This window comes from Ochotona curzoniae, unplaced genomic scaffold (assembly GCF_017591425.1).
Source record: "Ochotona curzoniae isolate NIBS_2020 unplaced genomic scaffold, NIBS_Ocur_1.0 scaffold_4505, whole genome shotgun sequence".
Classification (NCBI taxonomy): Eukaryota; Metazoa; Chordata; class Mammalia; order Lagomorpha; family Ochotonidae; genus Ochotona; species Ochotona curzoniae.
The window spans coordinates 48,718,370-48,790,458 of record NW_024467118.1 but is presented as its reverse complement, the minus strand read 5'-3'; the positions used below and the strand labels follow the sequence as shown (position 1 = coordinate 48,790,458).

At 41.6% G+C, this 72,089-nt stretch overlaps 2 protein-coding genes across 3 annotated transcripts in view; both read right to left on the bottom strand.

The window, feature by feature from the left end:
• The window catches only part of LOC121146498 (cytochrome P450 4V2), an 18,453-nt gene extending 10,412 nt beyond the window's left edge, over positions 1-8,041 (bottom strand). Inside the window, exons 1-5 of the mRNA XM_040965945.1 lie at positions 7,576-8,041; positions 3,793-3,905; positions 2,339-2,424; positions 1,405-1,595; positions 948-1,017 (exon numbers count right to left, since the gene is read on the bottom strand). Of these exons, the coding sequence (XP_040821879.1) occupies positions 948-1,017; positions 1,405-1,595; positions 2,339-2,424; positions 3,793-3,905; positions 7,576-7,786 (671 nt within the window). The 5' untranslated portion in view covers positions 7,787-8,041. The remainder of the gene's footprint in view (positions 1-947; positions 1,018-1,404; positions 1,596-2,338; positions 2,425-3,792; positions 3,906-7,575) is intronic.
• A 30,403-nt stretch (positions 8,042-38,444) lies between these two features.
• FAM149A (family with sequence similarity 149 member A) lies at positions 38,445-50,174 on the bottom strand. Of its 2 annotated transcripts, none has more exons than XM_040965977.1 (11): positions 49,938-50,174; positions 48,612-48,737; positions 47,496-47,666; positions 46,479-46,669; positions 45,527-45,681; positions 44,293-44,396; positions 43,675-43,872; positions 41,435-41,555; positions 40,116-40,244; positions 39,620-39,698; positions 38,445-38,678 (listed from the first exon to the last, which is right to left on the bottom strand). In XM_040965977.1, exons 1-11 carry the CDS (start codon positions 50,021-50,023, stop codon positions 38,605-38,607), a joined length of 1,434 nt encoding a protein of 477 aa, XP_040821911.1. In that variant the 5' UTR covers positions 50,024-50,174; the 3' UTR covers positions 38,445-38,604. The 2 variants fall into 2 exon arrangements, with proteins under 2 accessions (XP_040821911.1, XP_040821910.1); XM_040965976.1 differs by having other exon boundaries at positions 39,620-39,701; positions 49,938-50,173.
• Positions 50,175-72,089: the final 21,915 nt, after the last annotated feature.

Here is a 72,089-nt window from a genome sequence, read left to right as displayed (position 1 = left end):
TATCCTACCATAAAACCATAAGTACAATGGCTGGCAAATTATGCTAGCAATTTTAGAGTAAAAATGATTATTTGAGTCACAAAAAGTGATACCTGTTCAAGGCAGAATATTAAAAAAAGACAAAACAAAACACAATAAAAATATACAGACAAATAATGAAAAACATAGGTAACATTTGATGTGGTATCTTAGGTTTTCTTTTCTATGAAATTTTTATACTGTAGTGGTATCATAATTACACAATTAAAAATATTTTTGTTATTACTATGCTATTTCAGAATAGCACAATTGTATTAAAATAATCATTTTGAATAACTGCATAAAAAAGACATGGTATAATTTATATAACCACTTCTTTACTATAAATATGAAGAGATTTCAAACAGCTCATGAAAAATTCACATTATTTTTAAATTACAGTTTTCCATGAAATGTTGAAGCCCCCTTTTGCATGCTTAAACAATTAGATAAATTTTTATTGTTTTTCATTTATTATTTTTAAAAATTTACTTATTTACTGATTGAGTTGAAAACCAGAGTGATAGAGAGAAAAAGAGACACATGGAAAAAAATCTTTCACCCACTGGTTCATTCTCCAAATGTCCACAACATCTGGAGCTGGGCTCAGCAAAGCCAGGAGTCAGGAACTCTAGTGTGGTCTCCCACGTGGACAACAGGGGCTTAAGTCCTTGATCAATCTTCTACTGCCTTTCCAAGCATATTAGCAAGGCTGTGGGTCAGTGGCAGAGCAGCCAGTTCTCCAAGTGGCACTCTACTATGAGATGCTGGCACTACTTAACTTACCAAGCTACAACACCAGACCAAGTTAAAGATTTAGCTTAGCATTTCATTTTTAAATAAAAAATGATGCAACATGGTGAGATTATCAGCCGTATTTTAAGCCTCAATCACTAACACTTTCAAAACAATTCAAGGACTCTGTTTACCTATAAACAGCACGAACATACTCAGAATCTTCATTGCTTTGAGCACCAATATTTTTCCCCATAGCTGTTTCTATAAAAGATGAATGAGAAGCAACCATTGAATTCACAATTGCATCTTGCCTTTATTTTTACAATAGTAGAAACTGAAAAAGTAAAAGAAACAAATCCTGTTCTGTCCTTACGTATTCTAGAATTGTTCTTTCCCCCTTTGTCTTTTCTTGTATTTTCTGCTTCTCCTCCTCCCTGTTCTATCTTTTCCACCCTGGCACATGGACTCGGACTGCTCTGCCCTGTGTTGTGGCGTGGCTGCTGTTCCTCCGGAGGTTCAGGCAGCAGTAATCCCTCCTGAGGACTCCAGGGGCCTTCCCAGACCCTTCGTTAGTCTTCCCAGTGGAATGTGATTTTCCATGTAGGCCCTTTTCACCATAATTTTATAGAAAAACCCGGTGAAACTTACCACAGATTATATCTAAGGCACAAAGAGTGATGTAAAAAAAGCAGTTGAAAGCTTCTTGGTCAACGTGCTTTTCAAGTTTATGAACCAATAGAGTTGCTTGCTCATTCATAACATCTAAGAAATCTTCCAGAATTGTGAAATGGAAAGTAGGTGTTAACATTTTTCTCCTCGAGCGCCATTTATATCCAGTACTGGAAATGAAATATATGGTGACAAAGAAAGGAGAGTGACATCCACAACAGATAAGAGTCAACAAAATTCTGAAACAGTTTAATCTACATATCTTCAAATGCTTTGGTCATCATGACAAAGATTTTCATAGACAATAAATATCATGAACTTTGTCCTATGATAGTAATATCTAAAATGGTATTCATAAAATTGATAATTTAATCATTTTTCTTCATTCCCAACTTTCAAGTTTCTAAGCATACTAATCTTTTGCCCTTCTCTCATTACCTTAGCTATTCCATCCATGATTCTACCATGATCTCTACTGTAATCAAACTCTTCAAAATCCGTACAAATGTGCTACTTTTACTTTGTTGGACCACTCTCAGAAGATGGTGTCATATTTCAGGATACAAGTTTAAAGATTGAGGTCCCTGAGATTAATGTACTTCTCACGCTTTGCCTTTTTGATTGGATTTTCAAAATCCTTTCGCTCCAGGCAGTCCTATGCTTTGCTCCACCCATTCTTCATGATCTACTAATTCTTCTTGGTACTCTGTGATGGGTACTGTTGACTTCCATGGGGTCTAGATTACCACCCACACTGGTCTCCTGTCCATTAACAGAACCTCTCCCACCAGCCTCTCTACTCCTACCCAGCAGCACAATGTTGTTACAGAAAAGCAATTCTGTGCCTATGTCAGAGATAAAAGGTTATGCACACGAGCAACTGTCTCTATCAAGTGGCTTTACACTGGCATACCTTGTAAGAAGTCCCAGGCCAAGCCATGGCTCTAGAAACTTGTACATGGAGGATTTGTCAATTTGTTTTGAACTAGTTAAAATTACCTTTGTAAGAGAAAACAAAAAATAATTGAGACATATATAGACATCAGAACAAGTTTAAATACAGAAATACCTGGCTACAACACAACTGTTTCTAAGGCAAGATTTCATAACCTTCATTTCCCCTATGATTCTTTTCTGTTCCTGTGTCTCAATGAAATTCGGTGTGAGCTTTGAACATATACTTGTCATTCAATTCTGGTATTTTCATTCAATCCCATGCTTTGAACACACTTCTATCTGTATATTCCAAACCCACTTCTACCAGGTTAGCAATGGCAGGAGTCCATTGCTCTATCATCTCATTATTATGTCTGAACTGGATTGTGGAATAGGCAGCAAAGAAAACTCTAGCATTTTCACTACCACAGCTGAGAAAAATAAGTCTTTGTACTATCCCCTAGGATATTTTGTTTTTAGTTCTGTTCCAATAGAAATTCTACCTTTCCAATTGTTACTCCTTGATCTAAATCCAATTCTAACAAGCTCATAGGATGATTTACTCCATGTTATAGCAATATGTAAAAGACATGCAATCCTTCCGAAGACTAATTCCAATAGCATGGATTATTAACAATATGTACCCTATCAATATCAGAGTAGCATTATTTTAAAAATTTGCAGTAATAAATTTGCCATTAATATTAAATGAGACCCTAAACATTTTGAGGGAAACCCCTATCTACTAGTCAAACATTTTTGGGAGTCTAAAAACAGTGGCAGGTAATAAATGTGCACTTTATTGAATTATGTACTTGTGATTCTGAAAATATATGAATCTCATTCTGCAGACTTTAAGAAAGAACAAATACATGGAGATAGATAACTGAATGATGCCAGACTCCCCAGCATGCAGACTACACCTGAGATAGTAAATGGTACACATAAAGTTTGAAATATGGGGTCAGAGTTACAGCACAGCCAGTTAAGCCACCACCTGCACTGCTAGCATCCCGTGTTAGAGTACCATTACTGGCTGCTCAGCTTCTGCTGTAGCTCCTTGCTTCTGTGCCTGGTGGCTGAAGATGGCCCAAGTGCTTCGGTTTTTGCCATCCAGTGTGGGAGACGTGAATGGAGTTCCTGACTTCTGGATTCAGCTTGGCTCACACCCAGCTATTGCCAGCATTTGGGGAGTGAACCAGTGTAATGAAATAATCCATCTCTCTTGCTCTCTTTCTCTCTGTGTTTTTACCTCTTTCTCTGTTATTCTTTCAAATGAATAAATCTTCTTTTAAAGTCCAAAGTGTCTAATAAAATTCTCTTGTACTGAATTAAAGGAGATGACGAACACATTGCTAATATTTATTCTGATGAAAATCTCATATAGCCAAATACACAGTGCAGTATTGATCTTCTTTACCACATACCCACCTCCACATTTTCTGCATTATAAAGGGCCACCATTGGTATTGGCCCAACCCAGAGTTTCAGCAGCGGCAAGTGTCGACATTCTTCTGTGTACTGAATTAACTGCTGGAAAAATTCTGGGAGAAAAATATTTAATTTTCAATTCAAGAAGAAAACAATTTTGCTGATGGTGTTGGGCAAATGTATGTTTCCTCAATTTGAAAAACAGACACATTATGTAACATGCACCACTACAGCAAGCTGGGTAAAGGTCAGATGTTTTGCAACTTTTCTGCAGACTTAAAATAATTTCAAAATTATATTTTCATAACAAGCAAATATAATAATTTGATACTAGACGGTAGTTACATTTAAGTTTTGATGTACCGAAATATGCACTTTTTTTTTTTTTTATCATTGCACAGTGTCATGGAACTAGCAACAAGTGGAGTTGGACTTTGTATCAGGACACCAGGCATGCTACCTTAACCTGTACCTCACAACAGTGTCATTTGGATAAAAGAATTCCCAAAATTGTGAGGAGAACTGGGCCAAACCACCACTGTCAAACCTCTTGCTCCATGTTGACATGCCTGCCTTGGTCCAGTCTGACAGAAGGGACAGGGAAGTCCGGAGCTGCGGTTAACTTATCAGCTCAGCTGACAGCAGCTGGGGAAAGCAGATGTTGGCATGACACATAGAAAAAGCATGAGGCTGGAGTTCACAGGCCAACTGGAAGCCAAATGCAATCTTCAAGTTGAGATTACTGAGGTCAGAACTGGGACATAGTCACAGGATACAAGGACAGCCTCTTATAAAATAGCTTGTCAAAGAATTTATTCTAATGAAGTTCTAGACAGTGATCTGGAAGCTGCATGCATTAAAACTTAATCCTTAAAAATAGGATGAAGATAGCTGTTTTAACAAGTAATGCTCTCTAACTTGGAAAACATTAAACAACTTTCAAAAAACTTTTTTTACAAAGCTAGAAAATTAGCAGCTAGAGGATAGGTACCTTGGTGTAGCAGGTAAAGCCACCGACTTAGGCACCAGCATCAAATGTGGATGCCAATTTGAGTCTTGGCTGTTCCACTTTCCATCCAGCTTCCTGTTAATGTGCCTGGAAAGCATTGTTAGATGGTCCAAGTGCTTGGGCCCCTGCACTCACATGGGAGACCCAAAAGAAGTTCCTGGCTTCTGATCAGCCCAACTTTGGCCTTTGCAGCCATTGTCTCTCTGTTTCTCCCTCACTCCTTCTCTCTGTGTACTCTACCTTTTGAGTAAATAAACAAATCTTTAAAAAAAAATGAAAATGAGCAACTGTTTTCCTAATGTCAAAATCCAATACTTCTTGATGGAATGAAAACTCCCTTTGTAACTGATAATATACAGTCATTCTCTCACTGAGAAAGTAACTTCAAAGAGAATTATTTTAAACAATCCAATCAGGTCACAGGTTTTGTTTTGTTTTGTTTTGTTTTGTTTTGTTTTGTTTTGTTTTGTTTTGTTTTGTTTTGTTTTGAAACACCGTACTCTCTAGATGTTAAATCCTAATTTAATTTTCTTGGAGTCCCTATAAAAATATAAGATTCCTTTTTAAAAAGATTTATTGATTTATTTATTTTAAGTCAGGACTTAGAGAGAAGGCAAGAGACAGAGACAGAGAGAGCTCTTCTATCCATTGGTTTACTCTCCAAGTGGCTGCAATAGCCAGGGCTGGGACAGGCAGAGCCCAGGATCCAGGAGCTTGCTCCAGATCTCTCATGTGGGTGTAATGGGCCAAAGACTTGCTGCACCCACCACTGTCTTCCCAGGCACATAATCAGGGAGCTTGATCAGAAGTGGGGCAGCCAGGACTCAAAAGTGGTGCCCATCTGGGATGCCAAGGTCACCCAATCCACTGTGCTGTGCCACAATGCCAGACGATGAGAATTCCTAAGGATGTCAATTTTTACAGAGCTAAAGGAGGCCTGTATTTCTTCATTATTTTCAGTGCCATAAATCCCAAAAGAAGAGGTTATCTCTTTTACTGAGACCCAAGTTGATTTTTTTTTTTAAAGAGTTATATTTTTGGGCAAGATTCAATGGCTCAATTAGGTGATCCTCCACCTCCAAGCACCGACATCCTACATGGGCACCAGTTTGTGTCCTGAATGTTCCACTTCCCATCTAGCTCCTTGTCTGTGCCCTGGGAAAGCCGTGGAGGATGGCCCAAAGCCTTGCACCCATGTAGGAGACCCTGAGGAAACTCCTGGCTCTTGGCTTGGGATCGGCTCAGCTATGGCCATTGCAGCCATTTGGGGAATGGATCAGCGGATGCAAGATCTTTTCTCTGTCTCTCCTTCTTTCTGTGAATCTACCTTTCCAATGAGAATAAATAAGTCTTTTTAAAAGATTTATTTTGAAAGAGTTGGAGAGAGAGAGAGAAGGCGGGGAGAAAGAGAGAATGAATTTTCCCTCTGCTGGTTCACATTCCACATGGCCTCAACATCCAGGGCTGGGAGATTCCAAAGCCAGGAGCTAGGAGCTTCTCTGGGTCTCTCACTTAGTTGCAGAGGCCCGAACACTTAGGCCATTCTCCACTGCTTTCCCAGGTAGCTTAGGAGAGAAGTGGAGCCTAGAACAGCCAGGACACAACCAGGAGCCTGTAAAGGATGCTGGTACGGTGCCACTGCATCCAATGCAGTGCCAGCATTGCAAGATGGTGGCTTAACTGACAATGCTGCAGCAGCAGTGGCAAACCAAGTTGATTTTCACCAATGTGATTTTCATGTTTGTAAACGTGTTGTTGAACTACTTTTAAAAATTAATCATGTTGCTTACTTGGTTGGCAAAATAATTTTGCTTGAATTTCCTCTGCCAGAGAAGAATTTCAAAACATTCTAGAAAACATCCCCCACGAGAGTTCCCACGAAGCTTGGACGACAGTGATGTTTATTTGGGGAAACAGAAGTGAAAATGAAACAATCTCAGGAGCCTCAGAGTTAGTGCTCAGTCTGTAAAAACATAACAACTAACGCGAGGAGGAATGTGATAGATTTTAACATAGAGGACATTTGCGGAGACGTCTTGGTCCTAACTTCAGCTCTGGGTATTCTTAACATATGTACTCATGAAGATCAAGTGCTGACATGTCGCCCCTGTTCCTGATGGGGAATTGCCAATACCAGGTACTTCTGAGAACTTTCTAACTTTAAAATAAGCCTCCCATCTCTGCCACCAATTTCTTTTTAAAAGATAACTTCAATGAAAGAAAAATGCACTCTTCCAAAAAAACCCCAAAACTTTAGAAAATTCACACATAAGTATGCTTTGATGCCCTGCTAAGGCAGCTTATCAGCTCTTAGTTACCATGCAAACTACTTAGACAAGCAGAAACGGGAAGCTCAAGGAAAAAAGAAAGTAGTGGTCCAGCCTTGGGAGGTAAAAGCACCCTGAGGTGTCGGGGAGCGAGGGACAGATGAATCCCCAGTCTCCTGTTTTCCAAAGTGAGAGAGGACTGAGCAGCTAGGAGGGGAAAGAAGAGAGGACAGGAGTTTGGAAACACATCATTCTTTGGTAACATAGGGAAAATTGCGGGAGGTGGAAGGTGGCCCTGGAGATGCTGACAGGTGGCGGAGGGAAAACTAAGTAGAGCCAGAATTCCCATGAATACCTGCTACATTCTGGCGAGGGCCTCGGGTCCTGCAGTCCAGGCCAATGAGAAGGCGCGCGGGAAGGAGCCGTGCGGACCCCCGGGCGTGGCCCCAAGAGGTGCTGCCGCCGGATGGGCGGTGCGTGCCGGCCGAGAACCCCTCAAACCCTTACCTTTCCCGCCCGGCTTCATGTGCAGCGCGTGTCCCACCAACGGCAAGGCGATGCCGATGGACGGGATGGGCTTCAGTTGCTGCCATTTGCGCGCGTAGCTTGCCACCATCTGCAGCAGTTGCAAGATGAGCGAGGCGCCCGCCAGCGACGCGGCACTCGCCGCGCCCCAGAACAGCAGCTTCTGCCCGACGAGCCCCAGCCAGAGCCACATCCTCTCTGTGCTTGAGGTCGCCGCTACAGGGTCCGTGGGGCGGGTGGCCGGAGACGGAGATTGCCAGGCCCTGTTGGCTGCCCCCTGAGGTCCTGATCCAAGTTCAAGTGCTTAGTGCTCGGGTCCCGGGAGGAGTTTGTGGACTCCGGGAGGCGGGAGTGGCCGCCGGGATGAGGTTGGGAGGGGGGTGGAGGCGGCTGCGAGGTCTGGAGGAGAAAGCAGATCTGACAGGCCCGAGGCTGTCGTGCTTCCCTGTCTGGGCCGCAGGGCAGAGGTCTCCAGGCGCCGCCCTGGGGGTGGCTTTTGTGAACCGGGAAGCCTGCTGGATGGCGAGCTCGCCTCGGTGGGGCGCCAGCCGAAAGCGAAAGCTCGGATGCTGAGTTCTGAGCTTGCAGGAGTGCTTTGGGGAGAGAAAGGAGGTTTACATTTAGGGCAGCATCGGGATGGAGAAGTTAGAACTCGTCGCCAGCTTCCTGCATTCTGCTCTCTCAGCCAACCGGGGTGGGCTGAGTTTTGGCTTAAGGGACCCCATTGCTCACTGCATTGGCCGCCGACCGGACCCGCCGCCAGCTGGCTTCCTGAGAGCGACACTGCAGCCACTTTGTTGAGCCAGAGTAGTCCTAAAAGCTTAAGCTTGGGAACTGCCGCCAGTTTACCCCAGGCCCCTGCTGGGTGAAGAGAGTTTTAACATACTGGACGTTTAGCATATAGGACACTTGGAGGAATGTCTGATCCAGCTATTGCTCCCATTCCCATACACTTCACACCCAGGAAAGCCCGAGCCTAAGAGAAGTGAATGGGAGCGAAAGAGGACAAAGAATGAGGATATTCAATGTGGTGTGCTGGTGCTAGCAGAGGAGGGCTTAATCCGGAGATGATAGTGCTGGAACTCTGTGGAATGAACCTGTGGGAGGAACAGCGACCCGGAGAATTCTGATTCTTTGGGGGAAGGGGGAGGAATATTCAAAAAACTATCTTTTTTCTTTTCCTGCTCTCAGTTGTGTGCCACATATCCTACTCTCATTCTCTTCCTTCACTTGAACCTTCCCGCTAAAGGGCAAGGAGTGTCCCTGTCCCAGTAGCAGATCACAAAGTGCTCAGTACCAAGGGAGGTGAAAAATAAAGAGCGCCTTGGATTCCGGCTCTGCTTAATTGGGTTCGTTTCCATTGAACTACTGCGCACGTAGCCAACAGCAACCTGCAAGGCCTCTCTGACGTGCAGAAACACCGAGGCTTTTCTAAATCATATTTGTGTGCTTGCGATGGAGATTCCTAAAACATGAACTGGAAAAAGAAAGTTGTTGAACAGAGTACATGGTGTAACCCCATCTTTAGAAGAAAAGGTATCTCCATATCTTCACTAATATCCGGGGAAACACACTAGTCAGCACTTACAGATTGGGATCGGAAAGGGCAATTTAGGTTTTTTTGTGGAACTCTCCTGCATATTGCTTAACCACTTTAAGCCTTTTAGAAAATGTTTTTATATAATATCTTTAAATGTATCCGCTTGGGCTTTGATTTCTTCCCTTTGCGTAGGGTTGAGGCTGAACTGTAAGGTCAATTGCAGCTATAAAAATGAATGATTCATCTGTATCTGATTCCAATAATCTCCAAGAACAAAACAAGGGTTCTTAACAGGGATTGCAGTTTGTAATCTCTGTGACTCCCTGGTCTGTGAACAAGGCAAGGACTGTGCAATGCAACAAGGACTCCTATTTGTATCTGACTTTGCTGATTCTATGGGCAAAGCAGGGACTATGCCCTCCACCGTGAAGAGGTGGGGCGGCAAGCCTGATGTGGCCAAAGAAATGCAGCGGAGCAGGGAAGAGATTGAGGCCAGGGCCTGTGCCTGTAGCACGGGGTCTCTTGCAGGGCCCCAAGCAAGATGCAGGTGCATAGGCTGAGTGGAGCAATACGAAAGAGACCTGGAATGCTAGGCTAATATTGTGTTTATTTTGAAGGCCGTTTGAGAGTGAGAAAGAAGGGTCCTGATAAGTTTTGGGGGCAAAGGGCAGCTAAGTAAAAACCTTATCCTTGTGTTGCCCTCCTCACCTTTCCCCGAAGACACTGACAACACACCTAGGAAATCTTTGGAAAGTTCCCCAGGAAATGTTAAAGCACTTTTGTAGCCAGCAAATACATTGCTGAGGTGAGGACAATGGACATGACACTTAGCTCAGTAGTTTGTCAGCTTGGCCGTCCTGATCTGACCAGTACAGAAAGTGTCTCCTTACTTTGCCTGATTCAGAGGGGCCCCTTCCACAGCTCTATGATTTTCACACCTGCTGAAAGTCAGTGCTTCCGAAAGTAACGAACAGGGCCCAGAAAATGTTATAAGCTACAAGGAAATCTTTGTAAATTGAAACTTCTGTTTTCCACATTTTCTGTCACTAGCAATGATTTGTTATTTAAAAAGGGATGTTTAATTTAAATTGTGAAAATAATCTCCTGATTGGAACTATGTTATCTGCTTACTTCATGTACATTAGACCGTAACAGCAGCGGGAAACTTTGTCATCAAATTTCGGATATCAGATATTGAAACCAAATGAAGTATGCAAGTTCTTTTTATAGAGAAACATCACTTCAGTGTAACCATCACCCAGATCACGTACAGCCTTATGGCACACACTGTGCCTGACTTTTCAAATCTGAGGTTGTATCTATTACTGCATGTAGAGTTTCTCCTAATTTGTCATAAATGTATGCTAGTTCTTTAGTTTGAATAGATCACAATTTGTAACCCATTTTACTGCCAGTGGCCATTTCCAATTTTTCTATCTTAGGATTTGTATGTATAGATATAAATATACACCTATTTCTGTCGAATATATGCGTAAGAGTGAAATTGCTAAGTCATATGGTATATGTATATTTACACATTATACCATAATGCCAACCCTGGTGTACATGTCTTTAGCCTGAATAATTACTGCCAGTTTGCCTCAATGGTACCAGCTTACACACTCATCAGCAATTTATAATAGCTTGAGCTGATGAGTGTATTTCTTAACTTGTGTATTGCTTTAAGATATTCAGTTAGGTGTGTAGTGGTAATTCACTGCAGTTTAATAGGCATCTTTCTAATGATTTATAATAGTAAGCACCTTCTCATAAGAGTATACAACTATAAAATATCTACTAATTATTGGTCCATGTTTAAATGGGATGAAGAACAGACTGAGCCAGTCTGTTGCACATGCTGGCAAGCATAGGAGCCAGGGCTGGGGGCAGGCCTACTAGTGGTCATGGTGGGTTGCTCCAACTAGGCTACAACTCTTGCTGGGGGTACCTGAGAGCTGAGTATGTGGTCGGCAGGGTTGGACTGGGCCACAGCATATACTGATTTATGTAAGAAATGGGCTAGAGACAAACTGACCCAACAATTGCAGCTCCCAGTGTGTGTGTTTGCTAATGTGAGTGATGGACAGAGCCAGACCCAGTCCTGCAAGCATACACAAGAGTCAGGTCTAGGATCACTTTAGACAAGGTTTCTTTGATGATATCCAGACTGAATTGCTAGACTCAGAACTGCAACAATGGGGAAAATTGTAGGCTCTGTTGTCTGACTGTGGAGTTTATGTGTAAGAACTCGGCCTCCTCAGTGTCTTAGATGGAGCAGTAGATGGCATGCCCAGGTGCACATGGAGGATACGGCAGGCTCTTGGAGCCTACAAAGGACATCTAGTACAATAGCAGAGGAAGCAAGGCAGAACAATCTGGTCAACTACCCCAGCCAAGCTTGACAGCAAATTTCTCGGTGAATGGATTCTCCAAGGTAGACTATATCAGCCAATAGAACTTGGGAGGATTTCCTCATCCTTGAATAAAGAGACGGACAGCATTTCAGAACTATCAAAATCACCTGAACAGAACCCACAGAGCATGCTCCACATCAGGGATCCTCGGATGACATTGGGTGGCCATTCCCCATTCCTGGGTACTATGGCAGTTGAGAGGCTGGATGTGGTTTTTCCCCTTATCTGCCCCTTCCCAAATATACAGGAAAAGGAAAATGAATATTTGGAAACAATGATCTACCTAACTTTTCCCTAACCCTTCCAACCCTAATCACCTATGTAAATGTCATCAAAGCTAGAATTTAAAATAATAATAATAATAATAATAATAATAATAAATAAGGTTCTGTCACTGAATTCTACATGTCAACATTAAGAGGAGCCACTTGACTGGATGCCCTAATGGCCAATAATGTCCTCCAGGCCAGAGAAAGATCTGAACAACATCTTTGGGCCTGACATGATGGCTCAATTGGCCAATCCACCTCCAAGTGCCAGGGTCCTGTATGGACGCCAGTTCATGTCTTGACTGCTCTATTTTCCGTCCTGCTTGTGGTCTGGTTATGCAGTGGAGGATGGCCCAAAGCATCAGGATCCTGCACCTACTTGAGAAACCCAGAAGAAGCTCCTGGCTCCTGGCTTCAGATTGTCTTAGATCCAGCCTTCGTGACCACTTGGGGAGATAGCAAAAACAGATGGAAGATCTTTTTCTTTGTCCTTCTCCCTGTAAATCTGCCTTTCCAATAAAAAGAAAGAATCTTTTAAAGACTTATTTATTTTTATTGGAAATGTAGATGTACAGAGAAGAGGAGAGACAAAGAGGAAGATCTTCTATGTGATAATTCACTCCCCAAGTTGCTTCAATGGCCAGAGCATGGCCAAACAGAAGCCAGGAGCCAAGAGCTTCTTCCAGGTCTTCCATGTCTGTGCAGGGTCCCAAGGCTTTGGGTCATCCTAGACTGCTTTCCCAGGCCACAAGCAGGGAAATGCATGGGAAAAGTGGCTACTGGGACATGAACTGGCACCCATGTGAGATCCTGGTATGTGCAAGGCAAGGACTTTAGCTGCTAGGCTACTACACCGGCCTAATTTATTTTTTTTTTAAGAAACCTATTTTAGCTCTTGAGGTCTTCAATTGATTATGTAAGCCTTATTCACATTATGAAGGGAGGTCTGACTTATTCATTGTCTACTGATTGTCTACTGATTAGATGTAAATCACAGCCAAGTAACTTTCACAGCAATAACTGGATTGATGTCTTGCCAAACTCATGGGGACCATATTGCAGTTGACACTTAAAAGTAGCCATTACAGGGCCCGGCGCGGTGGCGCAAGTGGTTAAAGGTCCTCATCTTGCACGCCCGGGATCCCATATGGGTGCCGGTTCTAATCCCGGCAGCCCCGCTTCCCTTCCAGCTCCCTGCCTGTGGCCTGGGAAAGCAGTCGAGGACGGCCCAAAGCTTTGGGAACCTGCACCCGCGTGGGAGACCCGGAAGAGGCTCCTGGCTTCGGATCGGCATAGTATCGGCCCGTTGCGCTCACTTGGGGAGTGAATCATCGGACGGAAGATCTTCCTCTCTGTCTCTCCTCTCTGTATATCCGCCTTTCCAATGAAAAAATAATAAAAATAAATCTTTAACAAAAAAAAAAGTAGCCATTACATTAGGAAAGATCTCTTCCAAGTCATCAAATGTTCCTTGTGCAATTAAAGAAGATCCACTTCTCATTATAAAATGACCATTTTCTTCAATTTGTTTTAACTTTAGATTAATCACAATCAAAATCTTTTTGGCGGAGTGTGTGTGTGCGTGTGCACGTGCATACGCATACACATACTAATCCTATTCTAAAATTTATTTGGAAATAACAAGAGCTCAAAATATCAACAAAGGAGCTGGCACTGTGGCACAGCTATAGCCTGTCATGCCAGTTCAAGTCCCCACTGCTCTCCTTCTGAATCATCTGGAGAGAGAGCCAGTGGATAGATGATTTCTTCCTATCTCTCTGTCTCTCCTTTTCTATTCTATAATTCTTCTTTCAAATAAATACATGAATCTTAAAAAAATATGCCAGGTAAGCCATTTAAATTTGAAAATAAGTTACGTAACTTACACTAAGAAACATGAAGTATGACTTATAGCAACTAAAAGCATATTGTTGATTTTAAAAATGAGAATAAATTAGTTTATAAATTATAAATTACCAAGCTAACACAAACAGACTAACACAAAAAGAAACAACTCAAATATCAATTGAGAGGAGAATGAAGAAATCAATTGTAATCTAGTCACACCATGGAGTTCCACAGAACAATGAAGGAAGTATAGCTTCCCTTATCAGCTTGGATAAGTCTTACAAGATTAGTAAGGTGAAACAAAATACTACAATAATATCACTAATTAAAATTCCATAATATGCAAAATAGAGTCATGTCTTTTAACGGCATTCCCATGGGTACTCAAACTAGAAAGCAGAGCAAGTGCGTGTTAAGGGCAATTACAAGAACAGGGTAGATTAGTCAGGGAAGAACCTACAATATTGTCAATGTTTCTGACAATATTTTACTTCTTAGGGTGTGATGGGCATGTGAGCTTTTATTTCAATAACATTCTATACCCACATGTGTGTTATAAACAAGTTAACACTTAGAGATATATTTTATAGTAAATTGTTTTTCTGGTGGAATTTCGAAGTCTAGCACCTGGCTCATAGGAGATGGTATGGAATATGCTAAGAATGCTGGACCATGGAAATTTGGGAAGTCTAAATTTTAGACCTAGCTTTACTTAACCCCAGTTTCCTTGTCTAGAAAATGAAAAAATCAGCACTGCCCAACCATGGTCTTGAGAGAATTGGTTCTAAGAAACAGTAAATATTTGTGGAAACAAAAAAAAATTGTTTTGTTGTCATGTCAAAGGAACTGTAAATTAAGTTAAGATTGAGAGAAACTCCCTAAAGCTGACCTTGTTGGGCCTTAAGCAAACAGCTATAAGTTGTGAATCTGCAGGAGGGAATGCAGAATTTTCACAAATAGTTTATAGAATCATATATGTGATGTGTGTTGCAGCTTTAAAAAGAAACACAGTTTTGAGAGATCTTGGAGATACATTCTAAGGTCTTCCTTTAACTGAGCCTCAGTTAATCTATAATTTTCAGATGACCATGACCATAGAATACATGATGAGTTGTTGAGAGAAGGAGATAGGGAACTGTGATACCCGTCGCAAAGGTCTCGGGGTGGGAACATGGTCTCAATGGTATTAATGGGGACTGGAAAGCAAAGGCATAATCAGACTTGTCATCCAGGAACGATGAGCAGGGCTGAGCTCAAGGCTGCCTCTCACATGGTTTACTTCTGAATACCAACGTGAGACAAGCAAAACCACAGCACTTGATTGCTGCTGGAGTCATCAGCTAACCACACTGAACCTAGCTGGGGCTTCGCAACATGTGGACTCAGTTTAGGGTAAGAAGCACTCTTGGACTCTTCCAATGTCTGTGTTTGCACAGGAGCTACTGCATGCCAAAGCTTAAGTGACTTCCCCAAGGGCATTTAGCTCATTAGTGGCAAAAGCAGAACAGCTCAGGCCCTCTGTCCCCAGAGCAGCTACCACACCATGACACCCTGACCCCTGGCTATGCAAGTGGAGTGTGAGCATCTCAGATAAAACTTGACCAAGTTTTCCTCACTTCAGTTTCAGTAGCCATTTTGTAGGATGCAACACCTGTAAAGTGTTGCGAGTATTATAAATTCAAGTATTTCAGATCCTAAACAGGATAGAGAAACTGCTGTAACCCTGGACAGTAACCTCATAGCAGTCATTAGTAGCAACAATTTGAGATGTGCACACATTAAGGAAGATCCAAAATGGACTGCTGCTATTACTGAAGAGCAGCACTCAAAGTCCTAAAGTGTTGATATTGATAAACTATTCACGCACTATTGCAACACCTGGGGAAACCAATACAAACACAATGCAAAGAGATACAATTCAAGAACAATAAATAAATAAATCAAGAGGGAGGGATCAGTGTTGTGGCACAGAACATAAAACTGCTTTCTGCAATACCCAGAATCTCATGGGAGTGCCTGTTTGAATCCCTCTTGTTCCACTTCTGATCAACTCCCTGCTGATAAACCTGGGAAAGTAATTTGAGACAGCCTGAATGCCTGGCTTCTGGCTTTGACCTTGCCTAGCCCCAGTCCTTATGGTCAGCAGGCAAGAGAACAGGCAGATTGAAGAGCTTTCTATCTCTCCTACTTAATCTCTCTCTTCCTGTTTCTCCCTAACTCTACCATTCAAATAAATAGATAAATAAAGCAAATAGAAATCCTAATACATTTTCCAGTAACTTGTAGGAAGTCAGGAAGATAAACAGAAGAATGAGAAATCAAAGGAAGCAATGGAATAACAAGCTGGAGTTCTACTACAAGGAGAATGCTGTCAAATGTAATACCAATCAAGAAAGAAGTATCAGCAGAGCAGATAAAAAAAAAAAAAACACACACATGAATATCACTGCACATTGCTTAAACTCATGGCTAAGGGTGGGAATTTCGCCTACTAGTTAAGACAACTGTGTTAAGAGTACCTGGTTCATTCCCAGCCCTGACTTCAGGTTCCTGCTAATGCAGATCCTAGGAAATAGCAGCAATGGGTCAAGTATCTGAGTTCCTGCCATTAGTTAAGAGACCTGGATTAAATTCCTGGCTTCCAGCTTTGGCCTAGCCCAAATCCCAGCTGTTATATGCATTTAGGGAGTGTGAACTGATGAATGGAAATTCTTTTTCTGTCTGTCTGTCTGTCTCTCTCTCTCTCTCTCTTTCTCTCTCTCTCTCTCTCTCTCTCTCTCTCTCTCTCTCTCTCCATCTCTGTCCCTCTCTGCCTCACAAATAAATAAATTTCTAAAATGTGAGCAAGAAATTCCAAATTCAACAATATAAGTTGAAAGTAAAAGGATGGGGGCTTAGCATGATAGAGCGTAATGGCTAAATCCTAGCCTTGCATCTGCCAGGATCCCATATGGGATCTGGTTTGTATCTCCGCTGCTCCACTTCCATCCAGCTCCTTTCTTGTGGCCTGAGAAAACAGTGGATGATGGCCCAAAGCCTTGAGAAACTGTGCCCACTTGGGAGACATGAATGAAGTTTCTAGATCCTGGCTTTAGATCGGCTCAGCTCTAGCTATTGCAGCGATTTAGGGAGTGAACCAGCAAACAGAAGATCTTTGTCTCTCCTTCTTTCTGTAAATCTGCCTTTCTAATAAAAAAAAAATAATAAATCTTTTTTTTGAAAAAAGTAAGAAGATGGGAAAATATGTATCATGTAAACAATCAAGCTGTCTGGCAGCATAAAAATGAGCAGAACCAGTCAGAGACATCACAACCACCTTCTAGGCCATCCTCAGCTTGCCTCTGGATCTAAATCAGCAGGAAACTGGGATTGGATGTGCAGCCAGGAATTAACTCCAGGCTCTAATAATGATTCTGGGTATCTTAGTGGGAGTGTTATTCACTGGACTTCATACTTGACTTGTATGAAAGTTTTTTTAATGACAAAACTTTAGAAATGGAGGATGCATGGAAGGTGAAGCAGTTAAGGCTGCAGATGAGGTAGGGCTAGAGGGAGGTGGGTGTGGCATAAAGGATTAACACCAGGGAAATGTTTGTGGAACCTGTGCTACTCAGTATCTTAACTCTGTTGGTGAATACAGGAATCTGCACAGATGATAAATCTACACAGAAGTTAGATGGTCATACACACAGGTACACAAATGAGTGCCAGTCAAACTGGGGAAATCTGTGTATGATCAGCTGATTATAGCAAGAATGGTAGCTTGGTTGTGATATTACACTATTGTGTCATCAAATGTTATCATTCAGGGAAAATGGGCAAAGCTAAGGGATATCTCTATTATTCCTTAAAGCAGATCTACAATTACTGGAATACATTTTTAATTGGAAATATGGGTAGGCATTTAACCTGGTGATGAAGATGCTGGCTAAGACATTCACACTCCATATTGTAGTGTGTGGATTTCCTACTTGACTCCTGTTCCTAACTTCACTCCTAGGAGGCCATGGTGACGCCTCAAGTGGTGAGACAACCGGATTGAGTTCTCAGCTCCTGGCTTTGGTCTGGTCTGGCTTTGCAGTTGTTGGTTTCGAGAGTGAACAACAGAAAGAAAGTAAATGAACAAGCATTTCTTTTAGAAGGTGGAAATACCTAGAGACCATGGTTGCCGTAACAGGGATGATGTTGCAGTTTGTTAGAAGTATATAAAAGGACAAGAACGGAATCTGGATAAAGCAGTTCAGAAGAGAAAGGATATGAGAAAGGATGACATGATCTCTGCAAGGTGGAACTACAGACAACACCCCGAGCAGCTGGAAGCACTGAAATTTCCTCCCCATGTGTTGTCTTCATCCATTCCTGGCTCTTACCACAGTCTTTGTAGTACATATGTGTGGCAATCTAAATGCTCCTTGAATGGAATTTGATGGAATTCTCTTCATTCTGTGATGGGTAAATCTGATTCTCATTACTTTTTGTGCACAACTGCAACAGTCTGAAACATTTCTGGCAAGGTTCAATTCACTTTTGATTTATCATCTGAATATCTTAACTTTAGATTCTCTTTCCACTTCTGGACATAAACAGTTTGTCTTGAAAGCTGTCTCATGATTTGTGTATGTATCCATATTAGGAATGATCAAAAAGTAATGCCTCCTAACGTTCATCTTGCTTGTCAGTGACAGGGCGCTTGCCTGTCTGTCTCTCTCTCTCTTTCTCTTCTCTCTCTCTGTCTCTCTCTATATATATCTATATCTACATCTAGTATGTATATACTTTGATGGCCTTGTCTCCTGGTACTATGCTCAAATTACATTAAAGGCCCAAAGTTGGATGGTAATTAGGGATAGTTTTGTAGCAAAGAGATACTCCAGCTGGCTCATGCCTCATAATCCGCAGCCTCTTTGAAAGTACCAGATGCTAGGTCTCACCCATACTTACAAGAAGTCACTGACTTCTTGCTGTTAACAGCTCTGCAAGGGAGATTATTTCTATTATCCCTGCTTGAAGGATGGGAATGTAAGTGGTATCCTTACATCTATCCTATAGTAATCCAATGAGCGGGGTGCAGACCCAGCAATCTCTCAGCTTTAAATACTTTCCATGATTGGGACCAGATCTATGAAGCTGGTGACTGAATCTCTCATTTTACAAAGAAGTCACACTTTTCTAGATCAGGGAGTGGCAAGCTTTGCACCTGCAGAACTCTCTTGAGTTTTGACATCTTTCCGAGTTAGAGACTGAAATCTCTTCTACATGTGCCAATTAAAGTCCCCAAATCCTCTGTCACAGCTATCTCCAGGGGAATTAAGTCTTCCTTGGTAGTTTCCCAGTCATGTACCTGTTCTGCTCGGTCTGGCCTGCTGTGCATCCCACTTTCCTTGACAACTTCAGATACCATCTGCTCAGAGGGCATTGGCCAAGATGCCTCAGTGACTTCTAGGAGGAACCAATGGTTGTTGAAATTAGAAAGGGGACAGGCCAGCCTCATCCTTGGCAGGATTCTCTAGCTGGCAAAGTTTCTCCTGGGTGCCTCCAACTTGTCATTGGGCAGGAAGATTTTTTTTTTTTCACCTGTTAAGTCCTGAGATGATGTAATATTAGAGGCCAAGCAGAAGTTATGGGCACCAGTTGTTCTATTCGACAGGATTCCCCAAGTGGATGTTTGCCCTAAAATCTATACTTGTGTCCGATGTTGAAGTATACAACCTGTACATGGAAGCTTCTCCAGGACTGACCATATTATAGGCCATAAAACAAGCCTCAGCAAATTCAAAAAATCAAAATTATGTTATGCATCTTCTCAAACCATCATGGAGTAAAACTAGAGACCAATACATCAAAACAAATGGAGATTGTATAATATGATACTACATGAGCAATAGGTTAGAGAGGAAATCAAAATTGCTTGAAACAAATGAAAGCATCATACATCAATCTTTTGGGACACAATCAAGGTAGTGTTAAGAGTAAGTTTCACTCAATCAATGACTATGTTAAGAAATTAGAAAAGCATCAAAAAATGAGCTAACTTTACAGTAGAAGGAACTGGAAAAACAACAGCCCAAAATCCCAATATTGGTAGGAAAAACAATTTACCAAAATAAGGCAGGAAATAAAACTAATAGAAACCAAAGGTACAATATTGAAGATCAATGAATCAAAGAGCTGGTTCTCTGAGAAAATCAACAAAATAGATTCCTCACTAGCCAACTAATCAAAAAAGGAGGGAGAATATATGCATCAATGGCATCAGAGATGAAAAATAAATCTAATAGCAGATACCTCAGACATATATAGAATTATTAGGAACTATTACAAGCAAAAATATGCCAGCAAATCAGAAGTTTTGGAAGAAATTGATGGAATTTTGGACACATACAGTACACCAAAATTGGGTAACAAGGCAATTAGAAATCTAAATAGACCTACAATATGGACTAAAATCAAATTGATAATTAAACCCTTCCGAACAAACAAAAGCCCTAACTCAGATGGCTTCATTGTAGAATTCTACCAAAAGTTTCAAGAACTTACTGCAATTCTCTGCAAGTTTTTCCAAACAATACAAATGGAGATGATTCTTCCATGAAGTCAGTATTACCTTAATACCAAAAGCAGATAGTGACACAACAGATAAAGGGAACTACAGACCAAAATCTCTTAATGGATGTAGACACCAAGATCTTCAACAAATACTGCCCACTGATCCAACAGTACAACACACAGCTCATTCACCTGGACCAGCTAGAATGCATCCCTTGTAATCAGTGATGGTTTAACATTTGCAAATCAATACATGTGATACACCACATCAGCAAACTGAAAAAGAAAAAACATAATCATCTCAAGAAAGGCAGAGAAGGTATTTGAGAAAATCCAACACCATTTCATGCTGAAAACCTTAAGCAAGACAGGCATAGAAGGAACATTTCATAACACAATCAAAGCAGTATATGAAAAGCCCAATGCCACATTATACTAAGTGGGGAAAGAGTACAAGCTTTTCCACTAAGATCTGAAACTAGACAAGAATGTACAGTCGTACCACTGCTATTCAATATAGTATTGGAAGTCCTTGCCAGGGCTATCAGACAAGAAAAACAAATGAAAGCAATTCAAATTGGAAAGGAGGAATTGAAATTATCCTTGTGTGCAGATGACATGATTCTTTACATTGAAGAACCAAAGGACTCAACAAAGAGACTATTGGAACTCAGAAGAGACTTTGGCAGGGTAGCAGGATACAAAATTACTGAATATAAATCTATGGTGCTAGAATGCACAAATAACTCAATGACTGAGAAAAAAATGTAAATACAGTCCTCTTTGAAATACTGGAGAGGAATCTTAAATATCTAGGAATTAATTTAACCAAACATGTGGAAGACCTCCATGATGAAAACCATAAAACATTTAAAAATAAATAGAAGACATTAAAAAGTTGAAGAAACTTACCACTTTCCTGGATCAGCAAGATCAACTTCATAAAAATGTCCATATTACCCAATTCAACTCAATCCCAATCAAAATCCTAACATTCTTTTCAGAAATAGAAAAGATACAAAAGTTCATCTGGAAACACAAGAGCCAAAGCTATCCTGAAGAATAAAAATTAAGCTGGGGGAATAACAATTCCAGACCTCAAGACATACTACAGAGCAGTGGTCATCAAAACAGTCTGATACTGGTACAGAAACAGAGAAGATCAATGGAACAGAATAGCAACACCAGAATGGAGTCCATATGTATTGCCAAGTAATCTTTGACAAGAAAACTGGAAACCATACAGGGAAAAAGCCTGGTCTCTTCAACAAATGCTTTTGGAGAAATTGGATAGCAGCCTGCAGAGGTAAGAACAACACCCCCACATGTCACCTTAAACAAAAATCAGCTCTAAATGGATCAGGGACCTAAATTTGTACCCATAAACCATCAAACTTTTAGAGGAAAAATAGGAAGCACTCCCCAAGATATAGGAATAGAGAAAGACGTCTTGAAAACTATACCAAGAGTCTAGGCAGTCAAAGCCAAAATAAACAAATAAATCAAACCAAAAAGCTTCTGTACAGCAAAGAAAATGATCAACAAAGTAAAGAAGCAACCAACAGAATGGGGAAAAAATCATTGCACACTACACAATTGATAGGGAACTAATATCTAGGATTTACAAAGAGCTTCAGAAAGTCAGTGACAGCAAAACAAACAACATTGTAAAGAAATGGGGGAAGGAAATAGACAGGCATTTTTCAAAAGAACATATTTAAATGACTAATAGATATATGTAGAAATGCTCAGGAGCCCTAGCCATCAGAGATACAAATGAAAATCACATTGAGGTTCCACCTAAATCCAGTGAGATTGGCCTACGTTCAGAACTGTATTAACACCTGCCGGCATGGATGTTGGAAGAAAGACATAGACTAGTACAGCCACTATGGAAGTCAGTGGAGAGAGTGCTAAGAGAAGTCAATATATCTAAAGAAAATGAAAACTGCATATAAGAAAGGGCTCTGTAGTCCTATATTTATAGCAGCACAATCTGCAATAGCAAAGATGTGGAAACAATTCAAATGCCTGTCAAAAGAGGAGTGCATAAAGAAGCTGTGGTATAACTACTCCATGGAGTACTACTCAGTCATTAAAAAGAATGAAATTCTACCATTTGCAGTCAAATGGTCCTAACTAGAGATTATTATGCTCAGTGAAATAAAACAATCCCAAAAGGACAAATATCATATGTTCTGATATAAGGCAGCCTTCACACAAATTATAAGATCAATAGCCCTTCCACTGCTGTTTTTGCTGCAATGCATGGGTTTTGATATTTATGTTTTCATTTTCATTTCTTTGAAATAGTTTATTTTCTCTTATTAAATTCTTTACTGACTCATAGGTCATACAGTACCATCATTTCATCCAAGAAGGTTTTTTGTTTTCTTTTCCATTTCTTTGTTGACTCTTTGATTATTCAGTAACCTCTTAACTAACTCCATGGTGTTGTAAATTTTTTTAAACTTTATTTATGTTGTTGATTTTGTTTTATGGTTTTTCATTTAAGGGAATGTACAGTAAATGTGCAATAGAGATTATCATATCCAGATGTGAAAAATACAATGCAGTATGCACCTCTACTTCCAAATCAAAGATGGGTTCACAATAAAACTTTTGGATATATCTCCACAATAGGATGCTACACTGTTTGTCATTGTCAGTATCCACAGTGTCAGGATACACTTAAATAGCAGAATGGCAGACTTAGTTCTGCTTATGAAGGACTGTATTATTGTAATAATATGGGGGAAATTAGGGGAGGGAATTTGAGGCAGGGGTAAGAGAAATATCAGAGAAATAGTATAGAATTGTATCATAAAATTAAAAATAAAATAGAAGGGGAAAAGTTAAAAGAGGAGGTCAGTGTAACTTCCAAAGTTTCACTGAAAAAATAAAATTAAATGTTTATTTTGATAAAATTGAACTCCATGCTTAATTTGCTACATTATTCATGTTTCATGAATTTCAGAGGTTCCCTGTATTTTTCTTCTTTTTCTATTTCAAAACTTCTTTGTCTCTTCTAGTCTATAATGGGGTACTTACCTTCTTGATAAAGGGTATTTGCTATAGTTATAAACATATCTAGTATGTCTGTGACAGTAACACCTAAAGCACTCTAAACCTACTAACAGATTTTTCTTTTCCTCTTTGAGACTAAAAACTACCTTCCAGATCGCTGTACAAGAATAACACCTACAGTTGCACCCAACCACAAATACTTTCTTTCCTGGTGAGCAATTGCTGGGCATAGTTATATGTAAATGGTCCTACATTGTGTTGGGAAAAACTTTCTGAAAAATTCTTAGCTACTGCAGAAGATGTTGATTATGTGTTACCAAGGTGTTAGAAACCTTGGCCTTCTCATGCATGTTCTTGTTATTTATCCAGTGCTATCTATGTTAAGAAGGGATTAACAGTAAAAGGGCACTTCCATTGGGATGTTTTCAAAAGACATTCTAGAAGAAGCTTTGAAGCTTTGTAACCTAAAGGATTAAGTCTATACATAAACAGTTCTGTGGATTAAAACCTCTACCTACATGAACCAACTATGAGAACAGTTTTTCAAATCCTATGGATAAGACATACTGCATGTTAAATACCCTGTGTTCTTTATTAAAGGGAAATTACATAAGTGCATTCAGAAAATAGTATGGAGATACCAAAGAAAATTGACAAATCCAATGTTTATTAATGGATAAACCCTCGTTTCCTTTTTCTAGCAGCCAAGTTTAGTATCAGTTGCTAAGCCTGCTAAATGAAATAGGAGGTGTCTGTCAATCTCACAAAACAGCTTACTAGTCAATCATATCTTTTTTTTAAATTTATTTTTAATTTTGACAATCCTTACAAATTTAATTGGGGTAAAAAAGGTTCAAGGCCTAAAGGGGGATATAGAGGAAGAAGCCCCACCCAGTTTCCCACCCACCCTAAGTCCCGTATGTAGGGCATGCTCTGAGATACTCGATCAAGTGGTTCCAATAGTTCACCATTCATGGGTCGCTGCCAGTCTCGCCACTCTAAGCACGATGTGGTCGTTGAAGAGTCCATTGATTGACACAGTCCCTTCTAGAGTCCCCATTTGCCCAGTGTTTTGCTGCCAACAGATAGCTGAGGTTGTTGCTTGACTTGTTCTGTCTTTCAGTCAATCATATCTTTTTTTTTTTTAAAGATTTATTTTTATTATTTTTTCATTGGAAAGGTGGATATACAGAGAGGAGAGACAGAGAGGAAGATCTTCCGTCCGATGATTCACTCCCCAAGTGAGCGCAACGGGCCGATACTATGCCGATTCGAAGCCAGGAGCCTCTTCCGGGTCTCCCACGCGGGTGCAGGTTCCCAAAGCTTTGGGCTGTCCTCGACTGCTTTCCCAGGCCACAGGCAGGGAGCTGGAAGGGAAGCGGGGCTGCCGGGATTAGAACCGGCGCCCATATGGGATCCCGGGCGTGCAAGGCGAGGACCTTTAACCACTTGCGCCACCGCGCCGGGCCCGCAGTCAATCATATCTTAAGGCTCACTGATGTTTACATCATCTACGAAACTTATCTGAATTCCTCAGCAATTAACCACCAACTCATGGCCCTTCCTTCCCAAATTTACATGTAAAATATTTACAAGTTTATATGTAAAATGTTCCTTGTGAATTCAGTCAACTGGTAAGATATAAGGACTTGGTGTTCAATTTATGCTTTGCTTTCCCAGGTTCATTCTTGGGACAGTGTGGGGATATAAAATATGCTAACCTAGATGGCTATGGTTTAGATTAATTTGAAAGTTTAAAATTTTTAAAAAATTTTCATTTTCTTTTTTCTCATGTACACACATACATACACACATACACTCAACCCTACTTTCTATTGTATATGAAGTTAAAAGGAATAATGCAAATAAGACTGTGTATTCTTCCTAATATGGAAAATCTATGATTTTATTAAATGCACTATTGATCACTGATCATGATCATATATACAATTATACTTTGACTGGAAATATAAAACACTCAAAAATTAATTAAGAAAAAACTATGTAAATAAACAAAGCATTTTTGTTTGTTGATAAGGTGAGTCAAAAAATTAAACACACTATTTTCAATATGCAAGAATTCTTCAGAAAGTTCATGGAGGAGCTGATGTAGCACAGTGTGTTAACCTGCAGCTTTTGATGCTGGCCTCCTATGAGTCCTTGTTGTTCTGCTTCTTGTCCAGCTTCCAGCTAATGCACCCAGGAAATCAGCAATGATGACCTAAGTACTTGGCTTATCACCTCCCACATGGGAGAGTTTGATGGTGTTTCTGGCTTGTGGCTTCACCCTGGCTCAGCTGTGACTGCCACAGACACTTCAGGAATGAACAGATGGCTGATCTCTCTCCCTCCATCTCCCTCTCTCTCCCTCATTCTGTCTCTGTCCCTAATTCTCTCTCTGCCTTTCAATATGTAAATGTTGTTCAAAAAGTAGATGGAAATACATTTATTATGAGAAATACATTTATGCTGAGAAAACAATACACAGACTTTTCAAATTATTTTTGTATCAAAGTAAGTATAAATGAATACAGATTTCATATTTCCATGAGGGCCTTGAAATATTATGTACGGTTTAGTCCGCATGTCACACAGTCTTCCTCTCAACTCTTTTATCTAAAATATTATGAAACAGACTGCTAGAATGTGATGCATGTGAAATCACTTAGTTTTCTTAGTCTTTGGAGGTAGGATAGTAAAGTTAGAAGGAAATAACTTAGCAAAGATCGCCTTTATGTGGTAGAATCCCATGAGAACCGAAATGCCGATTTATAAAATAGGGCTCTTTGTTTCAAGTCATGTTTCCTGACCATGGTTCATTTTCAAAGTGATGCTAATGAAATACTATCTTGTAATGACAACACAAATTATTCTTACTCAACTTGGGAAGGCATTAAGAAGTCCATTGAAAATCTATTTTTAATGAGGGAGCAATTAAAAAGTGTTACAAGGCAACCTTGTGTTACATTGAAAAAATTATTCTTTCAACATATTGTTTGTAGTCTGATTCATCACAGGAAAGACAAAAGAGATTAACTTTATATCCAGTTCACGTAGGTGTCAGACAAGCAAATGGTTGTAAACGGACTTTTTTTTCCATTTCTAGAAAAAAAAGTATATATTTAAAAAGATGTATTTATTGAAAGGCAGGATGGGAGAGAGAGAAACAGAAGAAGATCTTCCATTTGCTGGAACACTCCTCAAAATGCCTGCAACAGTTGCTACTAAGTCAAGCCAAAGCCAGGAGCATAGAATTCTATCTGAGTCCTCCCCTGGGGTGGCAGGGACACACGTACTTGGACCACCATCTGTTGCCTTCCCATTTGTATTAGCAGGATGCTAGGGGAGAAGTAAGGGCAAAGTTATTCTCAGGCACCTTGATAGGAAATGCAACTATCCCAAGTGATAGTAACAAGGTGTGCCACAGCACCCAGCCCAAGCGGATTGCTTTGTTGCTGTGTGTTTGTGTTTCCTTTATCTGTGAGTGTAGTATTGCCACACCACCAACGGGCATTACATCGGGCATTACATCCCTCCTTAGATTTACTCCAATGAACTGGAGCTGATGATCACACAACAATCAACACAGCAATTATATGACTCAGTGTCTGGGTCCAACTCCTCTCAGTCCTTTTGGGATGCATACTTCCTTTCCAATCATTAATTGGGGAGAACTCAGCTAATATTACTTTCATATTTTTTCTTAGAGATATTCACCTTCAAGAACATTCACGCAATGCCAACTGCATGCTGGAGACTTCTCTGTGAATACAATAGGCTGATGTCCTTGCCTCGATGTGTTTGATTTCCAGAAGGAGGGGATAGAGGAACATAAAACTAAAAATGTGAAACATGATACACCGTATGAGAAAGCGGTAAGTTACTACATAGAGTGTGGGCATCTGGGGTGAGTAGTTGCAGTTATAAGTGGATTGAACTCAGAAGGGTCTTGGTGAGAATGTAATATCTTGTTTTTTTTTTCCTTTTATTCCCTACTCTTACAAAGTTCTCCTAGCTTTTGAGACTGCTCTTCTGTTCCTTGTATCCCATTCTTTCATTTCCTTATAAAGTCTTAGTATCACCTCACTATCTGTAGTAAGAAGATGATGGAGGAGCAGAATAATACCAATGTTTCCTACTTGAAGGCTGAGTTCAGTATTCAGGGAAGAGTTTGACAGGAGGCTACTAATTTCTACATTTGTGCATACTAGGGAAGACAAAGAGAAATTTGAAATCATAAGAAACAACTTACAGAGAATAATACAAGTGAAAAACAAGGAAACCGGTAATTCTCAGAAAATGCACTTTCTATTATTTTTAAATGTATCTTATTTGGGGGGCTTGGTGCGATAGCCTAGCAGCTAAATCCTCACCTTGCAACCTCTGTGATCCCATATAGGCTGCAGTTTGTGTCCTGGCTCCTCCATTTCCCTTTTAGCTCCCTGTTTGTGGCCTGGAAAAGCAATAGAGGATGGCCCAAAGCCCTGGGACCCTGCACCTGCCTGACAGACCCAGAAGAAGCTCCTGGCTTCGGATTGGCTCAACTCTAGCAGTTGTTGTGGCCACTATGGGAGTGAAGTGTAACTTCTATCTGTCCTCTCTGTAACTCTACCACTCAAGTAAAAATGAAACAAATATTTTTTAAAATGTTTAAAAGCACAAACAAAGTGAGAAGAAACAATTACAATTTTTAAAATGCATTGATGAATTGGACTTATGACTTATGGTGAGATTAAACACTTTACTACCTCAGAGATCATCAGAATCAAACCCAGGCTTCAGAATCCACAGTCTATATGTTCCATGTTTGTGTTAGCGCTTTAGCAGATAAAACAAAATGGCATCATTGTTATAGATATTGCTATCATAAGTTACAGATATTGCTATTATAATCCAATTCAATTTGAGATTAATTTCTTTGAATCTCATTTTCATTACCTACAAATTGATCATTTCTCCGTAAATGCTGTTTGGGTATTTAGGAAAGATCTCTGAATATCACCAAGTGTGAGGGCTCCAGAGAGGAAGATTTGAAGATGTCTGTAGGTTGGTTTCCTTAAACCTATCTCCCAGGCTTATAAAATTCTTCTCTCACACAGAAGCCCTAGATGGTAGAGGAGGGCAGAAAAAATGTCGAATTTGGGACCTTCTTCGGAATCCCTTATCATTTTTCACCTGTCATTGCTCTCTACTTTCCATCTTTTCCAATTAGAGAATGTTTACAACTCATTTTTTTTTTTAAAGTCAGAGTTACACAGAAAGAGACACTGAGAGACCATTTAGCTCCTAGTTCACACCCCCAAATGGCTATTACCTCCAGAGCTGGGCCAAACCCAGGAGCCAGGAGCTTCTTTTTGATTTTCCCACAGAGGTGCAGAGGTCCAAGGACTTGGATTATCCTCTGCTTCTTTCACAAGCCATTAGCACAGAGCTGGATCAAAAGCAGAATAGCCAGGACTCAAACTGACACCCATACAGAATGGCAGTGAAAAACCTGTAGGATTAACCCATTATGCCTCACCAGCCCCAAACATGGCCATTTTAGATCTATTTTGTTGTTAGTGGAGACATTGTTTATTTATATGCCAGGACCACAGGTATAGAACCCTTAAAAACCAAGATCTCTCACTAGTGTCGCCATACTGTGAGTTAAGTTGCCTTCTACAACTTGTAGAATCCCAAGCCAGAAGCAGTTTGAGCCCTGGCTGCTCCATTTCAATCCAGTTCCACACTAATGCACCTGGGAAAGCTCTGGTATCTGGGGTGAGTGTTTGAGCCCCGCCACTTACACAGGAAAGCCAGATGCAGTTCCAAAATGCTGGCTTCAGCCTGGACCAGCCTTGGCTGTTGTGACCATTCAGGGAATGAATCCGGGGATGGAGCTCGCGCTCTCTCTTCGTTCAAATAAATGCATGTTTGTTGAAAGAAAAGATCTAACTCTTTTTGGCTCCTACCATTTTAAAACATAGATTGCATTATTAAGCATGGCATGACCAACAGGGAACCGGCTGCTTCAGAAGATGTTACTATTCACAGATCCCTAGAGAAGGGGCCAGGCCACACCTCAGGGGAACACTGCAGAATGAGTGAGTAAATAGCCAGAAGCAATGAAGTAAAACTGTTAGGAACCTCCACTGTGGTTATCCTGGGGTTGAGCAAACAAGGCTAGGTTAGTGGATTTGAGAATATCAACTTTGAATAGTTTTAGCAGACCCTGGGGCAGATCACTGTTCCTGTTGGGGTGGTCCCTGGTCCTGCTGTGATTAGGATACAAGGATAGTGGCCCAGAGTGTGAAAGCCCAGAGGACTGATTCATTAGCATTTGAAAGACTCTCCTTAGGGGTTTGTGATGTTTTAAGTATGCCAGATAGAATGCAAAGCATCTTGGATGCAGGTTGGAGAACACAAGGTTCAGCTTTATAGGAGCCCATTGTGCCTAGTAAATGCTCAATAAATAGTTGCTGACAAAGTGACCCCTTTTCTGAGACCAGTTTGGGGGGAACCAAAGCTCAGAATAAAAGCTGGTGCAAACAAGGGGTGTCTGCATCCTGACCATATCACCAAACTGCCCAGCTCTGCTCCTGCTGCTCCTTCCACTGCTCTTGGTCTCTGACTGATTCAAAGCAGGAGAGGTCAGTTGCTTGTAGTAAGAAGTCTTCCTCTGCATTTACCACAGAGCTTTCACCTTGCTTCAGGGCTATGCTTATGGGAGAATTCAACTGCCCATCAGAGAGCGTTCTCTTCCCATCAGTTATGGAAAAACAAGGACCATATTCTGATGAAAGCAAAAGATGATTCAGGAGAGTTTTGACCCACAGAAGATGCCACAGCCTTTCTCAGAAGGCAAACAAAGGGCAGTATTTGACTTTTGGAGCCAGTGAGTTGGTTGACATTGTTTGATGAAGGGACTGTCATGCTAAGAGCCTGGACGCCCGGATGGCCAGGGTAGGCGTGAACAGTGAGATCTTGTAGAAATAGAGAATATTGTGAAATGCAGCTAATTCAGTATCATTAAGGGTGATGCTATCATATCTACTCCTCACCTGAACTTCCAGTTAGTAATAAGCAATTCTTTTTTTAGAGCCCTCTACAGCTTTTCCATTCTAAGTAGAAGCAAAGCCAGTGAAGGTCAAGGTTAATAAAGATGGAAATACTTGGCTCATAAGTATACAAACAACAAATAGGGGCTGTAGCAACTCCTAGAGTCAGTTACTAAGCAGACAGGAAAGGTGTTCAAATGTTAGATATTTGCTATAGCTAATTCTTAAACTGTGGTTCAACAGCTCAGACAATTGTATACAATTGCAGAAAGTACACAGGAATAAAACTCTTGAGCTTCAAAAGAGAGACCTGCAGTCCTATCTGGCAAACCTGTGGGACACAGCCTGCATGGGTGAATTTGAACCTGGTGTCAAAGTGAGCTCTGAACCTTGATGTGTACTTTGCCTGTGTCCTTTGTGCCACTCTCCAGTAACACTAAAACTTCCTTCCACTCTGGATTTCTAGTCTTCAGTCTGTATACTAATAGGAATTCAGAAATAAGGAACTTTGCTGGTGAAAATATGCTGATACCAGTCTGCCCTCTCATCCAATCTTAAGTTAACCTTCCACATATTCTCTCGTTGTGTTTCTTTTTATTAGAAAGGCAGATTTTCAGAGAGAAGGAGTTACAAAGAGAAAGATCCTCTGTCCACTGTTTCAACCCCCAAGTGGCCACAACGGCCAGACCTTAGCTAATCCCATGTAGGAGCCAGAAGCTTCTTCTGGTGCTCCAGTGTGGATTCAGGGTCTCAAGGCTTTGGGCCATTCTCTACTACCTTCCCAGGGAACTGCCAGAGAGCTGGACGGAAAGAGGGGTAGCCAGAACATGAACTAGTAATCAGATGGGATCCTGGCTCATGCAAGGCGAGGATCCAGCCATTGCACCGGCCCCTCCTGCTGTTTCTTACTGATGCAGCTGCCAGGTATTAAAAATCCCTCTCGACTTGTTTATAGTCACTTGATGTCCTCGGCCTTATTTTACTCCCCAAATCACACAAACGGCACCTTTCCGCTATGGTATCTCACATCATCAAACACTGGTCTGAATCATGCTAAGAAATGTGGATGAGCAGAAAGAAAAAAGGGTGAGTGCACATGGCAAAAAAAGATTGTTTTACTGAGGAATGAAGCAAAATGTAAAAATGTGCAACACAATCCAAAGTTAGACTTGAGAAGTTAGAAGAAATAATAATCTTTAATGTACATACACCAAAAAAAAAAATGGAGTACTAAAATACAGGGAGAAAGACTGATCGAACCTGGGAGAAATAGAAGAACCCATGATTATAGTTGAATACTTTAATCACCCTTTAATCAGGAATGGGCAGATTTTGCACGCAGAAAACTGGTAAGTTGTATTCAATATCAGCATTTACTACTACAGGCCACTTTACTCAAAACTGGTCGCACATGCGTTCTCTTCAAGTATATGAGGAACTTAGGCCAAAATAGATCACTTTCTCAGTCACAAAACCTTGAATAAAACGTTTAAAACCCTAGCATTGTGGCATAGTGGTAAAACTGCCATTTAAAATGCTATCATTGTCACCATATCATGTTCTAGCTATTCTGCTTCTGATCCAGCTCCTTGCTAATGCCCTGAAGAAGAAAATGGCCCTAATATTTGGGTCCCTGCCACCGAGGTTGGGAACCTGGAAGAAGTTTCTGTCTCTTGACTTTGGCTTGGTCCAGCCCTGGCCATTGCAGTTATCTGCGGAGTGAATCAGTGGATGGAAGATCTCTGTCTCTTTCTCTGTCTTTATCTCTCACTTTCTGTAACTCTGACTTTCAAATAAATAAATAAGTATTTTAAAAAAAAACTAAAAGAATAGAAACCAAATAATGCCCTATCTACAAAGGGACTAAAATAAAAATCAATAGCATAAATATAACTGGAAAATTCCAAAATACTTTGAGACTAAACAGCACATTTCTAAATAACACATTAATCAAATAAAGAATCTCAAAGAAATTTCAAAATATTTTGAACTAAATGAAAATAAAAACAGAATTATCAGAAATTTTTGGATATAGCCAATGAATGCAGTGCTTAGAGGGAAATTTATGGCTTGAGTGAATTTGTATAAAAAAAAACCTAGAAGTCAACAGTCTAGGCTTAAATCCTACAAAACTAAGAAAATAAGTTATATTAAATTCAAAGTAAACAGAAGAAAAGGAATGAACTTTGGAGCAGAAATCAACAAAACTAAAACTTGGAAATTCATAGGGAAAATCAGTAAAATCAAAATGTGGTTCTCTGAAAAAAGCAAGAGAATTTAAATTACTAACATCAGAAATGAAAAGAAACATCATTGCATATGCTTTGGACATGAACTACCCAGAGAAGCTTATAATAAAAAATTTGATAACGTAGATGAAATTCACAGATCCCTAAAAATATGTAACTCACACAATAAATAATTTAAAAAGATCTACATCTTTTTGAAACTGAATCAGTAATTAATAATCTTTCCAAACAGAGAGCATCAGGCCAAATGGGCCTGATGAATGAATTTTTTAAACACTAGAGGGAAATTATACCAGCTGTCTACAATCGTTCCAGAAGATACTGCTTAATTCATCCTATGATGACTATACTGCTTTAATTATAAAATCAAAGACATACAAGAAAACTACAGATCAATATATCTAATGAATATAAATGCAAAAATCATTAACAAAATTTTAGTCAATTGAATCCAACAGTATGTAAAAAGAATTACAAACCACAATCAAATGAGACAAGTTGGGTTCAAAATCTGAAAAACAATTAACATAATTCATCACATCAGTAGGCTAACAAGAAATCACATGACCATGTCAACAGATACAGAAAATGCATTTGATGGATTCTAATGCCCATTTACAATAAAACTTTTAAAAACCACTCTGCAAACTGACAGTACAGAGGGATTCCCTCAGCTTCGTACTAATATTCACTAAAACACCTACACTTTTAAAAAAGATTTATTTATTTTTATTGGAAAGGAGGATGAGGAGGAGAGAGAGAGAAAGATGTTCCATCCAGTGGTTCACTCTCCAAGTGGCTGCAATAGCTGGAGCTGAGCCAATCCAAACCCAGGAGCCAGGAGCCTCTTCTGGGTTTCCCACGCGGGTGCAGGGTCCCAAGGCTTTGGGGCCGTCCTCAACTGCTTTCCCAGGCCACAAGCAGGGACTGAATGGGATGTGGGACTGCTGGGATTAGAACCAGCATCCATATGGGGTGCTGGCGCATGCAAGGCGAGGACTTTAACCACTACACCATCGCGCTGGGCCCTAAAACACCTACACTTAATGATGAGAAACTGGAAGCATTTCTGTTATGATTATGGATAAGAGGGCCCAGTGAAATGTCTCAGTGGCTAAATCTTTGTTTTAGACATGCCAGGATCACATATGGGCACTAGTTCATGTCCCGGCTTCTCCATTTCCCCTCCTGCTCCCTGCTTGTGGCCTGGGGTAGTAGAGAATGATCCAAATCCTTGGAACCCTACTCCTGGGAGGCCTGGAAGAAGCTTTTGCCTCTTGGCTTCGGATCAACTTAGGTCCAGCATTGTGGACACTTGGGAAGTGGACCAGCAGAGGGAAGATCTTTCTTTCTGTTATCGCCTTCTCTTTGTCGATCTGCCTTTCTAATAAAAGTGAATATATCTTTTTTTTTTTAATTTACCCACTGTGCCACAATGCTGGTCTGCTTTTGCTCATTTCTAAATCTGTGGGATGTACAATACAAAGAGTAACCCAAATGTGAACTATGGTCTGTGTGTGATAATGGTGTATCAATTAAGTTCTTGAAATCAAATGTTTCCCTCTGGAAAGTGATGTGAACAATGTGGAGTCTGTCCTTATGTAAGGGGAGGGAACACAGGCACATCCTCTGGAGCTTGCTCTCATCGCTGGAAACCAAAGATAAACAAAAGCAACAGCAGAAACCATGGCATAAAACACCGCAATCAAGAATGAAGAAAAATATGCTAATAAAGCTTACAGTCACAAGGTGGTAGAATTATAGGGTATTTTTATTTTACAGTTCATGTTATCTTTGCCAGATTTTCTTTTTTACAACTTGTAGAAAAAAAATTTTTTTTTGGTAGGCAGAGTGAGAGAATGAGAGAGTGAGAGAGAGAGGAGGGAGAAGCACCTTGCATTCATTGGTTCTTTTCCCAAATGGCTACAATAGCCAAATCTGGATCAGGCCAAAACCACGAGCCAGGGATTTCATCCAAGTCTTCCACATGGGTGGCAAGGACCCAAGCATTTGGTCCATCTATTGTTGCCTTTCCAGGCACATTAGCAGAGAGGGCAGTCGAGCAGCCAGGACTCAAGCCTACACTCTGTTAGGGGATGTCAGTAGTAGTTTAACATGCTGCACCACAAAGCTAACTCCTCCAAATTTTCTATAAAGATTCTGTACTACCTGAGATATTCAGGGGGAAAAAAAACCCCAACATTTACTTTAAATAAGAGAGTACCATCTTTGGACAAGGCATTGTGACCACTGCACTGGATTCTACCCCTTTACTATGCCATGGCTGGGCAAGGAGCCCAGTTCCTGCATCCCTAAAATGAGCATAATAAAACTTATACTACAGTGGGTTTTGTGCATGAAAACAAAATTAGGCACCAAACCTGGATGTGCAGGGCTCACTGTGGACTGCCTTCTCAATCCCTCAAGGGTATTTGGAGGTGCTGAAAGGCTCCAAGGAGACTTTGCCGGGGATACACAGAATCCTTTGTTTAGCCTTCTGCTTTCCCTATCCTGCTGATGTGAACAGCCTAAAGCTTACTCCATACATCCACCAGACCTCTCCATTTTGGAGAAGAGATTGGACTCCCTGTCCTCCCCTCTCCCCCTGCAAAAAAAAGCAGCTGTCATAAAATCCCAGGCCATGCAAGCCTCTCCAAAACCACCTGATTTTTCATCATTTTCCCCCCTTCCCCCACTTTTGCCATGCTTTAAGTAGTTTTGTGTGCTTCCTGTCCTAGCCTGGGGAAGAATCCTCAAGCATATATCGCTGGAAAATTGCTGCAGGGCTAGAGTCTAATAGGAGAATTTGATTTCAGAACAGGTGTTTGAAAGGTAGGCAGAGACTGTTGCAGGCATGGGGCAGCAGCGGAGGATGCCCACAGCACAAGGAGGGCAGGGAGAAAAGGATGCCCATAGCACAAGGAGGGCAGGGAGAAAGGTCTTAGCCTGGATTGAATCAAGTGGAGTTAGGGAAGGCGCTGGGAGTGGGGAACAAGTGGACCCCTGCAGGTAAGGGTGGCATGTGGGAGAAAAAAGGGACTGTGTTCTCAGAGGCATTAACTTTTCAACCCCTTTGGAAAGGGTCCTTATCTGAGGCCAGGGCTGGCTGAAAGGGTTGGGGAGGGTGGGGGCTGAGAGTGGGGTGTTGGCTGACAGCCGAAGACAACATGCTGGCTTAGAGAGAAGTGAAGGCAGAGGTCAGGGGTGATGCGAGGGGAGTCTAGAGAGTTGTTGCTTTCAGCCACACACCCTCCATGACAGCAACCTTTTCTGTCCTGTGGGTCTCAGCCTCGGACCCATGGTTTCAGTTCTTTCCTGAAACTCTTTCCTGAGACTCTCTGAGTTTCTTAACTGAAAAAGCAAAAGTGTCCTTCTCAATTCTGAAGATCTTGCCCTGTTATCTCCTATTCCAGGTCCCATTATTCACCATTTCCCTAATTCTATCATATGCTCCTCTCACCTCTTTGCTGCTCTCCAAGCATAACATGCACATTCCTGCGTTAGGTGTGTGTGCTTTGTTTCCCGTCTAAAGTTTTTTTTTTTCCTTTTCTATATGGCTTCTTTATTTTTAAATGTTTAGGATATATTACTTGTTTTGTAGCCTTCCCTCCCTCTCTTGCTAAGGTTTGAGTTTTCCACTGCCAGTACCTTGCCTCATTTTATTTCTTCACAGCACTTACTAATAACTGACCTTATCTTACATTTCTATTTACTTGTTTATGTTCTATCTGCTCTATTACAATCTAATTTCTTTTAAGGGAAAGACTTTGTCCTGTCTAATCCAATGGTTCAAAGTCTTGAACAAAGAATCTGATTAAATAAATCCACTATGATTACCTCATAGGAGTGTCACCTTCTAAAACAAAGATTACATTAAAGGAAGCAAAACCATTACAAATATCATTGGAAAAAGCTGGCTGTGTAAAAAACACATATTAATATTTATTAAAAATTTAAGAATTAGAGGACCTGAACAATGATTCATAATCATAAAACAATAACATAAATATATAGTAAGCAAATGACTTATATTATAAAAATGTACTTCTCGATATAGAAATTCCATTCTAGATCAAAACATCAGTATAGATAGTTCATTTTTATATTAAACTTACAAAATCTATAGTTTATGATTTCCACTTTCTTAGATTATTTTTAAAATCTTTCTTCTTTAAATTCAAAAAATTAAACAATGTATTAATGTGTCCATTAACCTGAATTTAAATATTGGTCTCAGAAATAGTTTGATTTTTTTTTTTCCAGTTTTTAAGACAGAACTCCAAGGCCCGTTTATCAAGGTAGATTATTGTGTAAACATTTCCCTAAATTTTTACCTAGTTGGTTTTAAAAGCACCACCTTGACATGAACATTATTTATCAATCTCTACCTAAATCTCCTTTAACTTATAGATAAAATAAGATCTATCTTAAGTTCAGGTGTAAAAAATGTAAGTGCTTTGGGAAAAGAAAGTCATCGTGACCACCCATGTCAAAATCAACTTTGTTTGGTAATCTCAGATATGTGGTTCATCTTCTGATCTAATTATCTGGATGTTAACAGTCAAGATCACTGTGCTTGGTTCTATTTGTTAAGGAAATTTTGCAAATGTATGTAACTAGTTTACAAATTTTATTTACAAACCTATGAGGTCAAAGAAAATGAAGCTATCATAAACTATTCTTAGAGATTGGCTAATAAAAAATAATTTCTCTTGGAAACACATCTATCATGTACATTTGGGTGGCATTTTAGCCTTTTTCCCTTCTAAGTTTGTGCTAAGTAGGAAGGAAATTGAATGGTTTTTAGAAACTAACATAAAATGCCCTCAAATTCAATCTGAAGTAACATGGTAAACATTTCCAATAGCTGTAACAACAGGCCAGAGAGTGCCCGGCCACTTATAAGACTAGGAAGTCTTCGACTTTATTAACTGCTACATTCAGATTCACATTGTTTAGCTTCCAAAGGTAATAATCAGGAACAATTTAGAAAATACTCAAATTATTTAGGTTTGATTTGCATGGGAAGCTCAACATTGGAAATATTCCCTAGTTAGACCCTGTGGGCATTCACAAGACAGGTGCACATTTTTTTCTATGTCCTGACCTGTTCCATGGGTTGGGAGATGGAGAAAACGAAAGACAAATGAAGACAAGGCTCTGGGGTCAACTCTGTTTTCTTGCTCTGTGACAAAGGATAGTACTGAATCTACCCTCAAAACTCTTCCTTCTTCAGACTGCTGTTAGTAGGGAATGATGTCCTTTCCCTACAGCCAGAAATACGTCAGAAAATGATTCACCATACATTTGTATAATATATAGATATGCATGTGTAAAACATTTTTATTTAGGGCTGGTGAAAATTAGGTTATATTTTACAAAAAGGTTGATTTGAGATGTTTTAATGGATCTAAGGACTGACATTAGCGTAATTTTTAGATTTCATCTCTTTTTATGCTCAGCTATAAACAACAATCAATGTGGGTTACTTCTAAACAAATTGCATAAAGTTGAAAATAAAAGCTAGTAAAACAAATTTGCTTGGGAGAATTGGCCACTGAAATTTTTTAAAGAGGTTCATGACTAAAGTATTATGTTTAAAGGATACCTGAAATTTGGCATAATGACTAAATAGTATTTTATCAAACTGCCATATTGTCTCAAATGTGGCTGGTTGGCTGTCTCAGTGACTAGTACTAGTATTTATAGAATGAGATGAACAATAAGGCAAAGTACACGGTAATCCTATACTGATTAGTGTGCATATACACTCACTAATTATGTGTGTGTTGTGTACAATTGACAAGGTGATGGAATTTGAACACATGTGAGGGTCCTTGGAACAAAGCCCAGAGAACAGTAGGAATGCTTTCAGGGATGAAGGTGAATGGATCTTTTATTCTAGTGACAACACAATGTTCACCGTTAAAGTGATTTATTGGTTTTTCTCTCACATCTCAGACCGTCAGACACACAGATACACAGCGTAATACTGGTTCCTCCATTGTTCACGTGATGCATGAAGTGCTGAGGCTTTGCAAAAGCCAGTGCAGGCCATGGAAATGGGGAAGTCCCACATCATGATGCCACTTGAAATCTCTTTCTTGAAATCAAAGTTGTCCTTTGAAAAGATTTTGGCAGATACTGTGAACCTGAAACACCAACCATAAATTAATTTCTGTGAAAATATCAAAGGAGTGTTTTCTACATCACATATAGATGGTACTTTCAGAAATAAATAAGACATTTTAATTTCATTCTTACATAATCCAGGACATACTCAGATTCCTGAGATGCTCCTATATTAGGAACCCAAGGAAAAGGAAGGATGTTTTCTAATATGTAGACTTGTGTGTTGGCATGTGGTAGAAGATTTCAGAGTGCAAATACAAAACCAACTCATAGCCCAGTCCTCCGTTATCACTTCCCTGAAGCCTCCCTCAATATGGAACTTGGCAGTTCTGCCCACGACTCTTCAGATAGCCCTTTTCATCTGCCCAGATGTCTGAATGTTCTTTGGGCACAGGTCAAAACATTCTTGTTTTACAAATCCTGGCACAAGAGTGAGCGTTTTTCTGGCTTATCATTCTTGACTGATAAACAAACTTGGGGGCCTATTTCCCATACTCCACAACCAACTACAATTATATTAAAGGTAAAGTATCACAGTTGCCTTTTAGAGAAAGTACCATTGTTACTGACAAGGACATATAACACTATCAGGAACAAATAAGAGGAAAAGCAACAAAAAGCACAGCCACCTAAAGCTGTTAGAATAGCATGAAATTTTAAAAGGCTAACCCTATACTACAGAAGGGCTGATATGAACATAGTGATGAATATGTGTTATGCAACATTTGTCTTCATTCATTTTTATAATTATAACACAATAAACATTTCCCTTAAAACACTGAAACATTCTTGACATTTCATATTATAACAAATAATTTGTAATTTTTAAGTAATAAACTTGCCATTTTCTTCTACCTGGTCAAGAAAGTTTTAACAACCTAAGATAATCTTCAATTTCACTTTCTGAAAGCTGAAATTTCACAAATTTCATCATTTTCTTCAAAGGTAGAAAAAAGCTGACCTGTCAAAATACTTTGACCTGTCCACGTATGACGGGCAAATTCCATCGATGTCAATGAACCTTTTCGAGGCATATCTGACTGCTGGGAGGAAAATAAAATGAAGAATAAGAATGAGCTTTATTTGATCAGTATTAGGGACCAGAATTGTGTCACAAGTAAAGCTGCTGCCTGGGATGCCAGCATCCCATATGGACATTTCATGTCCTGACTGCTGCACTCCCCATCCAGTTCCTTTAAATGCACCTGGAAAAGCAGAAGACAGTACAAGTGACTGAGGTCCTGTGTCCATATGGGAGACCCAGAAGAACCTCCAGGATCCTGGCTTTAGCCTTGCCCAGCACTGGCCATCGTAGCTATTTGGGGAGTGAACCAGCAAGTGGAAATCCACTTTCTATCTATCCACTCTCTTTAACTCTGACTTCCAAAACAAATAGTAAATAAATAGAGCATTAAAAATCTTCTAAAAATAATGCTGACAGTGAGCAGAGAACCTACACGGAATGTCTGGGTGGTGCTGGGCCTTGAGAGCCGCTCCAGGGTCATGGTTCTTTCTCGAAGAGGTGACCGTTCCATGCTGACAGGCATGGCGCTGAGCACGCGGTTCTGTGGATGTCTTCCTCTGCACTAGATGAATGACACAGTGCTTTTGTTTATAACAAATGAAATCCTGAAAATGATGAAACTCCATATATGCTTCAATTTTCACCCCTCTACTCATTCACTTACTCTCTGAAAACTTATCTAGATTTGGCTATGTGTAAAGTCTATGAATGACTCTAAATATATTTTGATTATGTAATTACATTGTTAAACTTGATCAAATGGTAGTGCATTTAGTAGGTAAAAAAGAATGAAAAAACTTGGCCACATCATATTCTTAATATGAAATAAAAATAGAAATGAAATTGTATGTGTGTAAAGCATCAAACCTTTCCACGTGGTCAGTACCTTTTTTTACTGTTAATATTTCACTGGAAGGTTGAACATGAAAGCTGTGCAACCCCTGCCTTCTAGGAAGCAGGGCTATAGGTGAGCTCAGCAACAGCAAAGCAAAAGCAAAGCTCGCCTCTTGAGGCCTCCATGGTGCCACAACAGAGCTCCTTTTGTGTTTCTGGAAATTGACTCTTGGTGTGAGTAACAGAATGAAGTAAGGAGTCACTGATGTCTGGGGAACCTGGCTGCACGTGCTCCTAGCAGCATGCCTTCCCCAGACCTTCAGCAAATTCCTCATCGAGATGAGCTTGAGTGAAGTAGGCACTGCCTTTGCATTGCAACAGACATGGTCAAGCTTAACTGTAAAAACAAGTGTCATAGCCCCCTGGGCTCCTAATTCGTGCCAGGCACTGTTCAACCTGCAGGGATTAATTTAATCTTCATAAGAACTCACTGAATTCTTTTTTTCCTTTTATAACAGAGGAACCAAGATTCAGGGAGTTTACTGTAACTTGAACCAAATACTACAGAGTTTCCATGGCAGGATCCAAACATGTGTTCTCTTGCCTGTCTCTTAACCTAGCGTCTCCATTGTTTCCCTTGCCACCCTAGCCTGGCCTTCAGATACTTCCTTGACACCTGGCCTTAGCTAAAACCCTGATTTTATTTCACAAAATTCTCTGTTAACCCTTTTTCTCTGTAAATTCTCACAAGTCACCTACTTTCTAGAGGCAGATTATATCATCATTTGGAATATAGCTCTTCAGGGTCATTCTTGCTACATTACTGCCTCACTCAGCCGTGCCAACATTATTTTTCCTTATTTCGTGCCCAGCACACTATCTAAATGACACACTTAAAGATAAAGAAATCTGTCTTACAGAAACCGGGCGCGATCCAGGAACTGCTGTGTGCTGCTCCCCCGTCTCTAAGCCTATTGGAGGTAGCCTGTTGCGGGAGGTTTGAATTGGAGGAGTGGCTACACGGTCTACGCCTGTTGGCCTGTAAACACAAGGGAAAGTGACTGAACACCAGGGTGTGGAGAGAGAAGCACAGATTCACATCTAAGCCATTGCTTACATTCTGCCTTCCAACAGCCAAGCTGAGTTTCAGGAAGACACAAGGGAGGTGGGAGCCGCCCAGCTCCAGTCCATTCTCCCGATTTCACAAGGCTTGTAACCTGCCCACGTTGGGTGGGGATTGAACAGAACATAGGAAGAATCACAGATCTACATCCTTCTTTCAAAGGGCTGACACTTTATTGGAAACAGGATGAAAACACACGCAGTAATTAGAGAACAAAGGAATATGAAAAAGTGTCACCTTTTATGATGGTAAGATAATGCAGCATTAGGGAAAATGCAATGGAAATAAAAGAAAAAATACAATTCTACACAAAATTTTAATAAATTTATTAACAACTGTGTTTTCAATACTTCTGTGTAATAGGCATACAAGAGAGCTTTGACTTCTGTTCACAGTTTAGAGGACACTGCCTACTGCAGTGAATGAAGAAGATATAGTCTACTGCAGTGAAGCAAAAACAGATTCTGTGGGGCAACACATTTTTTTCACTTGTATTTTAAGGGACAGCTCTACAGGTAGAGGCACATTGAATCTTTGGAATTTAAATTCCATGGATTGGGAAGCAACTGGGAAAGGACTCCAGCATGACAACAATAGGCAGAAGATTAGGGGAGAATAATGTAGAGAATGGAACACTGACCATTTCTGAGTTTATATCAATGGGAAATAGAAATGACTCTTGATGGAAGAAGCTTGGTCATGGAGCATGAAGTGGCCATGGAAAGGAAGGAACAGAGGCTATCTTGAAAGAGCTAATGGGACAGTTATAAATGTAGCTGGAAATACCACTCTCAGATTGTGAAAAATCTGCCCTATCAAAAGGCTAAAAGGGGTGCTGGGATGATCTAGGAAAAGTTCAGCTCCTGACTGAGTGTTGGCAGTCACTCACTCTTGAAACTCCAGTTAGGGAGGGAGAAGCCTATACTTCAGCCCTCCAATGGCTCCACGCTTCCTGTGGACAGCCTGTGGCACCTAGTTTAGGGTGCACACTAAAGCCAGGGAGCACCGTGGGTGTCCCACTGCCTCTCCTTGGTGGAATGACCTCTGGCAAGCTATTCTACATCTTTCAATTTCACTTCCTCATCTCAGAATTGGGTTAATATGAACACTAACTCAAAAGTTAGGAATGGGGAATAAAATAAGATGATAAATGGGATTTATTTTCTACATGCTCATAATGAGGAAAGCAATCAATAAATTCTAGCTGTTATTATTAACCTAAGTATCGTGTAACATTGGAGTTGACTTCTCTGGAAAGCTTCTGAATCATACAATGACTGAGGAGACAAGTACGTTTCTAACAGTGATTTCAGGTTAATCCCTAAGGTCTGAAGCTTCTGCTACCCCAACACAGAATGAAGAAAAAGAACTTCAGCAAGCAGCAAGCATTATAGCACAGTGGATTAAGCCATTGCCTGCAATGTTAACATCCATATGATGAGTTTTGGCTGCTTCACTCCTAATCCAGCCCCTGCCAATGTGCCTGGGAAGGCAGCAGAAGATGGTCCAAGTGCTTAAGTCCTTGTCCTTCCCACTCCCACCCCATGTGGGATATATAATTGGAGTTCCAGGCTCCTGGCTTCAGCCTGACTCAGCCCTGGCTACTGTGGCTGCATGGGGAATAAATCATTGGGTGGAGACTCTCTCTGCCCACCACTTCTCTCTCTCTCAAATCAATCAATCAACCAATCAATCAGTAATGCTTTAAAAGAAGTTAAATAAAAGTTAACAGATACAGAAGCAGCCCCTTTAGCTTCATAGTACTTTATACACACTATTTTATATAAACCTCTCTGTAAACAAGCATCAATTTTGTAATTTAGAATTATCAGTACACTGCTTGACTCCTATTCCTACTCACAGCCATGTATACTACCATGCTAGAATTAATGTGAAATGCTCAAAGGAAATCATCAGAAAAGCATCCACATTTGTGATAGAAGATGCTCCATCTGGAGTAATCCATCAACCTTCACTGACAAATGTCTTTATCCTACAAGACCTTTTAGTATACCACGAGACCCCCAAGACTTACAGCTTTGTTCCCCTGAGAACTCCATCACTGTACACATTGGGGGTCTTTATTCTCTGTGAGTCTGCAGTCAGTGAAGGCAGCCTTCTATGCACTGGTGCTTTCTTGGCAGACGTCGAAAATCCGCGAGGATCTGAGATCCGTCCCAGCCGGTGCCGTGCAGAGGAAAGCACACCTGTTGGCTTGTCTTCTTGTTCGTTCCTGGAGAGAGGAATCCATTTAAGAACTCCCATATCGCTGCTGTGGGAACAGGGAGTCCTTTCATTGTGCTGGCTATACACTATCTGGACAGTATCCAGCACTGCCGATTGGATATAGACTATCATTCCATTTCCATTTGAATGAAGAATCAAATATTTCTCTTTGTGTGTCATGAAATGGGAAACCCAACAACATTAGAGGTTCCTGGCTACCTTCCCCTGTTCTCATCTCCCTCAACCTAAGACACAGCACGTACTGTTCTCTGGTTGAGATTGGAAGCATCTGCTTTTACACACTGGCTGTGTCCCGCCTTGGGCTGGGCTCTGGCCCCTGTGCAGCATAGGATTGCATGGGGTCCTGGTACTCTGCAGGGCACCAGTTTCCATCCCTGGGAAGAGGCTGAGAGAATCGTACACGTACAGGGTTCTGTCCGCCAAATGGGGAGGTCTTTGCTGAAGCGGTTTTGCTTGAATTGTCATCACACCATCCAAATCACTACACAAAGTGTTGCAGAAGCGATGAATCTGAGAAAAAAAAAATTAAAAATCTAAACGGAAAACATCCACTGCCATTCCAATGACCCGTGCTTTTGGAAATAGTTAGCTTAGCACCCTCAAGTCAACTAATGTGAGGGAAATTCAATAAAGGGACTACATTCCACAAATAGAAACCCCATGTTTCTGAGAGCCATACTGCATATTTAACAGAATGGGAACAATACACTGAATTACCAGAGCAGTCTAAGACACCACAAAACAAAGTAACCAGGTATCAATTCTAGGTTTCTTTAGAGTAGGAAAAATACAGATGGCTTTACTGTAAGGCCCTTACACCAGATAATAAAGCAAGCCAATTGCAGAGTCTGTTTTACCCAAATGCTCCCCTAACCACAGACCCTATTTAGACCTGTGTCCTTTCAGTCTTTTAAAGATATCTTGTTTATTTGCTTAAACACTAGCCACATATTTTTGCCTCATCCTTTTTTCCCTCTGTTTAACAAATCTTACCTATCCTTTAAGGTTTCATCATGTGTTATTCTATTTTATGAAAGGTCTGATATTTTCCTTCTGAGCATTTATGAGTTAAAGCATGTAATTACAAACATTAATTAGCATCTGGTTATAATAATTGCTAATACTTATTGAGAGCGTACTCTAGGTCATCCACTGTACTATTTCAAATCTTTTCATTCTCATTTCCTCCGGTCATAATTCCATACATAATTAACTTGAGGTTTTTAAGAAAAAGGGTCTAATTTGAGATCACAGAGACAATGGCGGCTGATGGCCACAAATTTGTAATCTTGGTCTAACTCTCAATTTCTCATATTCTCTATACTAACTATATTGTCTTTATGAACGTGTATGTGTATACGAATTCTTCAAAAGAGTCATGAAAACGAAATTAAATGTTTATTTAGGTTCAAAGATTTGGAATTCCTGCATAGTTTTTTCATAGCTTACACTTTGTGTGACATTTCAAATTTTAACTTTGTTTATACCGTAATGAATGCATCATTTAACGTCACATTACATTTTAGTCTTCTTGACAAATAGACCCACATATCGTGAACTTAGGGTTTAATAACACTCTTGACAACCTAAGGCATGAAACACAAAGACAGAAAGAAAAAGACTCCTGTGGCAGCATCTACCTGGGGCGGGGTAGGCTGGGGCGCCAGGGGTAGGCTGCGGGTTTCAGAACTTCTGGAGGGGGGAACACTTGATGTGTCAGTGCCAACACGGCCAACGAGGGCATGTGGAGATCGATGTTCAGCTGCCTTCAACTTTTGCTTCTGTTTCTTAACTTCTGTGTCAACAGGAAAAAGTATATGGCAAGAAACATCAGAGTGTCTTACACAAACACTTACAATTCACTCTTTAAAGGCAAAATCTGATCCCGAGATGCCATGAATCCATGCTAGGGCCAGTGGCAAAAGAATACTACCATAGACATAGGCATAACACTGGTCCCTGGGGAGAACTAGATGGCATGATCCTCACTTCAGTGAGGTGCAAACAGTGGAGAACAGAACAACACAGATTCTGAGTGTTTGATAAAAGCCTTACACACATTTAGCTACAGAAAGAACAACATTTACATTAGCATGATTATTGCTTTTTGTACAAATTTGTTACTAGTTTTCAGTGCCACCAAAGATACTTTCATGACTCATTGCGGCTTAAGCAGTTTGGAAACTTTTCACAAGTGGAAATGAAATGACTACAAAACTACCTTTATACTTTGCCTTACAAAATAGGTCATGAACAACTAAAAACAAATATTCCATTATCAGAAGTTGGTTAGGTATGTTATTTTTATCTTTCTTTTTTTCCACAACAGAAACACATAACATCTAGCTCTTTTTTGTGTTACTTCTGCAGTTTTCCTCAGAATGTATCTGTATTATTATTATTTTTTTAACTCAAAAAGTAATACCATTTTTGGAAGTGTTTCAAGATTACTTGTAATTAAAAATGTAAAATCCCCTCCTCTTTTCCCTTCAGGTTCGTTCCCGGAGAGCCTGGAGGGCTGCAGGGGAAGGCCCAGAGCTGAGGAGCAGGGCCAGCCTTCCTTTGCATCAGGTCAAATTCTACAGCGAGTACCTGTGAGTGTGGTTCCCCAGCTGTTCCTAATGAGCTCTTCCAATATCTTTATCACACTTGTCCAGACATGGTCAAACACTTCTGCCACCACGGCGTCTTTGATGCAGTCATGAGGAGACACAGGAGGCAGCCCGTGTTTATGTTGCTTCTGACCACGGTGAGCTGGGTCCCGTTCAAGACGCTCATCACCACTAAGGATAAAAACCCCTTCCCATTATTAAAAGGAACAATGGTTAGAGTTAAAATGAGCATCTATCTAGCTAATCATCTATGTACATTTACACACGTATTTCTAAGAATAACATGTATTTCAACTATGATCCTTGTAATCTCTTCCTTCGTACCAAGTTTAGGTTTAACTTGCTCTTTTTGTGTAAAGTTGAGCTGTTTGAGTTTTTTAATGTAGGGATTTATTCTTATGAGTTTCCTTGTTAGAGCTGCCCTGCTTATGTCCCATGCATTTTGATATGTTGTGATTTCATTTTCATTTGTCTCAAGATTCCTTTGATTTCTTTTTTGACTCATTGGTTGTTCAAGAGTATATTGTTGAATTTCTTCCCATATGTAACTTTTCCAGTTCTCCTCCTGTGATAGATTTCTGTCTCCATGCCACAGTCAGAAAAGATGTTTGGTAGGATTTCAATCTTTGCAAATGAAAGATTTCCACACTTATTTTGGCACAATTTTCAAATGTGCGGTTCCCATCTAAGGACAAAATAGTACAAAGTCTGGAATTTTCCATTTGTCTTCTTGGGTAGTCAGATCAAGGGAGCCTGAAGACCCTCGGGGGGGCTTGTGTTAGTCTTGTCATCTTGAAAGCATGCTGAAGGGAACTCTAATATTTTTGCCTTATTGTCAGAAAGAAAGAAAAGAGGCACTCTAGTATACACTCCCGGCTAGAAATCTAAAAGCTTGAAGTAAACAATACACAAAGCACTGAATAAACATATAATAAAACTGAATCTCAACTAAGTTATCATTTTACTATGCAGTTGGTATAAAAGAAAACCCATTTACTCTTCTCTTCTGTCAAAAGCGAAATACTCTTCCATCCTCCCCTCCACGTCATACACCTCTTCTTCCAGGGACGGGTATGCCCTTGGGTCAGCAGCCCTTGTGCCATCGGGGCCTGGCAGGGCAGAGGCTGAGAGTGCTGTAGGGATAATCTGAGAGCCCGAGATGCATAGCCTGTAGGGGGAAAGAGGGAGTCTGAACATCAAGACCGCGAGGCTTTTAACATTGTGATGGTCCTTAAACTACCTGGAAAGTAAAAAATCGGTAAGTATTCCTATACACCTAGCACATATCCTGAAACACATTTTAACACAGGCACCACTAAGAATTTTAATGCTTCTTACAACCTGTAGTATTCTAAATTTGTATCATTTTTTGCCTTAAGGAAACAATGTCGTGGTCTGGTTCCAACTATGTGTGAATTGTATGCAATGATTTACTAAAACTTATTGGTCAAAGAAAACAAAATAGAATCTGTATTTTTTTTTTTGCTACAAAAGTTACAGTTCACTTCTGCATGCGCACATGTGTGAGGTCCACATGGATTTCACATATTTATATAAATGCACAGACAAGGATCTACACTTGCCCATTTAGAGTCAGAAGCATTTTATGAAAAAATTCTTTATACCTGCCCTTTATTAGAATCTAAACTCGCAATTTAGCAGAGTCAAGGTTCATGGATGTGGCAACACATAAAAAGCACAACTATATGACAATATAAAATGGTATTTGAAATGAGCAAATATGGGGCCCAGCACAGTGGCTTAGTGGCTAAAGTCCTCACCTTGTACACGCTGGAATCTCATATTGACACCAGTTCATGTCCTGGCAGTCCCACGACCCATCCAGCTCCCTACCTGTGGTCTGGGAAAAAGCAGTCAAGGATGGCCCAAAACCTTGGGACCCTGCACCCATGCGGGAAACCCGGAAGAGTCTCCTGGTTCCTGGGCTTCAGATCAGCGCAGCTCCGGCCATGGTGGCCGCTTGGGGAGTGAATCAATGGATGGAAGAATTTCCTCTCTGTCTCTCTTCCTCTCTGTATATCTGCCTTTCCAATAAAAATAAATAAATCTTTAAAAAAAAAAAGAAGAAACAAATAAGCAAATATGAACATACTCTCTGATGCTGCTGTTGCGCTCGGAGACTTCTGGCAAGGGCCTGTGATTTGGCCAACAGGGCACACCACCCTGGAAGTGTTGGAACCCTTCATCAGTCGGCAGGATAAGCTGTCTTCCTAATACCCTGCAGGGAAAAATAATAAAGAAGCTGCCAAGTTGTTCTAATTAGAAAAAATAATAAACACATGCAAGTTGTAGACGTTTGATCAGTCAGGGAAAAGATTTTTAAAAACAGATGACAAGAATGTTTGGAAGGTGTGTGTGTGTGTGTGACAGGCCAAGGTGTGCATGGGTTCATGAATAATGTCATGGGAACAAAAGCACAAGCGTTGAGAGAGCCAGACAGCCTGCTGTACGTAACCTCTGACCAGAGGTTTGGAAGCGAATGTCTCAGGTTTCCAGGCCAATGATTTCATTTGTTTGCTCTGCATGTGCAAAATTGAGTTACAGCTTCCTTGCAGGACACAGGAATGGCTCTGAGATCATGTGTGCTAGTCTCAGGCAGCTAAGGCACGGACAGGGCGCCACCTATCGGGGGCAGCAAGTGTGCACATAACGGATGCAGGCATGTCTGCTTGGCTTCTGTTCCCTCCCATCTCTTCATTTGCTACCTTCCCTCCTTTTTTATCCCTGCTATGTAAGATCATAGAGAACTGAGCACAAGGGCCCTATTTCCAAATTAACTGGGCATTCTCAATGAACACTTAGCAGACATATTATACTCTTAAAAGCAAGGTGTTAATTATAGAGTGAAAAGGAAAAAAAAAAGTAGTCAAAGTAATTGCCAATTTTGAGGTGACCAGGGGAACTGTCTACATGAGTGTCCTGCCCAAAATGACATAAGACACTGAGACAGACTTTTCCCTGGGCAACGTGGTTCAGCAACCAAAGAAAGAAAATCTTTCCCTCATATTCCATCCATAGTGTTCATCTTCAGGAGAAAAACAACAAACGATGAGTCAGCACAATTACTTAATCATGCTCACCCTTGGAACCTGGGCCTGTTCCATAAGACACCTGTTTCCCTGACACCATTGCAGGTGATGGTTAAAGATTACTTCTGCTTTCTTGCATTTGCTATGAATGCTGTGTGTTCCTGAGGACGAGCCAGCTTGTCCTCTCAGAAGTGGCAGACACTTGAATGTGGGGATGCCGCCCTACCTCCTTGGTCGACGTAATAACAAAGGATGTGATTCTGCATAGAGGATGGTCGTGTCATTTGCCTGGGCCGGCACATTTAAACTGTGTCGACTGCATTCAATTCAGAGCAAGGCTGGGTAGCTCTGGCAGCACCCTGTGGAATTTCCAGGAGGGACAGCCCTACCTCAGATGCAGGGACCTTCGTGCCCACTCACTGCATTCAGTCAGCAGGTTCTGGGTCTGAAGGGTCACCTTCCCTTCGAACAGCATTTCCTCGACCTCCCAGAATAACTGCTGCACCTTCTGTGCATTTGCCCTGTCAAATTCCTAAGACAGAAACAAGAGCTTAGTTACAAAATTGAAAGCTGAAGACTTCCCATTCGCTGATACTTAGAACTTCTTCAAGAGGAGAGTACACCACGGTATACAGGGTAAGTACACATAATGAAAAACACGAATACAGATACACAGGCATAAATATATACACCTACATATCTATGCCCACGTGTGTATACATATACAGACATACATGTGCCTTACTTAACTGAGCCTGAGCTACCTAAACACACCTGCAAAATCATACAAACTATTTCATATATGATGATACTATGAAAAAGTAAATCACTTTGGTAGAAAAGGCTATTAACCTTTTAACCAATGAAATAGAAAAATTAAAATTCCTTGATTATCTTACCCTAAGAGATGTGATTATTGGGTGAGTATTAAATTTTTCTGTGTGACCTTAAAAGATTCTGAGACTACTGCTGCAGTGCATTGTAAATGAGAAAGTTCTCTCCAGAATGGCCTCTGTTGGAAGGTGACATTACTATTCCTCTTACTGGAACAGAAGAAAACACAAACACGTTGTGATGGGAAGAACCCGCACTGTGCAGGGGCCTCCTAAGGAAGCGCTCCGGACACATTTTCTTCTAGGAGTGTGCAAACCTGAAAACTAATCTTCAACTCAAAGCAGCAAAGTCAAAGAGAAATGGTCAATTCAGGTTGGCTGACACAGAATTCTAGTAACTGATTATTTTCTCTGTTAGTTCCCCCCTGAATCTGAAAATAAACTAGACAGGGACTGGCACCGTGGCTCAACACAGGCTAATCTCCACCTCCACGCTCCAGTATCTCATATGGGCCCCAGTGTCCCAGCTGTTCCACTTCCCATCCAGCTCTTTGCTTATAGCCTGGGAAAGCAATGGAGGATGGCCCAAGTCCTTGGGACCCTGCACACCCACTCTGGAAACCCAGGAGAAGCTCCTGGCTTCTGGCTCCTGGCTTTGGATTGGCTCAGCTCTAGCCATTGCAGCTTTGGGGGAATAAAACAATAGATGGAAGACCTTTATCTACGTCTCTCCTTCTCTCTGTAAATCTGCCTTTTAATAATAATAAAAAAAAAAGATTCCCAGCTTATAGGCAAATTGAGTTATGTCTTTCACAATGCAGATAATGGGAAAACTGTCTCTTAGGACAGGATTGGATGGCTGGGCATCTTTTGTTGCTTTTGCTAGAGCTTCTCTTCCAAAAGTAAACGCAACATTTAAAATGTTGGATGGCAAGCAATTGGAGGACCTGCGGTATTCTGAATTTTACAAATGGAAGTCCGAAGACTCTCCCTAGTCATGCCATGAAAATCTGTACTGAAAGAATAGGCATGAAGCAATGGCTCTCAGCTTTTCCCAGGACACACCCATTGGGAGAGACTTGGGGAGGGGATGCCCCTTCATTGTGGAGAAGAGGGGCTACTGGTCATCACTGAGCAGGTCATGGGTTGTCCAGCAGTTCTCTGAGTTACTCTATTCCCTCACAGGTCCTACTAGCAGAGCCCCCTGTGCTAGTAAAGCAGAGGAAAAGAGGCCACAACCAAGGGAGTGAAGAACACCCCGGGTACCACGGCGGGTGATCCTCCCTGAGCAGATGTTTCATGAAAAGGTTCTCCCAGGATCCTCAAGGGAACGACAGGAGACACAAGGACAGAATGTGGTGTCAGCTGGGTTCTCAGCAAAAGCCCTAGGTGGGCTTTAGATAAAGACTTAAAGCTCACACAGCTAAGAATCCTGTCCCACAAAGAAACAAGAGTGGAAGTAACAAAATATTTGGGAGGAATTCTTTCAATGCTTTATTTTTCTGAAATGTGTCTGTAATCTGAGTTCTTGATGACCAGAGTCTGTCCTGAGTTTCTTGTCATTGATGCCAAACAAGAAGGCATGTATGACGCGGGTGGCATTTGGGGGGTATGGGAAAAATCATCATCAGCAGTTAGGCTCCAAGCTAAGAGAATGAGAATAATATTCTGATATTCTAGAAGTGTTACATGTAACATGTAACAAATGCCTTTATACACATGTATGCAATAGATAATACTTTTATATTTGGGAGAAGGGTTTTTGAACATAAGAAAGCAATGCTTCATTACGAATTACAGTCAGAGGATTATCCAAAATATTCTGAAACCTACGTCATCTCTCCAAGAACACGCTGAGCTCCTCTCGGTGGAAAAGTCGGTGGTAGAGCTGCGTGAGGCAGAGGCAGGCCAAGGGTCGTGGGCCTCCGTGGGCGTGCGGATCCCGCCGGAGGACAGGGATGATGGGGACTCGCTGTAGCGGAGAAGGCAAGCAACAGAAACAGCATTCGCAGGGTAAAGGTGACACCCGTTGGAGACCTTCCTTCTCTCTACCTGCTTCGCGTTGTCATTAAACACTCACAAGCTTGCTCATGGCATAGTATGCTATTTTTAAAAAATATCTCCTCAATGCCACATGTTTTCTGAGCTTACAAAATGCAACTTCCTTTACTTCTAGAAAGTCATGGTTATTCACTGACTGCTTCTTGCACTGGTGGGGGGCACTCAGAGGTGTCAGGCCTTACCAGGTGAATCCATCAACGGCTCTCTGTACATTTCTTGTAAAGCGTGGCGGTAAAGGATCTTTGCTCCTCACAGGACATGTGGGCCTCCTAGGGCCTTCTGACAGTCCTCTTCTGCAAAAAAAACAACACAGAAAAAGTCTCCCAAATGTAACCATACAGTTCAACCCACTAAGACTTTTTAAGCAGCCTTTTGCATGAAGAAGTTCCTCTTTCCTGCTGCACTCTCTTAACATGGGAGCACACACACCCACACTCACACCCAGTCACGCTCACACTCCCATTCACACCCATTCATATCCACAACCAAACTCACACCCACATTCACATCTATGCTCACATCCACCACTCCCCACACCCACACTCACACGCATCCACACTCATACCCACATTTCCCAGGCCTCAGAATGAAGGTTTCCATTAACCTAAAAGTACCTTCACACACACTGAAATAATATTAAAACTTAATGTGGTAAACTAATGAAAAGATATCTCTCACAACGTCTAACTATTAATGCCGGCGAGAGTTTGCTCCACTACCCCCACTTTGAGCAGCAGCTCCTGTGACGCAGCCAGAGAAGAGAAGTGCCCCACACCACCAACAGCAGGTTAACCACAGCCTGGCTTTAGGTTCTGCTCGCCCCCGACCAGGTCCCTCCAGCACATCCTCCCACATCCCACATTAGTTCTGAAACATCTCAAATTCTGTGGAATCACCAAGAAGTCACACAAACACCCAACTCTATCCCATGTGTTCTGAACTTTAGAGAGTCTGAGAGTATTAGAACATAATGGATAACTAAAGCAGAAGTATTTATTTTTTTTAATGATTAAACCTAAATGGTCCAGCACAGCTCATGTTAATCATTAAGTTGTCCCTTCAGTGACCTGCTTAAAACATTTACTTCCCTCCAGTCAAAATACCTTCCTAATATCCCGTAGCAGTAAACAGCTTCTACTCTTTTATGGGAGTTATAAAAGCCCACACAAATAAAACATGTATTAACTTAAGATTTGGTAATAAATTTGGCAAAAAAGGCCTTCCAACTTAATATTTCTAATAATGATGCTCCAGCAGGCAGCTAAAATCAGAGAAATTTTGCTGTTGCTTTCAATTAAATCAGTTCCTAATGCTTTACATTTCTGTGTTTGTATTATCTTACGGTAAATGAAATAAATTCTGCCCTTGGTTATATATCTATATGCTCTACAGTAAAGAGAATTTTTAAAGCAAACTAATTAGCATACAAAGATTGGTTTTCATAGATTTGTCTTTGACTAAAGAGAATAATAGAATTGTCTTTTTTTCCATATCCTTCTTACTTATGTGTTTCAAAGAAAACTGAGGGATTCTGAAGCTAAGGGTATTACAGAAAGGATCTAAGTGGAAGGATTTTACACCAGTGAACTACTCTACCTTTAGGCCTGTTTGGTTATTTTTAAACCGTTTTTTGTTTATCGTTAACTCCTGGCTCGATATTTTTAATATAAACCTAAAAATACTCACGACAGAAAATAGATCATGAACAATCAACTACAAAATTACATCAGTAAGATCTGTTTGGAACATTAAAAAATTCTTAGTATAAAGTAATGTTGCTGAGAAATATTAAAACGTAATGTGGTAAACTGATGAAAAGATATCTCTCACAACGTCTAACTATTAATGCCGGCGGGAGTTTGCTCCACTGCCCCCACTTTGAGCAAGTTACTTCCTCTCCCCTGGACTTGGTAACCGCCTCACTAAGGCAGGGACAGCACAGTGTCCCTCCCTCATCCTGGCGAGGGGCGGGGCAGGGGATGAGCTTACCAGCAGTCTCCTTCTAGATACCTGAAACTGCCTGAGAACTTTACCTTACCCTCTGTCTACTGTCTTTCTTCCTTTACTACGCACATACCTCTAATAAAGGTGAATGTACAAATTAGGTACAGTCATTCATAGATGAGCAAAAGTAACTAGTAATAAATCCACTTAAATAGAGAGATAGAATAATGCCCTGGAATTATGTGGAGGAGGAGGGAGAAAAGAGAGCATGGTTAAGAGGAAGAGGAATACAATTACATATGAGGGATAACTCGTTCTATAATCCAAATTCTATAAACCCCGGATGAGAGCCAGGCTAACAATTGGTTGTATATTTCTTTCTTTTTCTTTTTTGGTTGTATATTTCAAAGCAGCTGGTCGAAGAGCCAGCACAGCAGCACAGTGAATTAAGCTGCCACCTGCAATGTTGGCAGTGTTTCAGATACTCCACTTCTGACCTGTCTCCCTGCAAGTACTCCTGAGAACACCAGGAAGATGGTCCACATAGCTGGGCTCCGGCCTCCAGGTAGGGGGCCTTCGGGTAGCTCTGGGCTCCTGGTTTCCAGTGTGGACCCATTCTGGCTGTTGAGACCATTTGTGAGTGAACTAGAGGATGGAAGATTCTCTCTGTCTCTCTCATTCTGACTTATAAATAAACAAATCAATCTGCCAAGATAGCTGATGGTAAAGATTTTTAGAGGTTGCTGGTACAAGGAAATGATATATTTTAAGGACCGGATAAGCCCATCACCCTGACCTGTTCCCAAAACATTGTTTCTGTTTTTAAATGTCACCTGTTATACCCCACATTTTGCAATTTTTAAAAAGACAATTGCAACAATATGAATAAAACTGTCCCCATCAATATGTTTGCTGTTGTACCCTTATTTTCTCTAGTGCTTGTCTAATGTATTTGAGACACTTACACACACTCAGCTTCCACCCTCTGCTTCACTCCCCAAATGCCCGCAACAGCAAGAGCTGGGCCATGCTGAAGCGAGGAGCCAGGAACTCAGTGCAAATCTCCCACGTCAGTGGCACAAATCCATTGGCTTGAGGGCTCACGGGCTGCTTCCCGGAGTCTGCAGCAGCAGGAAGCTGTAAACAGGAGCCAGGGCTGGGAATCGAACTCAGTATTCTGAAAGGGACCTGTGTTTTTTAGTCAACAGGTTAAATGCCCGATTTGGGACACCTTTAACAAAGTAGGGATTTCCTGAATCCCAAGCACTGTTATGCTCTGATGGGGGACTCTGTAAAACAGAGTGATGACTCAGTGGCTAAGGTGGGTAGACCACATAGCATGAATAGGTTCGACGAAAGGATGATTCAAGTCCTGGCAGGGTGCAAAAGTTCATCACGCTACTCAGAACTTTCCCGTTTAATATTTGAACTGGGTCGAATGCAGGCAACTGAAACTACAAAGATAAGCCACAAGTGGCACTAGCACATTAGCAGTGTTTATTTCTGTTTTTTGGTGGGAGGTCAGGGCGTGGGAGAGACTAAGAACAGAATTGTCAAGCATCTCTATGTGTAAAGTCAGTGCCAGATAAATCCGTTTATCAACTCATCATCACTATTATCACCATGCTCTACCCTGCACAAACGCTGTGCTCTGATAGCTTCCTCACGCTCACCAGAGCATTTTGTATTACACAGATCTCTTTTTGGCATTTTTAAAGATTTATTCATTCTTATTGGAAAGTCAGATATACAAAGAAGAAGAGAGACAGAGAGGAAAATCTTCCATCATTGATTCACTCCCCAAGCGGCCACCATAGCCGGAGCTGAGCCAATCTGAAGCCCAGGAACTAGGAGACTCTTCTAGGTCTCCCACGCGGATGCAGGGTCCTAGAGCTTTGGGCTGTCCTTAACTGCTTTTTCCCAGGCCACAAGCAGGGAGCTGGATGGGAAGCAGAGCTGCCAGGATTAGAATCAGCACCCATATGGGATCCTGGTACATGCAAGGTGAGGACTTTAACCACTAGGCTACTGCGCCAAGCCCTCTTCTTGACATTTTAATATCTTATGGTGATCTTGACATCATATTCATTTTACAGGTAGCACTTAAAATACTTGCCATGCAAGACATGAAATGTCTTATGTATTAGATCCACTAATGAGTGCATACCAGTTTGTTTTCAAGAAACATTAATTCCTTCCTTCAGAAAACATGCTCCTTTTGTGCAGTTAGGGGAGTTCTTATCAAACAAAGAAGACAATTACTTACAACATGAAAGAACTAGTTTCCAACATATGTGATTCCATACCCACTCCAAGATCAGCAGTCCTACCCCCAAGGACACAGGGGTGGGGTCAAGGTTCACAGAGATCCAGGGATTGGTCCAAGTGCAGCCTTTCACACACCATCACCTTGCACACTCTTTCTCCAACGTTTTCTTCTCTGTCTCACCCTGCTCCTCACTTCTGGGGCAGGTCTGGAGCTTCAGAGTTCAGTGCAATGAAACACATGAATCTGACCACACAATTTAGGAAGCAACCAAGTGGCAACTCCTGGCCACCAAGAAGAGCAGGTGCCGGGACCCGGCTATCGACCTGGGTGCCGCCCTGGAGCCACCAGCTACTAACACTGCAAACTAGGAACAGAGCCGACAACCTCGGCCTCTTCTCTTTTACACTGCGCTTTGGCCTTTTGGAGCCTCTGTCCGCTTGGCACAATGTTGACCGTGGTTCACGCCCGCTAATTCCCAGCTCCTCTATACATAAAAGTGTACAGACCTATAGTGATATCCCACATGTGAGATCTTAAGCAAGATGGAATTGCTTACAAAGCGCATAGGACACAACACACAGGCACGTGGCAATTTTGCAGTCTTTCCTGTCCATCCCTCCTGGAGTGCAAGCTCTTGCTGGGGCGAGGGCACCTCTGTTCACCCTGGGTAGACTTAGAATGCAGCCACCAGACGCATCCCCCTCAAGACTGGTACACAGAGATAAGGCTGTGTCTCCATCCCCATGAATCACTCCATTCCTGCTGACACAGGGATGACTCACTGATCTATTTTTATTTTTTCATTGTACTTTTAACAAAATTTTTAAAGTATTTTTTCATTGCTGCATTGCGCTCAGAAATTCAGAGGATAAAGCAACCATAGCTTTCAACACGGTGCCGTTATATCTCGAAACGCAGTCTGGGGGTGAGCCACATATTCTGAACAGGTTAAAACGCAGGGTGATTTTCTAGACGTAGGTCACACCTGGTGGGACCAAGGCGGGGGACGGTGGTGGTGATCCGGCTGGGGTGTGGGGCGGGCATCACGAAGCCCACTCCTTGTAACAGAAGACGCTCATACTGCCCCGGTTTGAGCCCAGCAACAACCAGCTGCCCCCAAAGTTTCGGGGGTCTGCCACAGAAGCCGGCAACGGCCACGAAGAGCAGCCTCCCCGGGGAGACCCCGATGATGTCAGCACGCCGGGATTTCGTGAATGGAGTCAGGAACACACTCGCCTGGCGGACCCCCGTTTTGCAGGCTCGGGAACACACAGCACAGTGCCCAGCAAATCCTTGCATTGCCCTTCCCGGATGGAGACTTACCCAATCACAATCAGGCCCGGGTCCGGCCCCGCGCTCCGAACTCCCGGCTCCTGCAGCGGCTGGCAGCCGGCGCAGGCCCCGAGCTGGCGGGCGGCGGCCGGGCGGCCCCGCGCCCCCGGGGCCTGGGCTCCCCGCCGGCCCAGCCCTGCGCGCTCCGCCGCACCAGCGCCGCACAGGCTTCGCCGTCACGCCAGGGGGGCCCCGCGGCCCCGGGTCTGCTCGCGGGGCGCACCGTCTTCCCCGCTTGGCCGAGCCAAGGCCAAGTTCCCGGAGCAGCCCCAGCGGGGCGACGCTTCCGGACCCCTGCGCGCACGCCCTTCTCTCCTCCTCCTCCGCGGCCGCCGCCCCCTGAGTCCCAGTCCCGCCCGGCGCTCGCCCCACTCCCAGCTCGCCCTCCGTCGGCGCTGGCCCGCTCCCGTCCCTTCTCTGCGCCCAGGGCGGTGACCCCGCACTCTCCCCGGCCTCTGGCGCGCACCGGTCGGGCCTTCCCAAGCCCCAGGCTGACACTGGGGCTGGAGCTGAGAGAGCATCCGACGCCCCCGGAGCCGCAGAGTGAGGCGCTGTCAAATCAACAGCCAGCAAGGCCTGGGGACGTGGTCAAGGAACACGGCGAGACAGCGTGACCGGCAGCTGGCCGAAGGTCCCAAACGCGAGCCATTGAAGATGCACCCTGAATGGGAGGCTAGGTGTTAAAACACACAGACCACACACACACACACACACACACACACACACACACACACGCACGCACGCACACACACACACCAGTGAAGCCATACAGTATAAACAAATACACAGCGAGGAGATTCCTACACAGAAACTCAGCATTTCCTCTCTGTGACCTTCGGCGCTGAGAGCGCGCACAGCCTGCAGGTGGTAAAGGCACTGGGTGACCCAGCACCCCCTCTCTGTCCTGCCCAGGAATTTGGGGCGTGAATTGGCCCAGGAGAGCTCTTTTTCTCATAATTTTCAAATCTCTCTTTCTCTCTTTCTGGATGATTCTGACACTAGTAAAATCAGAATGAAACGGCCTGTCAATTACTATCGATATCAGTTAATCAATTATGACAAATGTACCATAGTGATGTCAAATGCTAACAATCATATATTAATAATACAAGAAGTAAACCTAAAATCGTCTCAAAAATCAAAAGTCTATTTTCAAAATGTTTCCATGAGCCACCTTTTCATTTTTATTTTACCAGTCAGTAACAACTTTCAGAGAAAACAATGAAACGCTATCATATTTATTAATTTATATCAAGGCTATAAAAGTCTTAGAAAGCATAGGGTAAACCACGAAGTTGACAGTTTATAGAAAGTTACAGAATATATAGCTTTATATTATTGAACATAAAACTAATTTACCCAAGTGCTGAGTGTTAGAAGGATATATTTTTTTAATTTTACTTATTTATTTTGAAAGAATTACAGAGAAAACAAGTCAGAGGCAGAGAGAGAAAGATCTTCCATCTGCTGATTCACTGACCGGTTGGCCGTAAAGGATGCGGAGAGGCAAGGCCAGAGCTAGAAGCCCGGAGCTTCTTGCAGGTCTCCCACATCTGTGTGGTGTCCCAAGCACTGGGCTCATCCTCTGTTGCTTCCTCAGGCAGATTAGCAAGAAGCTGGATCAGAGGTAGAGCAGCCAGCGCTCAAACCAGCACCTATGTAGGGATGTAGTGTTGCAGCAAGACCAGCCACAAGAATATGATTACTATGAAATTAAAACTGGGAGAACACGATATTAATAACAGAAATCTTAAAAAAAAAAAAAAAAAAAAAAAAAAGGTAGGAAAAAGCCAGACACAATTGCAGGCTGCCATTTGGGCTGGTAATGTTTGAATGCAGTATCGGAGGACGGCCACTGGGTGTCACTATTTCACCCCGTTTGCCATTTTAAAATAGCAAGACAGATTTTAATAGCCTTTTTCTTTGCAAGAACTCGAGTTCAGAGAATTTTTATCTTGCAGTGAGCAAGGTCTGGTTCCCACAACCACAGGAGCTGATGGGAGATTGGTCACCACTGAGTGCTTCCCTCAGCAGACTCCTTGCTTCTTGGCCTCACAACAATCCTGAGAAGTGGATACTTATTTCAGAGAAGAAAACCAAGAATCAGCAGCATCAAGTTACCAAAGTTAAGCGTTTTTATTTCAGCCAGTCCTGTCTGACTGCAAACGTTTACCTTTAAGATTCATCTCAAATCCAATTCGCTTTTTAAAATATTTTTTCTTAGTGATGATTGTGTGTACTCATGGGTAAGATTTTCACATTGCAACTTAAATATACAATGTTGTATTGATCAAAGTCAGGGTCATCAGCTTTCCCTCTGACATTGCTTTGTGATCAGAGCCTTGGAACCCCTTCCTTCCATTTGCTCATAAAACATGTAATAGGTTTTTGTGAACTATGATCATTCCCATTTGCTGTGAAATAATAGAAACTTATTCCTTCACTCTAATTCCAATCTGGTTTCCATTACCCAAGATTCCAGTTCTATCCCTTCCTGTTCTTCCAAGCCTCCAGTAATCACCATTCTGTATTCAAGGTTGTTGGTTCTTTTTGTTTGTTTCGTTTGGCTTCTACAAATGAGGAAAAATACATGTGTTCTGTGTCTGACTTATTACGCCGACCACTTTGCTGCAATGACATTTTGCTGCAAATGACAAGAGGCTCTTCTTTTTATGGCTGAATAATGTCCCTTCTTGCTGTCGCTTTTGTGATTTCTTTTACTATGGGTTTATTTTAAATGCCAGACACAATTGCAGGCTGCCATTTGGGCTGGTAATGTTTGAATGCAGTATCGGAAGATGGCCACTGGGTGTCACTATTTCACCCCGTTTGCAGTTTTTAAACAGCAAGACAGGTTTTAATAGCATGCCCTTTTCTTTGCAAGAACTCGAGTTCAGAGAATTTTCATTTTGCAGTGAGCAATATCCGGTTCCCACCACCACAAGGAGCTGATGAGATTGGTCACCACTGAGTGCTTCCTATGTTTCTGTATTTAGTAAGGTTTGCACTCATTCATTAACCGAAACACAGCTGGCAGTACCCTTCCACAGACCGGAGCGCTAAATGCTAGACAAACTATTGGAAAGGCAAACTAGCACCCTCACATGGCCATGAGCCGCCGGAGGACTGCAACACCATGTTCAGTCATGTCCTGGGCACCTCTACAAGCCATAGACAGAGGCTAAAGCTCCCTAGGGTTTGCTAAGAATATAAAGCAGTCTTTTCATTTCTAGAAATATTGTGTCTGGGGGAAAAAAAGATAGAAGCTGAAAAATTACTACATATTCTCGTATGAAAAGTAGAAACATCCCAAGGTCCTATGGGACATAAAGATCTAGACGCTTACATAAAACTATGGAAAGATAAGGAAGTAGTTTACCATTCATGCAACTCTGGTTCAGCATTTGTGGCTTCTCCTAATTGCTGTCATTTTTATCAAGTTCTATACATAGGATGCTCTTTTCTTTTTAAAATATGTATCTTTTTATTGGGAAGTCAGATACACAGAAAGGAAGATCTTCCATCCACTGGTTCACTCCCCAAATGACTGCACGGCCAGAGCTGAGCCAATCTGAAGCCAGGAACTTCTTCTGGGTCTCCCACCCCGGTGCAGGGTCCCAAGGCTTTGAGCCATCCTCCACTGCTTTCCCTGGCCACAAGCAGGGAGCTGGATGGGAAGCGGGGCCACCAGGATTAGAACTGGTACCCATATGGGATCCCAGTGAGAGAAAGGTGAGGATTTTAGCCACTAGGCTATTGCACCGGGCCCCACAGGATACTCTTACGGTTAGTCTTTAACACGTGCAGAGAATGATGGAAACTTTGAATCTCCCAACGTGCGTGCTCCAAGCTGGTTTTCATGCCATGAACACATGTGTGCACTTAGTGGACTAACAGTGACAAATATTTTGAATTCTGTGCTGTTCCTTGGTGAGTTCTCTGTTTCAAACATTTCCCAGCTTTGTGCTGGATTGCTGTGCAGTGTTTCAGAAAGTCGTGTGTTATACTGTTTCCCACTGAGATGTATGTTCCAGTGTTTCTGATCGTCCACTGAATGCACCAGTAATGTGCATATACCAAGTGAGGAAGCAGGGGCGCTGATCAAAGCCTTCACCTTGCAGAGGAAGAAGGTGCAGGCCTTCGCTTCTTGGTGGCCCAGATTTATTTAAACAACTTGCCCAGAAGTCTAAGTTGGGCTCTTTCCTGCAGCGTTTCATCATCATCCCATCTGCAATCCCCTCTTCCTGACGGTGGCGACAGGAACCAAAGAGCCCCCTTGCCAGCTCCGGGACCTCCCAGGATGCTCAGGAAAAGTCTCGGGGGACCCAAACAGATAGGAGAACAGCGCAAATGTGCTTCCTCTTTTCTCAACGTCGTGGGACTGTCCCTTGGGCAAAACTGAAAGGAGATGTTGGTGGCCACACAAGTTCCCTACTTTCCCTGTGCCCACTGCAGCACTTGGCAGAGTCAGACATAAAGATAATGTGTACAGTTTGGTTTCTATTTCGGGCTCAGAAAGATTCTGTCGTGAGCGACAGGGGTTTTCCCCGGTTTGGTCTGGGGTGTTGGAAAGTGTTTAGCATCAAAAACAATCACAGTTTTGGTCTGCTGAGCACAAAAAAATGCAAGTGCCTGGGGTGAGTGGTGCAGCATAGCCGGCGGTATTGGCAGTTTCTGCCGGCGGTATTGGCATCCTACATGAATACCATTTCTACTTCTGACTGTTCCACTTCCAAAGCAGCTCCCTGCTTTTGGTCTGAGAAAGCAGCAGAGGAAGGCTCAAACACTTTGGCCCATTCCTCCTGTGGGGGACCCGGAAGAAGCTCCTGGCTCCTGGCTTTTGATCAGCTCCTACAGGTGCAGCCATTTGTGGGGTGAACCAGTGGATGGAAGATCTTTGTCTCTCCATGCCTGTCCTTTGTAAAACTACGTTTCAAATAAAAATAAATCTTAAAGAAGCAGTTTTGATCTCCCATCTGCTTATTAGAATAGTTATTATTTGAAAAGAGAGAAAAAAAAAAGTCAAGCATTGGCAAGGAAATAGAGAACGTGGGAGCCCTATACACTGCTGGTGGGGAGGGAAAATGTCTCAGCTACTATGGAAAAAGCTTGATGATTGGAGATCCTCAAAAAAGATCAGTCAAATTACCATATGATCCATCAAATCTGCTTCTTCTGAGTGTTTCTCTTAAAGGACTGAAAGCAGGAACCCAATGATAGTCTTATGGCAGTGCTCATAGTAACTTTAATTAAGGTCAAAAGATGGAAACAACCTGCATGTCAAATGACAGAAGAATGGGAAAACGAAAGATAGTACCAACCTGCTGTGAAGTACTCTCCGGTCAAAACAGAGTGACAATCCAATTCGTGCTACCACAGGGATGATCCTAGTATTATGTTCCATAGCTGACTCTGGGATTCCATGCACACAGGGCGCCTACAGTAACTAGCTTCATAGACAGCCAAATGCTGGTTCCAGGAACTGGGCACGGGCAGGCCTGGGGAGCTAGCGACAGTGGTTGGAGAGACTGAACATACTCCGAAGGTGGATGATAATGACTGTGTCATGTCATAAATGCACTGAATGCAGCTGAACTATCTACTTTTAGATGATTCAAACAGTGAAACTTGGCCTGGAAGAAAGTCTAGAGACAGTGCAAGAACGCTGGACTCATCCTTACCAGGTTCGGGAGCAGGCAGGGAAGGTGTTGACTCAGCTGTCTTTATGCACGCTCCCGGGGTAGGCTGAGTCTAGTCAGACTGAAGCTCTGTGCACTCATAGATGGCCAATGGATTCCCGGTAAAGCTGCCTCATCTGCGCTCCGACAGCAGAGGGAATGTTGATGCTGAGTAGATGAGGGATTTGTAAGAAGCAGTCGTTGATAACAATGCATCGGCTCCCTATTTTCTGGTTGTATTAACACATGAGTGGCTACAGTTTTAGAGTGTCAGATTTAATCTCAGATAACTATGAGAGTAGGATTAAAGCTAGAGTTCTGAATTATTAAGAGGTGTTGCATAATAGCTCCATGGGCAACATTTTGCCTTACAGTGGATACAAAGTAATAATATTTTATTATCAAAGTGTCTTATGGTCAATGAAATTCAGTACTTCCTGATTTAAAAAATTCTATTTTTTTAAATTTGAAAGTCAGAGAGCAAGGGAGAGGGAAACAAGGAAGGAGGGAGGAAGAAAGGGAGGCTAAAAGGGAGGGAGGCAGAGATAAAGAGAGAGAGAGAAAGATCTTCCACCCAGTGGTTCACTTCCCATATGTCCTGAACAAGCCAAACCAGAAGTCCAGATCTTATTCTGGGAGGGATCCCAATCCCGGAGCCGTCCCGCGCTGTGCTTTGGGGTGTTCCTCAGGGGGAAGCTGGACTCCAACAGAGCTGGGCCTGGAACTCAGGCACCTCACGCGTCCTTTCTACCTAGGCGCCACACACCCACTCCTGCTTCCTGAACTGGAAAAGCAGCTTTCAAATTTTACAAAAATACATCAAGCCTTTGAAGATTTGCCCCTTTGCCCTTTATGAAAGCCAGCAGCAACTGGAAGATAATTTTATATTAATATAATTTGTCAAATCGTTCATATTAACCAGTTTCTCCTGTGGAAATGAATTATACATGTATTTGGTTTTGAAGCCCTAATCTGGGACTATTTAGGTTTTTGTCCTCGATACTTTTGTGACAATAATAGATGAAGCCAGGACAGAAGCTAAATCTGAATCAAGACCAAATTTCCACAGGACTTTATTTCCAACCATTAATTACACTTGCTGGGCCAGCTGGCCTCACAAAGCCCGCTCAGGGTAATTACAGTGCTTCCAGTAAATGGTTTATCCCAATGAACAGAAGTTCCTAGTTTTAACAGAGGGTAGCCCATAAATCCTTTGTTGTCTGCTTAGTAATTGATCTTGTTAGTGACAAGATCTTTCCCAGGGCATGAAAAATGCATCCTGGTTTCTTCTAGAAAATTTATTGTATTAACTTTCTTGCTTATATCCACAGACCTCTTGAACTGGGGTGTGTGTGTGTGTGTGTGTGTGTGTGTGTGTGTGTGTAGGAGGCCAAGTTTCTCTCCGTTTTCTTGAGAATATACAATTGATTGATTCTGTTCCCATTTATCCAATGGCCATTTTACTCAGTTCAGCTGCTGTAACAAAATATCAGAGACTATTCGACTGAAACTCACATACTGAGGCTGTTAGGCAACTTTTATGGAAAATACAAAACAGAGAGATGCATAACTAAACTTGTGTGTATATGTATATATAGATATATATATTCTGAAAGAGTAACTGTAGAATGGAGACTAGCATACGGGGAAGTGAAGATACGTTGCAGTATGCATCTCCTGAATAAAAGGAGATGTCCCAACGAAGCTGTTATATATATCATGACAATAGGATACTAGACGTTCTGCTGTTGTCTATACTTACAATTCAAGGACACACTTAAATAGCAGGATGTTGAACTTGTGACTGTTTTTGAAGGACTATACTGTTTTAATAATACTGGGGATAACAGTAGGAGGTGGAGTAAGAGGGTGTGAAAGAGGGTATCCCTGTGCCTGTGGAACTGTATCATGAAAAGTTAAAGCATTACAAATTAAAAAATTATCAATAAAACACAGTCATTCTAAAAACAAAGAAAACAGTTGAAACACCAGCATTCCATATCAGAATGTCAATTTTTGAGTCCCAGCTTGCAACCCAGGTGTCTGCTAACATGCTTGAGAAGGCAATGGAAGATGGCTCATACACTTTGATCTTTGCCACCCAACCAGGACACTAGGCTAGAGTTCCTGGATCCTGGCATCAACCTGGCCCAATTCTGCCTGCTGCTTATATTTGTGAAGTGAATCAGCAGGTGGAAAACATTTTTCTCTCTGCCTTTCTCAATCTTTGTTGGCCTACATTTCAAATGAATAAATAAATAAACTAAATAAATAAATATTTAAAAAATTCTTGGTATCACATAATATGCATAATTTTTATCAGAAACTTCTCACTATTTTGAATTCATTCTTTCAAGTCTGTCCATTGTTGATATAAATACTCTGTAAACTCACAGTTTAGATTGGTTTTGGGGATTACATAAAATTTTCACTGTTATACAAGTTTATTTCTGAGATGCAAAAATGTCATCCTCTCCCCATTTTCCAACCTCTGTATTCTTCCATTTAATCTTGGCTGTCACAAGCATATGGGCAGAAAGTCCATCAAAAAAGAATTTTTTCTTCATGTGTAGAGGAAGCTTATCAGCACACAAAACTCCTCCAAGTTTATCAAACAGGTGCATCTTCATAAATATTTTTAAAATATATTATTAGCAACTATGTTAAGTCCTTTTACTTTTTATCATTGATTGACCTCTTTATTTTTATGAAACAACTTATTTCCGATAAGGCTTCTTGCTTTCATTGATAATGCAAAAGCTTCCACTTCCTTTTATTGGCACATACCATCGCTTCAACCATGCATTTATTGCTAATATTTCTACAGTCTTGTCAGATGCTGCGCAATGACAATTAGGTCAACTACAGTGATGATGGTTCATAAGGTTATACTGGAATTGAAAACTTTCTGTCTCCTGGTGAATGAGTAGTTGAAGGAGGGACAAGAGAAAAGGAAACTAGGAGAACGTCCTAGAACATCTGTAGGCAGTGGTTTAGCAGAAGCTTCTGCAGACCCCAACAAGCTCCTTAATATGTTGGAAAATCTTGATTCCCACCTCCAGAAAGTTTTCATTGATGGATAGTAGTAGTCGCTGTGCAGCACCTGCTCACAAATCTATGATGGACAAACATAAGAACTGCTGGGTCTATTTCCGCAAGCAGTGACACCTCTTTAAGAAGAGTCTGAAGCAAGTTCCTCAGGTGGGGTCCAACAGGCTTTGGAATCACAAGAGACGACACACCTGTTTTTTGCCTCTGAAGACCTCGTGGGACAGGATGCACAGATGGAAGTCTGATACTGATTATCTTGACCATGTTGAAGTATAGGCTGATAGGTGTACTTATATTTAGTTTTTGTAGAAAATTTAAAAAGCAAAAAAGAAAAAATTAAACAGGGAGAAGAACAGAACAAATATGTAAGGAAAATATGTTGATACAGGTGTACAATATGTTTGTGCCTCCACCTGTGCTGTGGCAACTGATTCTAAGTGTTCAAAGATTATAAAATAAAACATTTATAGTGAGCCAAGAGAAAATGTAGTATCCAAAAAAGACAAATTTCTTTTTGAAATATCTTGTATCCTACAGTGTCTGCACAACGTCCGGGTAGTGTGCTGGCATGCCCTTGACTTCAACACTCACCACTCACTGCCTCACCCACATCAACTTCCATTCCTACATGTTCCAGTCTCCATCACTGCCTGCTATGGCCTGACTAGGAAACAACCCCCAACATCATGCAGACATTTGACTACCAAAGGCATAAATTAGTGATACCAAAGGGTGAACACTTAACCCCAGTGTGGTGTCCAGGAGATGCACCTCGTGGGAGCTCCTTAGACATTGTGGGGTGTGCCATGGAAGGTGGTTCCTGTAAGAGGACCGGATATAAAAGCTACGTGGATCTTGCTCTGTCTGTCTGTATTTCTCTGTGCTGCCCAGTACTGGATGTGATCCTTCTATGCATGCCCCACCGGAGCCATCTTCCTGCCTCACAGGTGGCCAAGCCAGTGGGGCCCACCTCATCTTCAACCGTGAAGCTCCATGACCACGAGCTGGTTTTCCTTCCAATATAGGTTCTTTCAGGCATGTCATTATGGTAGCAAAATGCTGACTCAATAGTGAGCTACATGGATCTATCATTTTTTAATCCCACATGCTTATTGTAACATTTTTGTGCAATGATACACAAATACACTGTGTTACAAGTGTCTTCAGTACTCAGTTGCTATACAAGTCTGCAGCTCCAGGGCAAGAGGCTGTGACATGTTGCCTAAGTGTGTACTGGGCCATAGCCTCTAAGCCTGTGTCAGCACAAGCTGTGATGTTCACACAATAATAAAACTGCTGAAGGACGCCATTGGCAATGCATGACTGCATTTACATTGTTCCGGTAAATAAAATGTGCAGTTTCTTGCAGCTCAGCTTCAGAGAGGATTACATTTGCTTCTTATAGTTGCCTAAGCTGGGGGCTCCAGCAGTCCCAGGTCACCTTAATCCAATCAGTAACTGAGATATGAGAAATTGGGTTTTGGCCCTTGTAAACCGATGCTATTTCCACTTCTTCCCAACTCCCAGATGAATAAAAATGTATTATTTAGCTTCTCTAGATCTCATTCAGTTGTGGATCTGAAGCAGTCTAGTCCACCACTGTAGCAAACAGCACTGAGGGATTTTTGGTAGTGAAACATTGTATAGTGTATCTTACAAGTCACCATTCACCTTCCAACAGAATGTTGAGTACAATGTATTCTTTTTTTAAAAAAAAAAGATGTTCTTTATTTTTATTGGAAAGGAGGATATATAGAGAGGCGAGACAGAGAGGAAGATCCTCCCTCCGTCCGATGGTTCACTCCCCAAGCAGCCGTAATGGCTGGAACTGAGCCAATCCGAAGCCAAGAGCCAGGAGCTTCTTCCGGGCCTCCCACATGGGTGCAGGGTCCCAAGACCTTGGGCTGTCCTCGACTGCTTTCCCAGGCCACAAGCAGGGAACTGGAAGGGAAGCGGGAGTTGCTGGGATTAGAACCAGTGCCCATATGGGATTCCACATATGGGACTTTGACCACTACCCTATTGTGCCGGGCCCATACAATGTATTATTTTCCTAATGATTTAGTGCAGGAAAAAATTATTAATTCATCCTGGGGGAAGCAGGATTTCATACAGCTTCACAGTAAGTGTGGACCAAAACCAGGGGTTTCCAATAGGGCCAGCAAGCATGAAAGTTAGAAGAGCATTTGTAAAGATACGTACACACATAACAGTGTGTATTAACTAAGTAATGGAGGAAGATTAAGTACTAAAGATTATAATCATAGACAAACTAAATTTTTTTTTGAAAAACTAAATTTAATATTGACCTTTAATTCACAAAAGTCATGATCTCTCGACCAGAAGAAATGTATTTTTGCCAAGTATAACTCAGGTCTTGGCTATAAGACAAAAATGCTGAAAACAAAGAAACTACTGTGTAATGCAATGACGTTCTAAAGCAGTTTTGTTGGTAGTTTTATTTGTTTACTTGTTTATTTTTGGTCTGTTTCCTGATGTGAAATTTTGTAACATTTAGGTGGGTTATTCTTTGACAATTCTTTTTACATTTTTTTCTAACCATTAGTTTTAAATTTTCCTGTTAGTTGAAGGCAAGGGTAGAGAGGGAGAAGGATATATTTCATTTGCTGGCAATGACTACGGAAGCCAGGACTGGGCCAGGTGGAAGCCAGACACAAGGAAGTCAATCTGTGCCCCCCATCACCAGCTGCTTCCTAGGTAAGTGTTAGCAAGGAACTGGAATTAGAAACAGAGCCAGAACTCAGGACCCGGCAGCGTGGCCTAGCGGCTAACGTCCTTGCCTTGAATGAGCCAGGATCCCACATGGGCACCGGTTCTAATCCCGGCAGCTCCACTTCCCATTCAGCTCCCTGCTTGTGGCCTGGGGAAGCAGTTGAGGACAGCCCAAAACCTTGGGACCCTGGATCCTGGCTTCGGATTGGCATAGCATCGGCCGTTGCGCTCACTTGGGGAGTGAATCATTGGACGGAAGACCTTTCTCTCTGTCTCTCCTCCTCTCTGTATATCTGACTTTCCAATAAAAATTAAAAAAAAAAAAAAAAAGAAAGAAACAGATCCAGAACTCAGAGCAGGCTCATGGGATATAAGAGTCCAAGCAACATCTTCAGCACTGCACCAATTGCCTGCTGCAGCATGACTCCAAAAGATGGAAAATCGTAATATGAGTCCTGCCATGAGGCACAACTTCTTCTCACCCTCACGTGGTCTAAAGTCACAGCCATGTACTCAGTATCAATTGTGAAATATGACCCCCACCCAAAACATTAGCACTAATTTTATCAGTAAGTGTCAAAATAGAGTATTTTCAGACTATGTTCTTTTCTTCACTTCATTCCCTTGTTCTTCCTTTGTGGGTGGTATGGGATATTCCCACAGTGGTTGTGGTAACGATAACTTGGGAGATTATGTGCTGCAGGTAGCATCATCATTCATGTGATGGGTGTTGTAACCAAAAGAGCAAGCACCGGAAGCCATACTCCAGCTGTGTGACTTTCAAAAGATTAGGCTCTCCGCATCTCCTGTGAGGAGTCACGTGGCAGAAGCATTCCAGTTAGCATAAAGGCATTTGTTAAGATTGCCCCTGCGTTTGAATCTATGCATCACATCCATGCTGACTCTGAAAACAGACATAGTTCCCCTACCTGTAACTGTGTGCTGGTAAATCAGCTCTCAACAAAAGGCATGACTCCAGGAGTCTGCAGAGTTGCAGTGTAGATGCTTTCTCCTTTGTCAGTCTATCAAAGTGATGCCACTAAGTGAGGAATGGGAGGGAGATGGACACAGCTGGCTGTTGTTCATTAGAGCAATTAGTCCTAGCACATTCTGCGCAGTAAGAAGAGCGAGCTTCTCAGAAGCACACAGACACTGCTCATCCCCCTGAAAACAGTAGTCTCACCGCATTTGTAAATGGCATTCATAGCAACCCGGTCATTAGGTTCTTCAACAAGCATTTTCAGTGGTTCTGATGCAGAAAAAAAATGCTAAAAATATTACATAATCGTGATATACTGACTGCCCATTTGTCAAGAACAAATCATCCTTAATCTGTCACTGTTGTTAGTGAGGATCCAGGGATGGGATGGGAGCTACTGGTGGTGCAAGTCTTTGAATCCAAAAGCCGCACAACCACGTTTCAATGTCCAAAGCATGAGAGATGCATGCATTAAATCAACAAGAGGTGGAATTTGCCCTTCCTCTGCCTTTCTGTTCAATTTGAATCAATGATGCTTTCTCGTGTTGGTGAGCAGTAAAAAGAGTGAATCTTTTTACTCAATGCATTGATTCACATGTTAATCTCTCCTGGAAATGTCCTCACAGACATTTAGAAATAATATTTTATCAGCTTCCTCTGCATCTTTAGCACAGGGAATGCATAAAACCTTCACATCCCCAAAGTTTGATAAAGAAACCATTGAACAAAAAAGACTTGGAAGATGCTAATTAAGATGAGAAAGTGAATCAATGTATCCTTTTCTGTTACAAGAAGTATTACTCAAGTCACTCCAGTAATGAGCAGCATATAATAGGAAGTAAGATGATAATAGTGGCAATTATTAAAACAGGAATATTGAAAGCAAGACTTCAGAAGCCACAAAAACCCGAGAAATGCCTCCCAAACAGGAATACAGTTGAGGAACAGAAAAGGCAGCCTCTTGAGAACTAGAGGTTGGCAAAGGTGATGCTGATTCAGCCCTTTGGGCAGTGTGAATGGGCCATCATCTTACCCTCTTAGTATGAGTTCAGAGCACTCAGTCAAGTTGCCGTGGTTACCAGAGTGGTCCAGCTTCTCTCCATCAGTCACATCTTTGCATCACATCTACTCTCCAAGGTTGCTTTTTGTGGTATGCTTTTGAGCTTTGGGTTACATGTGGCCTCCTGTATCTCATGGCCTTTGTTTTCCGCACTCTCTCAAGGAAGCATCTCTCAGTTGTCAACAAGAGTAATTCCTAACATGTATGAGGCCCTGTGTTTGATCCAAGCACTATGATGGGAACTTGACAGGGGCAGGGAGAAACAGAGATAGCAATATTTCCTTTCTGTATACCTGTCCTGTTTACTTGTAGTTAGCAGCAAACTCTATAACAGATTGACCAGAGTTTGAACTCCAAAACATGTAAAGACCATTTTAAAAAACACTTTTTTCCTACTATTTCTTATTGCCCTCTTAAAAAATTTAAAATATTTATTTATTTCACCTGGGTTTTCTATTTTTGTTTCTATGGAACACTAGATTTGTTTGAATCTGAAATTCTATGAAAAAAATCAATATCATTTCTAATATGTATTTAAAGTACATATAATTTACAAATTTTAGGAAACAATCTAATGTTCACAAAAGTGAATAATTCCCTC

Coding starts and splice junctions, on each gene's coding strand:
- FAM149A (XM_040965976.1), bottom strand. CDS start 50,023: ATGCTGTTCGAAGGGAAGGTGACCCTTCAGACCCAGAACCTGCTGACT. Junction 45,682..46,478: donor CTGGGGAACCACACTCACAG/GTACTCGCTGTA, acceptor CTGTTGACACAG/AAGTTAAGAAACAGAAGCAA. Junction 39,702..40,115: donor GCACCACCCAGACATTCCGT/GTAGGTTCTCTG, acceptor TTTTCCTCCCAG/CAGTCAGATATGCCTCGAAA.